Source organism: Dysidea avara, chromosome 1 (genome assembly GCF_963678975.1).
Source record: "Dysidea avara chromosome 1, odDysAvar1.4, whole genome shotgun sequence".
Classification (NCBI taxonomy): Eukaryota; Metazoa; Porifera; class Demospongiae; order Dictyoceratida; family Dysideidae; genus Dysidea; species Dysidea avara.
In genome coordinates this window covers 58,477,239-58,549,327 of record NC_089272.1, presented here as the reverse complement: position 1 = coordinate 58,549,327, position 72,089 = coordinate 58,477,239, and the positions used below count along the sequence as shown (strand labels likewise).

Genomic DNA, 72,089 nt, shown 5'->3' with positions numbered 1-72,089 from the left:
ATCAATCAACAAACTTTCTTCTCAAACGTTAACATGATGGTAGTGTATAAAGCAATCCCATTGAAATAACCCAATATTCAGTATGCAATGCTTATTATTTACAGTAATGACAAATTATACACAAACAACTCACCTGCTGTGATGGCAATGATTCTTCATAGCACTACAAAATCAATAATATGTAAATGTAAGCCTAATCGACACTTTGACACTTACGTTAATGCAATGATCATTGTTATCTGGTCGTTGACTGAACTGTAATACAACCAGTTAAGGTACATCACACGGAAGATTTTGTAGGTTAATTTACCTGAAGATAGTACTGGTCTTGTGGAGGCTGTATGTTGCGAGCATAGTACGGTGAAGGTCAATAGCCCGGTGAAGGTGAATAGCCCTTTGCAATGTGCAGCTAAACTAAACATATGAACTTTTATACTGTACACACATACATCTGAATAATCATCTTGCGGCAGAGGATAGTGTGTGAGGCTCTGAAAATAGATAATAGCCATCAGAAGAGGTATTTGCTATGTCATACGTAGTACGTACCTCAGAATCATAAGCTGCGTGCATCTGATCATGACCTGTACCACCACTAGCAACAGCTGGATCTTCAACCTGTAGTGGTCAAAATAAAATCACAAATGATACAGCTTAGCTGTGTACACACCTGTTCCACTTCAGTATAGGAGGATTGCAACTGGTGACCATTTGGTGGTGCATCATGATAAGCAGTTGTTACCTAAAATGTATCATCTGTTACACTATACTAATTATAAGTTAACACACAGTAGGACTTATTGACCGTGCTCTCACTGCCCAAGCTGGAGCTCCCCTCGGGGCCTCACACACTAGTGGAGTAGACACTACTCTGGGCTTCTTCAATACACTTTTCACTGTCCACCTTTGATCCAGCTCTTGAATGAAGTCTTCTAGTTCTATCAGGGAGACCATAAAATCAGCCTTGTTGTAAGAAATACCATTCATGTAATGTAACTAACCAGTAGATCGCCACGATGGTGAATGTGTTCTGTAAGAGCCTTCATCGTCATCACTCTCTTCAGTCATATAGGCTGGTATGATTTCTCTCCATCTTTTCTATTCTTCTTTCGTCGCGCATAGCTTCTTGCGACGATCATACAACTGTTTCCACAATATTGAAATTTATTGATGCACCAAAAGAAAACTAACCGCTTTCTGCCTGCTCCTCACTTTGGTGTTCTGTCATTGGCTTCTTTAATAGCCACCCTGTCAGGCCTCACATCAGTAACTAGCTTTCGTCTACGGGATTCATAGTAACGATGAACTGCCTCTAATATTAATAACCAACATCTATATATGTAAATAAAATATGTAATGTGTACTACGTTACATGACTCAAACAATATATACCAGTATGCCTTGCAAATCCCAGATTTTAAACAAAAAAACTATATGTACATGTTCCATCAATTTTTAAAGTATATACAGCAAGAGTTGCTAAAAGCTGACCAATTTAGTAATATGTAAATAAAGGGTCTAAGTACCTCATTAGCGACAAAACTTTAAAGCATACTATGCGTACTGTAGTCTCAATTAGGTGTAGTCTCATGAAGGTACAAATATCACCTGGTGACATTGCTCTTACTTCAATGCAGCCAAAATGTTGGCTGGTCAATCATAATTATAACCCCAATCATTCAGAAAATCACGATGCAGAATTTACTTAAAACAACCTTGAATTATAGAGGAAGATGATTTATTTTAAAACTTCAGTGCTGGTCACTGTAAATTTCTTTTGAAATATTTGAGCCAAAATTCTGCAGTTCTCAAGTGCAATGAAAAGACGACTTGAGTCACTTGACAATGAACAATTAGGTGAGAAAAGGCAAAATATGGAATAATGGAACGGCAGAATTACAGAATAAGCAAAACTTTGAATATCCCTACAAGGCGAAGATGAGACAACACTAAAACTATGCTCAGCAATTCTCAGGACGATCTTGAAATAGAATCACTCTAAAGTAGAAAAGTACCAATACTGACATTACGTAGTATCACTGCCTATATTACTGGTATCGGTACCAGATCCATATTGGCAATACATACTAAGGAGTGAAGACTTACCACATTTCCTACATTTTCAACCATCATTAAATAAGTTTCTAGTAGCAAATAACTTACAGTAGTTATGCAAACAAACTAATACCTTGTTACCGGGGCTCTTTTTAAACTATTGGCGCGCGCGCCCACACACACACACACACACACACACACACACACACACACACACACACACACACACACACACACACACACACACACACACTCCATGTGTATTCTAATAAATGCTCCACGTCACGTGGTGCTTAAAGTGCAGTTAGGTACAAAAACTTCAGTTCTTTCTGCTGTACTAGCTAATATCAGCTATCGCTCTAAGTTAATAGCCCTAATTTATTGCAGACACCTTTCTATTAACAGGTGAAAGCTAAAGCAGGATTTAACCTTCATATTTTTTTAAATTTGCTTAGAGATGGATGACTAACAGTTGAGGAAGATGATTAAGTAGAATAATTATTGAAAACACTCACAAACACAAGACAACAATAGAACAATGCTCAGCGATTTGAAGGGCAGTCTTTAACGAATCGAATAATGCTAGTAGCAAATTATCGAATAGTTATTTCAGCACTATTTCAAATGCACTTCACCATAATTTGCCACTAAAATTTAAGTTCTCTTTGCTGTACTAGCTAATACCAGCTATCACTCAACATTACCTGCCCCAATTTATTAGTGTACACCGTCTTCTACGAATATAATCTCTCAAACCCTAAAGCCACCGGGCTGCTCTTCATTTTCGTTTGCGTAAGTACGGGTCACGCCCACTTTTAGAATGGCGAGATACGCATCTACTGGGAGCCTATGAGGCCTACTACGGCGTTTTTCAGTTGTAGAACACCTGAACAGCCCACTAGGAAAGCCAGTCTCGAAGCCTGTGGAGAGTCGCTGCGCCGGTTTTAAACCTCGGAAAAGAAACCACCTTCAAGCCAAAGCTCACCAGTGCGGTGGTTCACTAAAGGCTTTGTTTAGCCTTAACTTGTTGTGGATAAGCTGTTTTTACCACTGAGCTAATGGTTTGCTCACGTGGGTGCGTACAGACAAACATACATAGGTACACACACACGTTTTTCGGGAAACAAGTTCAGTAAACCAGGTGCGCGCTCACAACCGGCCTTCGGCTGGCTGTGGGCGTGCGCCTGGTTTAATTACATCAATATTTGTTGTCATTTGCTATTTCGTACCTTTCTTCTAAATCAAAATCAGCATCGAATTCTTCATATAGCTTCTTAACATCTCCCTACAAATATGATCAGTTAGCCATGATAATGGTTGCAGAAGTATCAATCCAACACAAGGTAAATAAACAAATGAAAGTTTATTAATCCACCTGCACATGGCGATGCAATCAAGTAAGATGCAGCAACTAATACTTAAGCACTTACATAAAAGCTTCTCTAATATTAACTGTTAATGAATACTGTAGTACTTACACTCAAATTGGTATCGAGACGTTCATCATTAGAGCTAGCAAGTGCTTCGTCTGGTGTGGTATCTTCCTGACCGGCAGACTGTAAGTTTGCTATCTCTTCTCTCATTGACCCAACTTCTTCTTTTAAGGCTTCTACGGTCATCCTCAATGCCTGATTGTCCATGGCAAACTTTGATAGTGCTTCCTGCTGACTTTGCATCATAGCAGCCATCTGGTCAAGTTTCCCCTCAATTGCTGAGGTCACAGGTTCACTATGCTGCTCTTGTCTAGATCTCGCATAGAATCCAACCAAATGACTGTTCCTATTATCCACACCTAGTGGTACCCAAGTAACACACAGAATAAATTTGGCCTGTTGCCTTCTCACCTCGAGTCCTTGAAGTAATTTGTTGCTCTAATCTTCGAGGTGTGCCACGGTTGGCATCCATATCTATTGGAGAAGTAGTGATATGCAGAAATTAAGTCTGCGACTTCTCACCTCGGCCTTGTGGAGTCTGTGATTGAAAGCTGTGATCTGGTCCCTGAGGTGTGCCACGGTTGGCATCCATACCTAGATATAAGTAGTGATAATATTGTGTAGAAATTATGTGTGCAGACTTCTTACCTCGGCCTTGTGGAGTCTGTGATTGAATGGTCTGACCTGGATCCTGAAGTGTGCCACGGTTGGCATCCATACCTGTATATAAAGTAGTGATATGTAGAAATTACATGTGCTGACTTCTTACCTCGGCCTTGTGGAGTCTGTGATTGAAAGCTGTGATCTGGTCCCTGAGGTGTGCCACGGTTGGCATCCATACCTAGATATAAGTAATGATAATATTGTGTAGAAATTATGTGTGCTGACTTCTTACCTCGGCCTTGTGGAGTCTGTGATTGAATGGTCCGACCTGGATCCTGAGGTGTGCCACGGTTGGCATCCATACCTGTACATGAAGTAGTGATATGTAGGAATTATGTGTGCTGACTTCTTACCTCGGCCTTGTGGAGTCTGTGATTGAACGGTCCGACCTGAACCCTGAGGTGTGCCACGGTTGGCATCCATACCTGTATATGAAGTAGTGATATGTAGAAATTATGTGTGCTGACTTCTTACCTCGGCCTTGTGGAGTTCGTGATTGAATGGTCTGACCTGAACCCTGAGGTGTGCCACGGTTGGCATCCATACCTGTATATGAAGTAGTGATATGTAGAAATTATGTGTGCTGACTTCTTACCTCGAGTATTGTAATGGGTCATTGTGTTAATTAATCAAAATGCTCGAAGAATTGACCACTGGGATTTCTGATTCCACTCTCTAGGACTAGCCAATTTCCGAGCTGGTTGGACTGTACAGCTGGCTGTTTTAGCGGTTCAAATAACTCAAGTTGTATAAATTTTCTTTGATGGCGCTTATTTCGTGTCATCCCTCTCCAATTTTCTTTCTACAACGAATTTCACGCTCACACATAACTCACGCTCACACATAACTCATGTTAGATATCTCAACAAAGTCCTCTTCGTTTCCATTTTCGGGGAATTCCAGAAGTTCCCTACTTGCGTCCTCCTCGAGATCCGAGTCTTCTGTATGCATTAACTTGTGCCGATAATACGTAGACTTGGACACTTCTTTGTGGCAGTGATCACAAAACTGTCGCTTTCTATTTCGCTTGACTCCTAGCTAGGCTTTGTGAAGACAAAGTCGCCTCGGCCATTTTATTATCATGTCAAACCGTAATAGTTACGGATTCTTATACGATTGGCGTATCCAATGTATCACGAAATTTATTTCGTATCCGTACGTCTAGCTCGTCTCGAGAAATGGCAGGTTTCAAGTACGGAAATCGTGTCAACTCGTAACTATTAGTGAGTTTCGCTGTGTGACCAGCTGTGATGCGTTACTGAAAATAAAGTGCTACTGGCAATACATATAGATAGAACCCTGAAATAATTAGCATTATTTAAAAATGAGGTGTGTATGCTTCTGATTTGTCTGTATTTCCTTTTGGGGAGACATTATATAATGGCTCTGTGGGCAGATATAACACATGCTCCTATCCATTACTTGATAAGCTACACTGTAAAAGAAAATACATGCATGTGTATTATCTTTATGTAATCTTCCGCATTATATGAGCTCAGCCTTCAGTATACCATTCTCAAACATGTACATACGTACGTATGTGACTACAAATTCTTTCACTATAACACTTTTGTCATATATACATTATACAACAAATATTGTGTTGTTTGTATATTGCACGAAAAGGAAGTGATATAAAAGACACAGGTTGTAATGCCACAGAGTGTGTGTAAATTAGTTGCAATGATGGAAACTAATTACATAGTGGATATTGTTCCGGTACCAGTTAACAAGTACGAACAGCTATTGTGCCGGCATAGTAGTATGCCCCGAGTATTCGACTTTAGGGCACACAACCAGTAGTTTGCCTCGAGTCTTGTACTTTAGGGCACGCGACAAGTAGTATTAGCATTAGGGTTAGGGTCGGGTTCAGCTTTGATTTCTTCTTCACTTCAGTTGGACACAGAAACTAAGGCAAACCAGTAGATGCAGCACCAGTAGTACAGTGGTTACGAGTATGGACTATGAGTACGGAAGCTAGGGTTCGAATCCCAGCTGAGGCAACTTTTTTTTCTCGCTTTCTTATGTTTTTGTACAAGTTTTTTTTTAATGCACGTAGTATTCTAAGTATTATACCCTCTACTACCGGCAAAATAGCCGGCGAAACAGTTTAACCGGTACCAGCTCTATATAACCTGCCAACTAATTATCTACTCTCTGCAAGCAAATAAGTACAAACTTCTCTCTGCTCTCACAAATTAATATTGAAATATACATACTATGATGTATCTGAGCTCAACCAAACTACACTTTATTGTTGCCAAGGACATTTCACAAGAAGCAGTTTGGTTGTTGCACACACCTAATATAAGATCTGTACTTTCAAACAGAAGTTTCTACTTGGTTGGTAACTCACATTTGAGATCAATAGCAACGTATATCATTAGTCTTCACTAAACAAACTTCTTTGGGGGACCCATTTTTAAAAATCTTGGATTGGCACTACAAAGAGTGCTTTTATTGACACACCCTTTTCAGAATGAGATGGCTCTTATCAAAAAATTAAACGTTAGGCAGTAGTACACATGTGGAGAAAATTTGGTGCTTTTGTCAGTTGTGTCCACATTTGCCCAAAATTTGGCCTTAAGCAACCTGACTATATGGAGTAGCCAGTCACACTATTTGAATACTGGGTGGGCCAAATTGTCATAGCCTATTTGCTTAACATTATACATCTATCAATATCGCTGAAGCCCCACCCCCTCCAGCCCAACACAGGTTGGGATTTGTGCATCCGTTTTGCTGGAATTTAGCGCCATATATAAGGTAATAATTGTTTGAATAACATTAAATCATTTATGTTTTGAACTTTTTTGGCAGACTGTGGTGATTGTACAAGCCGTTCTAAGCTTGTCCCCATGTTCCCCCAGGGGGTGGTGGGTGCATCTAACCTAATGTGAGGCATTATAAAAATATTTAGCCTGAGAGCTATGTAATCTTTTTTTTTGCATTGTACTTCTATTGTGCAAATTCCCTCCTATGCAGCGCATTACTGTACAACAGGACAAGGGGTCCGCAACTCTGAAAATTATTATTATTACTAATAACACTTTACAGTGACCAGCACTGAAGGTCTGACAGCAACATGTGCTGCAGCCAATTCTGTACGAGATTTCAAATCTTTGCAATTTGGCAAGCTATTTGTGGCAAGATTCAGAGCATTTAAAATCTTGGATATCCAGAATAGTTGCATCACGTGATACGTCGTAGTATACGGAAATGCTGCAAACTTGTGATGATGCTGGACGTAGCATATGCGACACTACAAATATGGAAATATACAGAACTTTACAACAATTTTCAGAGATTTCAGATTTCAAAAAGATTTCAAAGAGGGCTGTATGAGATTTTAAGGAAGTTGCGGACCCCCGCAACTAGTCTGGTGTGGCCGCCCCTTCAATTAGAGATTAAGGGTCTGGTCTGTCTAGCATCGTGTACTTGTGCCAGATTACGAGAATCAGGTGCAACCAATCAGATCACTTGGTTGCAAATTAACGCATAACTCGTACGAACTTTTCTTGCGCATTGTGATGGTGGCAATACGTGGAGATATCTTTTCTGAAAGCCGAGGACACAACAGAAGGCGTTTGTCGAGAATACCTTTGCCGACTTCTTGACTAAGTAAGACATCATCGATAACAACGAAAACAAAGGAGTATGAATTTAATTTGTGCGGTTATTATGATGTAATACCGCATTCCATCTGCACAAGTGCGTGATGCTAGACAGACCAGACCCTTAATCTCTAATCGAAGGGGCGGCCGCGCCAGACTACCCCGCAACAGGAATTATTGATGAAAGGAAAAATTTGATGAATTCACAATTAATCAGCTAAACTTTGATGAAAAACAAGAAATCACAGATTTAAACACTGACTTTTGAGGCACTTATTGACATTTCATGAATTAAAAATTTGACGAATGTAACCGATTTGTCAAATTTTCTTTTGTCGAAATTTCCTGCCATACAGTAGCATTCCTCCCTTACACACACCAGAAATGTAGGAAATTCTATTTCATGAGATTGGAAATTATGGCAAAAAGATGAAAAAGTCATCAGGTTATAAAAAGTATGGTACTTGCTGCTTCATGTGATTTGTACTTTTAAGCTTTCTAGGAGGATAAAACAGTTTGTGTTCTATGTTGTTACATTCAACATTTTATGTGTAAATGGAAGAGGAGGTAAGACATGATGTCACAATAATTATGTGACGTGTGCATACTGTACAATTTTAGCATAGGGTGAAGTTCTAGTAAACTGTGAAGTTTGATGGTGGATTTATCGTCAGAAATGGTAATTCACTCGCGTTATGACATCATGTCCTACCTCCTGATATTTACCTAGTTTGGTACATTGCGACACTTATTTCTTGGGATGGTTGCTTGATTGCTTGAATGTATGGTACCTTATAAGGGATAAAACCATCACTATGTAGGACAAACGTTTCAACCAATAACCCACCTAAGTGCAATCTTTAATATGCTTGCATCACAACCACCATGCCATCTAAGTGCTAACTACACAAAACAAGTAAACCTGCTACTGCTTAGTGTTAATACATGTATCTAGTGCTTTATCATGAACCATGGCTATGGTTCATAGTAGAGATCGCCTATGTTTTCTGCCAAATTCCTAATACTAAATACCACTTAGAATGCCCCCCCAACCACAAAAGAAGCCATAGAAGTTTATTTACAAGAAGTATACGTCCACTGAAATATATGAAGTCAAGAGGAACTAGTAAAGGCACCTATTAAATGTGCTATTTGGGACCCGCTGACCAAAAACCTGACTTGTTTGCATTTTCCTCGAATCTCATTTTATGACATTTTTGTTTTCTAGAAGGAACAACCAATGGAATGTTAAAGTTTCAGCCATTTCTGGTAAGTGGTTTTGGAGTTATTGCAATAGACAACAAGAAGAGCAAAACAATCGATTTGTACAGTGCTTATTATGAAAAATAATTACAGGCGTTTGTTAATCGATCAAACTTCTCGAATGCAATGGGCTACGTAGTTGGGCAAAAGCAAGAAGGCTGTAATGATAAAGTTACATTGTACTGCAACATAAACAAACACACATAACTCACGTTTGCTCCATGGTACAGAGATGAAACAAAGATATTCCTACACTCCATGAAGCGGTGAATTCACTGTATATTAGATTATTCAATTTGAGTCTTCCTACACTGTTTACTGAAGCAATTAAAACATTGTATAAAATTATTTATGTACGTAGCACGTGTTTTTACCCAATGTATTTCAATGACATTATCTCAAAAACAGAATTATACAAACAAGTCGGGTTATCACTCAGCAGGTCACATTTTGTTCATTAATTTTCTTATTGTTTTCACTAGTCTACAGGAAAAATCTGTTCATAAAACTGCATAGCCTTCTTTGCTATGTCATTCTTCATGTCCATGATTTTTAAATGCATATTTGAATTATGACATCAATTCTTCAGAAAATTTGCTTGTATTACAAGTACACAAAAATTTGGAATTTTCAACTAGAGTAGGCACCATAGCACATTGATAAAAAGTACTGAAACAAGCTGGAGTAGTTCATGATATTAAATCATAGCAATAAGGAGTGTTATATCCCTACTGTGCTCAAGATACCATAATGGAAATGCACAGTAGGGATGTAACACTTCTTATTGTTTTACTGTGATTTAATATCATACACTACTCCAGCTTGTTTCAGTACTTTTTATTGATGTGCTGTGGTCCCTACTCTAGTTGAAAATTCCAATTTACTTGTGTACTTGTTTGTTAACTTTTTTTATAAATAATAATTAATATGACTGATGAACCCACGCATACCGCATCAAAAGAAAGAAATATAGCGCTGCACGCCCCAGCTACGTATATTAATTATTGTATAAGGTGAAGTATCCATTACACTTCGTTGTTAGCTATGTTAAACCCGTTACACAGCATTACGAGAACTGTTTGAAAAGCACCCATGCAATCCATGCATGCCGCATCAAAAGAAAGAAATGGCATCGTGCGCCCCAGTTATATCAATTATTGTCTGAAAATATCCATTATGCTTCATTGTCAGCTATGTTCAACCCGTTACACAGCAGTACAAATCAGGAACTGTTCGAAAAGCACCTCTGCAATCAAAGTAGCCACTATGGGAAATACGGATGATTTTCGCTATGAATTAAGGGAGGCCATCATGTGCTTCAACCAAATCGCTGTCAGGAAAGATGAATGGGACACAAAGGAATATCTAGGAGACACTACTTGGGGGGGGGGGGGCTGAAGGGGCAAGAAGTTATAGGATGAAACAGTGTTTGTTCCACTAAAAGGAGAAAAATGAAACTCTAGTATACAAGTTATTATTTATTTGCATAACTTTGTTTGGTATAGCTGGATGAATGAAGAGCATACACTTTCTAAGACTTTAGTTGGATATTTTCTGAGAAAAATTTAAAATTAGACATCCTAGGTTTGAATTTGTTTGATAGCTATAACCTATGCTTTGCAAACCATAATATAAAATTGGTTAGAGAAAATCTGTTTGGTGGTAAAGTGTACTAAACAAAGTAAGCTAGTATTGTTATAATTTACAAAAATTGTCAGTTAATGACATTAGAATTGTGACTATTCTATTAGAGTAGTGACTGCTGTATTAGAGTATCTCAACCTTCAGCACAAAAATTCAGACTTATTTGTCTTGTTTACTTTACAGTGTACAGTTTATAACTGTGAAGTGCATTTATAACTGTTGTCTTCAATTCTCCTGCTGGCTTTCTGTATACAGTGTGAATGCATTATTCCTGTTTCTGGTGCCAATCTAGTCCTGTAAGTCCAAGGGGGACAAGGGAAGGGGTGGGAGAGGGGGGAAGCCCCCTCAGATCCGCCTATGCAAAGGAGGACACTGGTAAGTCCATGAAGAATGTATTGTACGTACTGCGGTATTCCAAAAGGTACCTCTGGAGTCAAAGTGACGTTGAGCAGTGAAAAAATCAAGTCCATAACCTTAGCCGTTATTGAGTTATGCTTGTCTGAATGTCAGTTACTCGGTCAGTTACTCAGTTAGTCGCTAGAAAATTCTGTTAAATATATATACTTTTAAATTTCGTAGCAATTTGTTGAAAGCGTTTCAGGTCGATCTGAAAGCTTGTTTGGGCTTAGTTTTACCTAACCAATACTGCCTCATTGTCGTGAGGGAAAATTGAGGCTGTGATTGTTTTTTTGTGGGCCACACCTACACCTTTATGGTCCCTGCTATACGCTACTATGGTACTGTATGATAGGTTCACTTTCCCATTGATATGAAGAGTGAAGCCTTTGATGCAAGGGAAATCCTATGTGTTAATATGTGTGTTAATCCAATTAGGACCATATTTATTTGGAAACTCTCTACAAAGTATAACTTATTATAAGTGTGGCAACATTGTATACCACTGCCAACTTGACTTATTGTGATCACAAAGCTGCACATATCAAATATTTAAGTAGGGATCCTCTAAAAATGTGTGCACTGCCTAAAATTCCAGTCATCCTAGAAACACCTTTCATGACGAAAATCATATTAGTCCATATAACATCAAATATAGCATTAAAAACAAGAAACACAGGCGGCCGGATATAGAATTTTTAAAAATCACCAACTTGAATTTCCATCTGTCTGTCTGTCTGCCTGCCTGCCCACCCGCCTGCTTGCCTGGCTGACCACAGTCGCAAGGCTGGAGGCCAAACAAAACAGCACACAGCCACCATTGTATGTCACAATAACAAACTCACCAATGGGATGTGCCTTTGGGGTTCCGACGAGTGTGTGCCCTCTGCACCTTTATCTTCAATCAGGTTTGTCAGCATCCGGTTTCATGCAATGAAACCATCTTGAGGCATTAATCTTTCCTATCAACGCTTTCCTTGAGCACCATATTTAGACACCATGAACTTAAGTAACTTTATGTGATGTCTATTAATGTGATCTTGGTTGATTAATCGTAACTATCAAGCACTGAGACCGCACCTCTTAGCAATTTTATACTCGATCACAATGACACACTTCGTTATTATTGGCCTAGCTGTATTCATAATGCTAACACAATGAAAATATGAAAGAGTGACACACACCCTGGCTGACTCGAGATACTCTAATACAGCGGTCACCAATAGTCACACATGTATAGCTGTATGCTACAACAACAACAAAAAAACCAGCATATTAAAACTTATTAATAAACAATGAAGTAGGGATCCAAGTGATAAAAAGTAGTGAAACAAGAGATGGATGATGGTATTATAGCATAGCTCAATGGGAAATCCCTACTTTAACATTGAACAAAAGATTGGTATATATAACATGCCAATGTAGGGATTTTCCCACCGAGCTATGCTGTAATGCCATCATTCATCTCTTGTTTCACAACTTTTTATCACTCAGATCTTGTATGGCTTCTGATATATGAATACATAATTACCACTGTATACAACGTAACTACTCTACAAGCAAGCTTACTTATCTAGGCCTTTAGTAAATTCCATAAACAATTCAATAGTACTGATTAAAACATTAAAAACATGTAGCTGAAGTTCTCCTTAATATTTCTAGGATATGTCTGCTCATCATAACCAGAATGTACCAGCTGCTGACCCATAGTCGAATCTTTTAAGTATGTATGTGTAATACATCCGGTGGTTGCAGTTGTATTGGCTTGGGTGACTGTAGGCTATTAGCCTGATATGGATTGGAAGTGTTACATATTATTTAAGCTTTTGCCAGATATGTATGCTCTCAGCCCTCGGGCTGTCTGGCATACATATCAGGCAAAGATCTCATGCCTGTGTTACAACTATTATATTAAATTAAGTATACATATAGACATTGCTGACCACGGCATGTTATACACTACCTATGTATAGAATAATCCAACCAGGTTTCTACACTATTTAGAAGCCCTAGTGAGGCTACCTACAAACTCAACTACCAAGGCCATGGGGCGAAGTAATAATTGTGAAGCTCACATTGTCTGAGGGTCTATAAATAGGGTAGAAACTGATGTCGGCTCATTCTAAGTGATTTAGAAAATTTTCCTGAATTAAGTATAAGTAAAGAAACAGTAAGAGAAAGTGGCAAACTGTGCATGCTAGCACAGGGATTTATCCTTAAGTCAAGTTACACAGTTTTTGAAATACACTGAATTCAGTATGAATGCTTTAGAAAATAATCAGCATAATACTATTGTACTGGATCAGCAAGGATGTTATAAGGTCAGTGCAGCAATCCCAGGGTTACTGGACACAACTATTTATGGGTTTATTTTTTTGTTTCTGAGCAGTGCAACAAATTTTCATCACTTAATTGGTAGCATCTGACAAGCTTCCAAATTTCTAACAACAGTATTATTGCACATTGGCCGATTGTGAGTATGTTTTAAATCAATAGACCTTTTCGGCCTATTAAGAAGTCTCTCCTGCTGTTTAGACTCCTTCACAATACTTTTCATCTTGCTTTCTGAGCTCTTTCCTCATATATAGGTGGCTCAACTATGCATCACTTTAAATACCACGACAGCTCTTTCAGTCTCCTTTGTCCACACAAATGGTTGTACTGTACAGCTACTAGTCCATCGTGGTCATAACTACGTAAAACCGCATAGAGGTCAGTAATAATAAATTATTTCAATTCCCTTTATGTAAACATACGTGAATATGTGTACACAATCATTGTACCATCAGAAAGGGTGATCATTCTGGTATATGGCCAACTACTAGAGGCTTTTAAATAACTGCAACTATCACTTTTTGGCTTAGACATTGTGTGTACGCTTTAGGTCCAATAAACGCAGATTATAAGTCAACTATGCTACAAAAGCCATAATATCATGGTACAATACGATGGAACTGGTAGAACCACAAAACAGGTTAGCATGGTGATCCGAAGTTCAGTGGTTCATCAGTTGATAATAAATTGCTTATAAGAGATTTGTGCCAATGTATCAGCAGTTTAATCAATATTATTTATTTCTGCTTTATTTTGTGCATTTTGAGGCTATATTTTACATATATTGCCATAAATATTAATTGTTTGTCATCATATGCGCCCTAGATCCTCACTTCAGTTTAGTACCCCCTTTTGAAAATCCTGAACACAGATCTTGTGTAGTGATAAGTTTACTCGTCCTATACTGTAGGAATTTTGTTTATAGTGTGGGTTAAGTTGTGGGTGAAATGTTTACCCTGTAGCTGGGATGACATTTAAGTACATGGTGCTATATGGACATAACCAACAGGAATGTTGGAGGAATGGCCCCAAGGTTATGTAATTTTTTCAATTTTTCCATACAGACTTCAGAGGAATTTTCCAAGCTCTACCTTTCCAAGATAAACATGGCCAACTCCACTCGCAGTAGAAAGAAATCTCCTTTCATCAGTAAAGCACATGTAGCTCTCCCAAGTGAAGTAGACTGGCGCGATGAAGGTGTTGTTACTAAAGTGAAGGACCAGGTATAGCTACATACCACAGGCGTAGTGTACGGTGTACTTCACTTCTTTTTGTAGGGAGAATGTGGCAGTTGTTGGGCTTTTAGTGCTACTGGTTCTCTGGAAGGTCAACTTGCTCTGAATACAGGAGACCTTGTGTCCCTTAGTGAGCAGAACCTGATGGACTGCTCTGATGATGAGGGTAACTATGCTTGTGATGGTGGAAATATGGACAATGCCTTTCAATACGTCATCGACAATGGTGGCATTGATACAGAAAAGTGCTATTCTTATACTGCTGATGTAAGTCTCTTTATTGCTATTGCATGTAGTTTTGTTAAACTTTTATGTTAGGATGAGAGCAAATGTGACTACAAAGAATCATGCAGAGGTGCCACCTGCACTGGATATGTTGATGTTCCTAGTGGTATTGAGTATGCTCTTCAAAGTTCTGTAGCTAACATTGGTCCCATCTCTGTTTCTATTGATGCCAGCCATACCTCTTTCCAAGTAAGTCTTATACACAAAACTTTACATGATCTAGTTGAATGTACTGCGCAGCTCTACAGTAATGGAATATATGATGAAGAGGACTGCAGCTCTTTTTATTTGGATCATGGTGTTTTAGCAGTTGGATATGGTGAGGATGATGATGTAGCTTACTGGCTAGTTAAAAACAGGTAAGAAGAGAGTGCTGTGTAACTTGTACGTATATTAATTTTATTTGTATTTGTCACAGTTGGGGTAGAAGTTGGGGTATGGGTGGCTACATCAAGATGTCACGAGACAAGGACAACCAATGTGGGATTGCCACTCAGGCCAGCTTCCCCACAGGTGTAGACACCTAACTAATCCACAACAGCTGGAAGGAATCTTGACTTATATACATTAGACACCCATGTATAATATTTTACATTTATCATCGTACAGTAGCAACATTAGGAATAATGTGTACACTTAAACATATAGCTACATGCGTGGCAAAAATCACAACTTTGGCATTGAGAAAGCTTCAACAAATATTTACAAAGGTAGCATAACAGTTCTCTCACAGAGTGTAGTTACTACTGTTACTTATTATGTTTTACCACCTTGTATAGTTTTAGAAAGTGAATTTCTAATGTACTTTTATTTCAGTAAACATGCTACATAATTATCTTGTTTATTACTTTTATAAGTTAAGTCACTGAATTCCTGTTGTATATGTAAATACTGTACCTTACATATATAACAAACCTCAAATCCCAATGAAGTTGGTGACATATGTGACCGGGCCTACAAAAACATGGCATGTGGGCACAAACTACACTCCGTCACACTAAAGGTCGTATCTCAGTACTGGATTGAGCTTAATTATAACTATAAAATATAAAAAAACTAGCAGGTTGCATAGATAGCTATAAAGTGTGTCCATGGGTTGGTGCTGCAGTTGCAAGTTTTCATATTCAGTGGATCGGAGGATTCTTTAGATGAGGTGACTGTTCTATTAGAGTACTTTACTGACGAGCTAGCCATTAGGAGAATCAGGTGCAACCAATCAGATCCGGCGCTTGGTTGCGAATTAACGCATGATCAGTATAGCTATACGAACTTTTCTCACGCATTGTAATGGTGAGTCGACAATACGTGGAGTTAATAGCTAGTTAGCGTTAGAATTGTATAGAACTCCGGCCCAGAATGTATTGTTTAGTGATATTTTTGAGATACGTTCTTAGTTCTGGTTATTTGCGTGGGCGGAAATCTCCGGATTGTTATTTTGTCAGTGAAGGTGATTGATAGAGGTGTCATATACCTTACTCCTTCTCCCGGTTTGCCAATCCGTGTAGCCGGTCACGAATGAAAATCTGGCATGCATGGCTTCTGCTCTCCTTTATCCCTTGTCTTCTGAGGCAGTGTTATTTTCAAGTGTCGATGGAGCATTTTGATTACCCAGATCAACTTCAAGATGCTATCAACCGCTGCAGCGAAGAGTGTGCTGTTTTGAAGTATCCCGCCACCTCAACCCTCTTTTCTGAATATTTTCCTGATCACCCAAAAAGACACATTCTGCAAACAATGTGAGACTGAGTTATGCAGTGAGTCCAGTGGCGGATCCAGATGGGTTTCTGGGGTTTCGACAGAAACCCCCTTTTAAATTTAGCTTAGTGGCATTCCCATTAAATAAACATTGTTGTATTGACAATTTGTCATAGCAAACAACTATATACCAGTAGCATGCATGCAGTTGCACTTAACTAACACCATTTATAGCTATTAAACCATCAGCAACACTTCATTTTTCATCTCCCACTGCATTAAAACGATCGAGATACTCTAATAGAGCAGTCAAAGCCACAGCTTGTAGTCACCATATTTGCCCTATAGTTAGCTATAGTATTTAGTAATTATTTACAGTTTAAAGTATTGAATTTATTGTAATTGCTAACAAAAATAGCCTAAAATCCGATCTCAGAGTATCAGTAAAATGAGGCTGTACGCATCGTAATTGCTAACAAAAATAGCCTAAAATCCGATCTCAGAATTTAATGGAATTTTAATTTTCTTTGTCTGCTGATGTTAGTAATAGCGAAATAACAAGAAATTGTATCTGCAGCGATGATTTTCATATAAAAATCTGCATGGTAGCGTTGTGAAAAATCATCGCGCGTCGAATCACGTGACTTGCAACATTGATTTGATTTGATTTATTTTATAACTCAAAACCGGTCGGCCCCAGCCGTTCTTCCCTGGTTGAGTGCACACAACAAAAAAACACTACAAACACACATACATTATGGTATATAGTACATGACACATGATACAACCACAAGAATACAACACAAAACATACAGAAAATAATTACAAAATGTAACTGACAATAAACATAAAAACAGTTCATCAGAAAAATCTCTTGCCATCACCATTTCCTCAGGTAAAGTATTCCATCACATAGTTGACTTATATCTAAAATGTTTTTGTGCAAAAGACAATCGACATCGCATCGGCTGACGGTGGGGCCTGGAAAGCTGACGGTGGGGCACAGGCCCCAGTGGGCCCCAGTGTAGCTACGCCACTGAATCTGTGTTCTAGCATTCATTACACATGGCTTCTACCAGGTGAACCGCATGTGGCTTCCAGGATATTAACCATAGCGCTTCGAGGTTATCTGTGTTACCAACACTGGCTGATAAATCCTACTCTGAAAGATTATCCTTACTACAATTGCCATCCTTAGCTCATCGACGACTAAGAAGAGATCTTATTTTGTTATACAAAATTCTAAATAATTATTTTAGTTCAGACTTTTACAACTTCTTCACTTACACTAATACCATCACAAGGGGACATCAATTTAAGTTATTTAAATCATTTTCAAGATTAAAATGTAGATCTGATTATTTTTTAAATAGGATTCTCAATGACTGGAATGGCTTACTAGACTATGTTGTAAATGCTAATTCAATTAATTGTTTTAAATCATTGTTAGATTCTCACTTAGCTAATTCTAGATTTATTTTTGGATAGCCATCTTGTGATTGTACAAATTTTGTGTTGACCCGGTATACAGGCAGTGCCTTTACCGGTAATTAATAATACTAATACTAATACTAATACTAAACCACTTTAATGATGCATGAATACAGACAGTGGTTTTCTCCCTATCGCTAAGGCTTCTGTTGTTCTACATACAGTATCTTAATAACGCCATTCATCGAGCTGTTCATCACCATACTGCACTGTGAGTTACTATCATTATTTCAATTAATTCCAATCGTAATTTGTTGAAATACTTTCTAATAAGAGCTCGGAATTAACACCAGACTAGATGGACACTGCAACTGATAGACTGTTAACTATAACAACAAGTAAGCCTGACTTGTTGCATTCGATGATATGAATTCTATATAAAGTATCAAGTGTGTGAGTTTGTCAGTTGTTTTAATATTAACCTTATTATGGTTATCATCCATGTTTGGACAATGGTAAAATGTAAGGTGAGTTTATAGCTGAAATAACCCTGAGCAGTCTTAGAAATGATGGAGTGTGCATGCACTACAACCATATTGTAATCTCTTGTTTGCATGCATTAGTGTGCAATGGGTCCATGTTGAGAGGTCTTTGTGTCACCACAATGAAGTGTATTTAACCAGTGCATGCATTACTGCATTATTTAAAGCAATTTGAGGCTATTTCCAGGACATTCAATATTAAACCTTTCTCAGCATCTGGGATTGCCTACCACTTCAATTTAGAACCCCCCTTTTGAAATTCCTGCGTACAGGCCTGAGCTAGAAAGAAGTCACCCTGTAGCGAGATTAGCTCTTGCAGAGAGTTCAACTACAAAGAAACCATCATGTAGAGAGTTCAGCTGCAAACAAATCACCCTGTAGAAAGTTCAGCTACAGACAGATCACCCTGTAGAGAATTCAGCTAGAAACAAGTCATCATGTAGAGAGATCAGCTAGAAGGGTCACCTTGTAGAGAGTTCAGCTGCAAACAAATCACCTTGTAGAGAGCTCAGCTAGAAACAAATCACCGTGAAAAGAGTTCAGCTACAAACAATGAGAGTTTCAGCTACAGTTCAGTTATGTAAGAAGTCACCTTATTAACTACAGTATGTGATAATCACTCAGTGTCAAATATACAGATATTTAATCAGACAAAAGCTATACACACAATTACTTTCTTTCTTCCACAGTTCCTGCAGTAAAGAAAAAAAGCAAGTTAAAAAGTAAGCACCAAAGCCAGTTTATGGCTGGCTTTGGTGCTTGCAATACAAAAAGAAGTGATATCTAAACCAAAACAGCTATAAGCTGTAGAAAAAGAGTGTGGCCCCCCAAAAAGGCCAGGGTGAAAAAAGATGTGAAATCCAAGGTGGTGGCCAAGAAATGGCTGTGATGGTAGGTTAATGGCAAAAATTTTAATTACGACAATTCAGGTGAATTTGGTGCCTAATCCTAGCAATGCAAATGGCACACAGAAAGGCAGTCCAAAGGCAAATCCTGGTATAAAATTTGGTGCAACTCCGATGAACGGTGAAGGATTTATGACCAATTATTCGCGTTGATGCCAGTAATGCTTTTAATTCACTTAACAGGGCAGTAGCATTGCAAAACATACAGTATACATGCCCTGCTTTTTCGGCCATTCTAATCAACACATATCATTTTCCAGCACCATTATAATTATGTTGATGGTGATGTTATTTATTCCAACGAAGGGACTACTCAAGACAAGGGGATCCCCTTGCCAGCTATACCTTTTTATGCCTTGTCTACAATACCTCTTATTCGTAGATTACCTAACAATGTCACTTAGGCATGGTATGCAGATGATGCAAGTGCTTGTGGTAAAGTTTCACATCTGCGTCTGTGGTGGGACCAGCTTTCATTACTTGGACCACATTTTGGCTATTTTCCTAATGCATCTAAGACTTGGCTTGTTGTCAAAGAACAGTACCTGAAACTTGCTCAATATTGCTTTTTGTTAATATTTGTGTCAATGTAACCACAGATGGACGGCCTCATTTCGGGGCTGCTATTGGATCTACTGCTTTTGTTGCACAGTATGTTTCTAATAAAATCACCACTTGGATCAGAGAATTAAAGTTGTTGTCATCTTTTTCCATCACCCAGCCCCATGCGGCTTACTCTGCCTTTATGCATGGACTAGTTAGTAAATGGTTATTCATTGCTCGTACTATACCTAGCTAATGTTGATGATCTTTTTCACCCACTTGAGGATTGTATTAGACACAGCTTCATTCCTACAGTAACTGGCCATCTACCACCCAGTGATTTAGATAGAGATTTTTTGGCTCGTCCCACTAGGATTGGCGTTATGGGTATTATCAACTCTATCAGAATGTGTGCTTTTGAGTTTATCACCTCTAATAAAGTTACCAAGCCTCTGCAATCCCTTCTGTTATCTCAAACCAGTGCTTTCTCAAGTGATATTCGTGAACAACTTTTAATAAAAAATGAAATTTATCGCCTGAAATTTTCCATGACATCTTCTAAGAAAGCATCTTTACTAGAAGGGGCTACAACTAGTCTGAAGAGATCAATTGAGCTAGCTTCTGAAAAGGGAGCTTCAAATTGGTTAGCTAACTGTTCTACCTTTGCAGGAGCACAATTTTTCTCTCCATAAAACTGCCTTTCACGACGCTGTTGCTCTCAGATATGTATGTGAACCTGGCAGGCTTCCTCAACATTGCACCTGTGGAACTAAGTTCACTGTTGAACATTCCTTTACATGTCCCAAGGGTGGCTTCCCTTCAATCCGCCACAACGAGATCCGTGACTTGACAGCGAGCTAACTTACTGAGGTCTGCCATGAGGTGGATATTGAACCACATTTACAACCTATTACAGGTGAGCAGTTCACCTTAGCCTCATCAAACATCGAAGATGGTGCTCGACTAGATATTTCAGCCAATGGTTTTTGGGGTGGCCGTTGTGAGAAGACTTACATTGATGTTAAAGTCTTTAATTAACCCACACGCACCTAGTAATCATACCACCAGTGCCAGTGCCATTTACAGAAAACATGAATTGTGTAAGAAGCGTTCTTACGAAACTCGCATACGTGAAGTTGAACAGAGTTCTTTTACTCCTTTACTTGAATTTTTTCAGCCACTGGAGGAATGGCTAATAAAGCAACCATGTTTTACAAATGCCTTGCTTCCTTGCTATCAGATAAATGGGACTCAAATTATACTGCTGTAATGGGGTGGATCTGGTGCTGCTTGTCTTTTTCACTTCTGAGGTCAGCATTAGATGTCTGAGGGGTTCTAGATCCTCAAAGGGGTCCTTTGGCCACTCTTTAGGATCAGCACCAATTGACCTCATTCAAGTAGAGTCAAGACTCCCATCAATTAAGCAGTAACTCTTATTGCTTTTTTTCTTCTTTCTTTGTTACTTTTAATTTGTTGTTTTTGTTACATTATTGGTAGTGAAGATTTACAATATTAAAAAAAATTATTCGCGTAAAACAAGATCGATTTGTTGTCACGCCTACAGGGTAAACCGCTTCATGGAATGAGTTGAAAATCGTTTTGTGGATAGATCAACCATTGTAGGAGTGCCTTTTGGTGGTTTGAAAGCAATCGAAATAAAGATCATGGAGATATGATACGAAACCGAAGGTGTGTAACAATTGTGCGATCGAGATTCGTGAATAAAAATACCAATAATTTTCACGCCCACCAGGCAAACCACATAGAGCAGTGAGCTGAAAATGGGTATGTAGCTGGAATAGTCATCGTAGAAAGTACTTGCAGTAGTACAAAACAATTGGATTACAAACCACTGAGTTATAATTCCAACGCCAACTCCGTGTGTAGCAAATGCGAGATCGAGATACTCTAATAGAACAGTCACCCTAATAGAGCATTCAGCTAGTTCATGACTTACTCCATTACAGATTTCTATTACAATGCAAGTTATGCTGTAGGGAGTACAGCAGCAACCAGTTAATATTGTAGACTGTTCAGCTACAAGCAAGTCACCCCGTAGAAAGTTCAGCTACAAATAATTATATTGCTGTATAATTATTACAAGTCATGACCACACTGAAGAGAGTTCAGCTATCAACAAGTCATGCATCCTGTAGAAAGTTCAGCTACTAACAATTCACTCTGTAGATAATTCTGCTACAAACAAGTCTAAACGCAGAGAGTTTAACAACCAAAATCCACCCTGTAAAGAGTTCAGCTTTACTAATTATAACAAGTTACTCTTTAGAGAGATCAGCTAGAAACAAGAGTGAACTCAGCTAGAAAACGTCACCTTGTAGAGAGCTCAGCTACAAACAAATCACACTGTAGAGAGATCAGCTAGAAGAAGCCACCTTGTAGAGGGTTCAGCTGTGAACGGATCACCCTGTAGAGAATTCAGCTAGAAATAAATCACTCTGTAGAGAGTTCAGTTACAAAGAAACCATCCTGTAGAGAGTTCAGCTACAAACAAATCACCCTGTAGAGAGTTCAGCTAGACACAAGTCACCCAGTAGAGAGATCAGCTAGAAGAAGTCCCTTTGTAGAGAGATCACCTTTCAGATACAAAGAAACCACTCTGTAGAGAGTTCAGCTACAAACAAATCACCCTGTAGAGAGTTTGGCTACAAAGAAACCATCATGTAGAGAGTTCAGCAGCAAACAAATCATCCTGTAGAGAGTTCAGCTATGAAAAGATCACCCTGTAGAGAGTTCAGCTAGAAGAAGTTACCTTGTAGAGAGTTCAACTACAAAGAAACTATCTTCATGCAGAGAGATCAGCTGCAAACAAAATCACCCAGTAGAAAGTTCAGCTACAAATAGATCACCCTGTAGAAAGATCAGCTAGAAACAAATCATCCTGTAGAGAGATCAGCTACAAACAAGTCACCCTGTAGAGAGCTCAGCTAGAAGAAGTTACCTTGTAGAGAGTTCAGCTACAAAGAAACCACCATGTTGAGAGTTCAGCTGCAAACAAATCACCTGTAGAGAGATCAGCTAGAAGAGGTCACCTTGTAGAGAGTTCAGCTACAAATAAACCATCATGTAAAGAGTTCAGCTGCAAACAAATCACCTGTAGAGAGTTCAACTACAAACAAATCACCCTGTAAAGAGATCAGCTAGAAGAGGTCACCTTGTAGAGAGTTCAGCTACAAAGAAACCACCATGTAGAGAGTTCAGCTGCAGACAAATCTCCCTGAAGCAAATTCAGCTACAAAGAAACCAACATGTAGAGAGCTCAGCTACAAAGAAACCAACATGTAGAGAGCTCAGCTACAAATAAACCATCATGTAAAGAGTTCAGCTGCAAACAAATCACCCTGTAGAGAGTTCAGCTATGAAACTATCACCCTGTAGAGAGTTCAGCTATGAAACTATCACCCTGTAGAGAGTTCAGCTATGAAACTATCACCCTGTAGAGAGTTCAGCTAGAAGAAGTCACCTTGTAGAGAGTTCAGCTACAAAGAAACCACCATGTAGAGAGTTCAGCTGCAAACAAATCACCCTGTAGAGAGTTCAGCTATGAAACTATCACCCTGTAGAGAGTTCAGCTAGAAGAAGTCACCTTGTAGAGGGTTCAGCTACAAAGAAACCACCATGTAGAGAGTTTAGCTGTAAACAAATCACCCAGAAGAGAATTCAGCTACAAAGAAACCAACATGTAGAGAGTTCAGCTACAAACAAGTCACCCTGTAGAGAGTTCAGCTACTGTGTAAACAAGTTACCCTGTATAGAGATCGAGTCACCCAGTAGAGAGGTCAGCTGCAAACAAGTTATCTGTAGGGAATAATTGATATGTAATAATTATGCATTCTTGAAGTGCAATAAAATGTGGAGGATTAAGGCAATTATAAAATAATACATTGAGCAAATAATATTTACTAGCATAAAAGGCATAATTTTTGAACAGTATAACATAACTGGTGCATACAAATATGAGTCTAGATCTCAACTGAGGTATGCACGTATAAAAATTAATTCATTTTGTTCAGTTGTGAATGGTTCATATTATCAGTGATTACTGTGCTGTTGGTTCTACCATGTAGTTGCAGCTGGAAATTTAGTGCTTTTGTGAACACAACTAAAGATTTGTCTGGAACTGATGAAGAAAGCAAGAGAGAACAAAGTGACTACCCCTGAACTGGTTAGAAGCAGGGGTGGATCTAGGATTTTTTGAAGGGGGGGGGGGGGGGGCTAATCCAGACAGGGACATAGGTGACTAGCCAGACATTAGATGATACCAAGCCTTCTCACAGGTCCCTAGTGGGATAGCACTTATATATATATATATATATATATATATATATATATCTATATATAAGGGGTATTTTAATGCAGAGACTAGCCAAGTGATAAGATTCATCTATAGTATCCATAGCTATATGAAATAAAGGTTACATTATCATGCCAACCTAGGGGGGTACAAACAAGGGCATACCCCCCTAGGAAATTTTTGAAAATTAGACTCTCTAAAGGTGAATCTGAGAGCGTTTTCAGTGGAAAATATATGTGTATATACAGTGTACTTATACTGTATATATATATTATTTACTTTTCCATTGTATCAAGACTGCATGATTTCAATATGTGACCGGATTTGCGAAAAGGGGTCTTCCACACACATACAATTCTATAAATATGGAATATCACAACCTAGTTGTCAAAGCACATACCAACCTCAAATTTTCTCAATCAATTGGTTCTCACTACAGCCCAAATTTCAAACCAATAACTTATTGTAATTTGAATTCGTCAAAATTGGTATATTGAATGTATGTGGAAGACCCTTTTTGCAAATCCGGTCACATTATATGCATTGAGTATAATGAATAATATTCATTTGTAACTACCAAGCATTTAGCTATAGCTATATACCATTATTACCTAATGGAACAGCTCCTCTTAGCCATGTTCTAATCAGGGTGATATGGAAACAGGCATTGCTAAGTAGCAGTAGTGTACATGTTGAGCATAATGACACATTTAAAGATCACAATTAATTTGCATGCTCCTATATAGCTTAGTGACATGCACCGTTAGCCTTAAGCACCTGTCCAAATGAAGTGTAAAAGCAGAAGGGTACAGTAGCTATTAGTCTACTATAGTAATCCTTAGCAAGGTGCATGCAGCTATATTTGCATTTATGATGATGAGCTTTCTGAATTAATTTGTTGTGATAGTCAACTTATTTCTAGCTAGATCTGCCAGGTTATGAAGACTGATCTAGCCAGCTACAAATTCCAGCACCATAATCCACAGCATGGGGACATATCAGAAGGTAACTGATACAGATTTAACATTTGTAGACAAAAGTGGGTGAATATATATGCTATAGCTAGCTGCCTTATCAGACTGCCAATTACCAAGACTACAGGTTTGCTAAATGGTTGAATTGGTTGATATATACTGACTGTAACCAGTTAAAGCAAATTTAACTAACACTTTGAATCAAACCACAATTTGATTAAGAATCACCTCTTGTAGCCATAGTGGAAAACACTGGATAAAACAACACCCACAATTAAAACTTTTTAAACTATGGAGGTGTAATTAACCCACAATCGAAACCTTTTCTTGAAGAACTCCTGAGGAAAAAGAAGCTATACTCTCCTAGAATAGAGTTGAACAACAGGTATAGTTACATACATCATTTGTGTTGATAGCGATGTGTAGTTCCTGGAATAAGTCTGCTTTTGATACACATAGAGGATTTAGAGTTTAATTGGCCAAATACTAACTTAAAAAGGAAAGGAGAGGGGGGGGGGGGGGGGGGGGGTTACAGCCCCCTCTCTAAATCCGCCCCTGAGGAGTAAGTAGATACTGGAGCAACGACAAGATCATTTGATGTTAATGAAGAGGAGATCAAGACTAGAACCAGTAATGAAGGAGCAAAGAGAGGTTGAGTATGTAGAAGTGGAACATCTTTGTGAGGAGGTGAACAAGTTGGGAAGATTCTCACTGGACCCCAGCAAGTGCCATGAAGTGACCTTCCCTACAGCAATGACAGTTATGAACAGGGTCATTACTAATGGCAACACTTAGAGATGTCTATGGTGACACTGTTGATGACAGGAGCAGTGACGTAAAAGTGTCCGTGGTCACAAAAACTGGAGAGGTCATATTTTTAGGACCAGTCAAGGATGTTAGTGGTGGAAACTACACAGTATCCTTCACTCCCACAACACTTGGAGATCATGTGATATCAGTTGTAGTTATTATTATTGGGGGTACAGGTAAGGAGGAAAAGCCTGTAAAAACCTGATCTAAACAATCAAACTACTACAAAAATAACTATACAATATCATACTGGTAATCATAATAAAATCTATCGAGGTGTGTCTTAAACAAATTGGTTGAATGAACATTAACTGAGTCATATGGGAGTCCATTTCAATCATTTATAATTCTTACTGAATAAAAGTGACGGCGTGGCAAGCAGGTAGTGTGTGGTTTGTAGATCTTTAAATCATGACCTCTTGTTATAGAAGATGATCGAAGGGTAAATAAAGATGAGCTATCCATGTCCAGCATGTTATGAAATAGTCTGTATGTGTAAATTAAGTCCCCTCTACGACGTCGATATCTGAGATGGTAAGTTTAGGTGGTTTAATCTGTCAGCATATTGCAAGTCTTTAATTTCGCTCACTAACTTGGTAGCTCCTTTGAATTTTTTCAACTGACTGCTGATCAAGTATGAACTGTGGACCCCATATAATATTTCCATATTCTAATATGGGACGAACAAAAGATTTGTACAGTTGGAGTAACACGTTGGTGCTCAAGTACTCAAACGATTTATTAATCACAGCTAGTATACGATTAGCTCTTGCAGTTACTATAGCAGTATGGTTATGAAACTTAATAGAAGAGTCAACGATGATTCCCAAATCTTTGACTGACTCAGTAGATGTTATAACATTACCGTCAATACAATAATTTCCATAGGAGTGGGTGAGACCTAAATGCAAAACATAACACTTGCTAATATTAAAATTAAGCAACCAGGTTCTCGACCATTCAAACAATATATCAATATCCCGTTGAAGTTGTAAGTAATCGGCTTCACATCTAATTGATCGAAAGATCTTGGCATCATCAGCAAATAGTAAGATTGGGCTGTCCACAGATAACGGAATATCATTAACATATAACAGAAAGAACAGGGGGCCAAGGACTGAACCTTGGGGAACCCCACTAGAGACTGTGGACCAACCAGAGTGATCACCATTAAGCACAACTCGTTGCCTTCTACCAGAAAGAAAATTCTGTACCCATCTTAGTAGAGACCCGCCCATGCCATATGCCTTCAATTTCATCAGTAGTCGATTATGAGGGACAGAATCAAACGCCTTTCGGAAATCTAAATATATAATGTCAACAGGATAGCCATCATTAAGTGATTGAATCCAGTAGTCCATTGCTGTAAGAAGCTGTGTTGTGCACGACCTGCCAGCAATGAAACCATGTTGGTTTGGAGAAAATAAACTGTTAGTGAGCATGTGGTGTGTGATATGATCTTTAATGATTGACTCCAATATTCGGACTATAGGTGACGTTAAACTTATTGGACGGTAGTTATCAGCAGCAGAACGATTTCCCTTCTTGTGAATTGGTGTGACATGGGCATGTTTCCAACTACTAGGGAGACAGCTACTACTAAGTGACTTTTTAAACAGTATACACAATGGAACACTAAGTTGTAAAGCAGTTTCCTTTAATGAGAGTAGAGGCCAACCGTCAGGTCCTGATTATTTGTTTACATTGATTTTCTCTAACCTGTCAAGTACAATGGATGGTGTTATATCGACATCATTAAGTGTTGGTACTGTGTGATCAAGATGAAATGAAGGTACTGAGGATATATCCTCTCTAGTATATACACTGGCAAAATGATTGTTGAAAACATTAGCCATCTCAGTGTTGGAGTGTGTCATGGAGCCATCAGCATGTTGTAGACAATTGATACTAGACTTTGATTTTAATCTGGAGTTTACATATTTCCAAAATACTTTCCAGTTAGTTTTAATATTGGAGACGATTTTCTCTTCATATGACTTGCGAAGAGACCTTGTCAAACTACGCAGCTCATTTCTGGCTTTGCTATATAGTGAATAGTCTGTCTTTGTGCCAGATAGCTTATACTGTTTCCAAAGCTTACATTTTTTCTTCTTCATACGAAATGCTTCACGTGTCATATAAATGTTTTTCTTCATTTTAAGTGCATGGCAGGGTATACATTCCTTAAGAATTGACTCATAATGAGAGGCAAATACATCCCATGCTTGATGAATGTCTAAAGAACTTAATGTATCATCCCAGTCAATAGCCTCCAGCAAAGTCCGCATCCTGTCAAAATCAGCTTGATGAAGGTTGTACCTTGGCTTGTTATCATGGATGTACTTACCATAACATGTTAAAGCAAATTTGAGACAAACATGATCACTCAAACCGAGACCAGGGAGATGTTGTATATCAGATATCATTCCTTCTTCATTTGTGAAAACAAGATCAAGTAAACTGGAAGAGGAGCTACGATGACGTGTTGGTTCCAGTACATGTTGAAAGAGATATATATCTTGAACAGTATCAAGAAATAGCTGTTCACAATGAGCTGGTGCTGATGGTAATGACCAATCTATGTTAGGGTAATTAAAGTCTCCACATATTAGGACATGAGAAAACTTGTGACTAGGAGTTGATTTCAGAAGCTCACACAGGGAATTAGTACTACTTAATAACTCAGCAGATGGGCTTCGATAGATACACCCAACGAGTAAATTATTACAACCTTTGAGCGAAATTGAGATCCAAATATGTTCTTGAAAGCTGGAGCCTGTGAAATGATATTCCAAGACAGATATTCTTTTTGAAATATATATACCTACACCACGAGTGCTAGTGGTTGGTTGACAGCCATCAGGATCAAAATTAAAAAACATATTGTAACCATCCAAGGATAGTCTCGAAGAAGAAATAGTGTTACAATGGCTCTTTGGCAGGATTTCACTGATCAGAATTATATCAGGTTCATTGCCAGCAATGAACATCTGTAGTTCATCACGCTTATTAAGAAACTGATCAGCATTAGTATAAAGGACTGTTAAGGATTGAAAGTCAAAGTCAGGTGACTCACTATCAGAGTTATCGTCACTGTCATAATCACTATCTGGGGTATCAGATGTAGTGTAAATAGAGAGGTCAGGAGAAAAGTCACATTGGTCACTATAACTTAAATCAGATGTAATGGACATGGAATGGTTCATCACGCCAGTGCGAGAGTCGTCAGGAGTGTTGATTAGTAGTACCAGTGTTTGGCACTGAAGTGGTGTTACTTCTAGCAGTAGGTTTGGTGATTACAGCTCCGTTACGAATTACAAGGTTGGTCTCACCTTGTGAACGTCTGCTTCTAAGTTCTGAAACTAATTTTCTGTGCTTTTCCCTCTCAAACTTGGTTCTGTCAGGGACTATGAATACATTCTTATAAGAGTCATTATGGTGCAACAGGTAAGAGCGGGAGAGTAACATAAGTTTGTCCTGTTCATTCTCCAAGCACAATAACAATGGCCTATGTTTATTCACTATTTTCTTTCCCAAACGTACTGACTTTGTGATAGTACATGCACAATTGTAGACAGAGGAACAAAGAGTTGCAAAAGCATCACCATCACTTTTACCATTAGGAGCAGACTCAGGCAGGTTGTAAACAATTATATTCTTCTTCCTTCTGTCACGGTCAGCAAGCTCATCGATTATACTAAGAGCAGAGCTGGTAGGAGACACAGTTGTAGAAATAGTTTGACCTGGATTAAGAGAATCTGAGGTGGTTTCAATTTCCATATGAAGATTGTTGTTAGAAGTGGACAGAGCAGTAATCTTTGATGATAAATCATCAATAGACTGTTGTAGCTTCTTGCATGTATCCTCCAGGGATACTACACTTGTTGCCTCAAAACATTTAGTAAGGTGCTGACCAATTCCTTTATGCAACTTATTTTCCATGGATTGAAATCTGTTTTCAAATTCAATATCAAGTTTAGAGTAGGTCTTGTCTAGGGAAAGAGCTTCTGAAACTTCAGGTAAGCAGCGACAACAGAAAAAGGCTACATTCTCATAATTACACAGCTCAAAATCCTTCTCATGAATTGAAGCACAAGATCCATGTTCCCATTCAGAGCACCAGTCACAGGAGATACAGTCCTCAACCACAGCTTCATCACATTTGACACAAAGATCAACTTTAGCTGACTTATCCGACGATTTATCTGGTGTACTATTCGGTGATCTAGGTCTCTTGAACGGCATCTCCGGTTAGTGCCCACCTGCTGTGAAAGAAAGCTACAAACGACTGTAACAATAGAATTTCGCTCGCCTTTCGTGGTACCGTTAAGTATGCCACGGTACAACAGCTTTTGGGAGTAAGGTGAGGTGTACCGTGGCGAGTGCAGAGGAGGTTGAATATTGTCACAACTCTCGAGATCACGTGATGTTGATGGACAACACATCCCAGACAGTCCTCATTAGTTAGTAATAGTGTGTGTCCTATTAGAGTGTTTTGTGGGTGGTTAGTTAGATCATTGCATCAGCTATGTCTCCTTTCAAATCGATTTATATTATGATTTTAACTTGGTGCATATATATACATGCACAATAATATCTACTATATAACACGAGTATTACACGACCACTCAAGTTTAGCAGCTGCTACCTCGTCAGTAATATGTCTCAACCGACCATTGAATAGTCCTTCGCCATTTCACTCGCGCCATTTCAACTATGCATTACGTACGCAATTGATCACGTGATGCGATAGATATGCTTTGCAGTGGTTCAGCATTAATATGATGTGACCCTCAAGAGTAGTACAGAGGAGCGCCAGTGGGCAAGTAGCTACCGGAGAGCTCCAGGGTTGTAAGATTTGGTGTGATTCTTAATTATTAAAAAATTCTACCTCTGAAAGGGGTGTTCGTCCGAACCATCCGAACCCCCTGCCTATACGCCCTTGGCCGAGGCGTAGTCAACGTCTTGGGACTCTCGTACACTATCTGAGAAATCCAATTAGAAATCCATTAAATATTTAGAAATCCCAAATCCCGATTTACGTACAAAATAGGTTTTTCTCGTTTTCGTCCGTTCATGAGTTTAATTACGGTCGCCGCTCTATACAACGTTTCAAATTGACAGTGCAAAGTACACCTGTGTCTCATCTGAAGTTCCCAACTACTCTCTCAGGTGTCCTTTGCAAAAACTCGAGGTAAAAACGTCACCGTAAAAATCGAAAATAGAATTATATAATATATTTTAAATACAGAAATATTTTTGAAATACTTAAATATCGGGACTTCCCGTACACCATGTTCGGTTTTTGCGTGGGCGCTGGCTACCCCTCGCCCTTGGCAATACTGAAAAGTGGGAAGTTGGTGGTAGTTTCACACGTCAAAGTAATATAGCTAAATATTAGCTATGTAAGGCCACTATTTGGTGATAGCTATTATGTTTTTCATCAGAAAATTCCAAATGTATAGTGCGGGCGGGCGGGTCAACCCATCATTCCCAGTACTTGCCACAATATAGCTAGCTATGGACTTATTTTCATACCTCTACACTCCAGGGCCTGATACTCTCTACATAATAGACAATTTGCTAACTTAGCTTAACTCAACAAAGCCAGTTTGGCAGCCATATCCCGTAATCCTTCGTCACGTGATCACAGTTCCACTCGAGGATCAGTAAGCATCACTGCAGTCTAATTTCACATTTTCTACAATGCAAGGTAGCTACTGTGCAGAAATCTTGAAAACTGAATGCACATCTTCAATATTTGGTTAATCAGATGAAATAATGGGGAAATCTTTAATAATGGGGAAATACGTGCGGCAGTAAAAATACATGCGGGTGCTGATGAAAAACATAATATCACCAAATAATGGCCTAACGTTTATTATAGTTATATGGGTAATATGTATAAGGTAGTGGTTACTGAACCGAAAGGTTTTATTTTTATTTTCGCGTATATAGTAGTTTCCCCGAGCATTCGACTTTAGGGGACTGGACACAAAAAGTAGCATTAGCGTTAGGGTTAGGCTCGGGTTCAGCTTTGGTTTCTTCTTCACCGTATTATAGTGTGGCCACTTAAACTTAATTTTATGTTTCTCGGGCCCGACCGACCCATTTAATTTCTTAGAACAATGTTTATGTTAACTTTTGAGATCACGTGTTTGGTCACGTGAGTGGAAGGAAATGGCGTCGATGTATTGCTGGCCTTCTGTATCAGTAAAGCGTGGAGCCAATTTGGTTATTGCAAGGAAAGACTTAGCTATTTTTACTTTTTGTTGTAAAATAACTTGGCACATGAAGCTATTTACTTTTTAGGTGTTTACATAATACTGCATTAAAGTATGTATTATTCTTTTGCATGGTTATATATACTGTGAGTGGCATGTTTAGCCTTAGTCTAAGTTTAGAAAGAAAATTATTTTTGTTTTGCCTACCTACCGACCCTATTTTTGCCTATCTTTCGCCCGAGAAACACTAATTCAAGTTGATGTGGCCTGTATAATATGGTGAGACTACTACATGAGTAGCATTTATAAGGTAGAAAAGTAGGGGTAGTAGGTAGCTACCAGCAGTAGCACAGTGGTAAGCCCACTGCCTACAGTTTCAATACTCCAGGGTTCCAGCCCAGGTTGAGTTTTGTGGTTTTTTTTTCGTTTAGTGACCCTTTTTGTCTAAGTTTTACTCTCGGTTCAATAGCGAGTCCAGCTTATTGAACCAACTTTCGGTTCATTAACCACTGCCTATGTATAAACTGTAACTAAATAGTTCAGTTGCAAGTAATATACGAGTTACTTTTAAAAAGTAATTTAATACCCCAACACTGCACTTTGGACTGTCTCGTTCCTAGCGCCTCATGTCCAAACACTCCATTAGCGCGGGCCCGGGAGGGCTTCCCAAAAGGGCGCCCATAATATCCAATCAATCTATAAGCGCATCCAGGAGGCCTGCGAGGGCCCAGAGACCCACATTAGACTCCAGTTAGTATCAGACTCACGCTTCAGTCTACCTGTAGTTGTAGCTTACTTTTGTTGCCTGCGCGTTTCAGTTATGAAACTGTTGATCGCACTTGCTACCATTATTGGCGTTACGATTGCCACCCTGAACAATGACTGGGATTTGTGGAAGTCACAGTACGCTAAATCATATGAAGATGAAGCCACTGAGTCCGTACGCCGTCTAGTATGGGAAGACAACTGGCGTTTCGTCCAGCGACACAACAGCGAGGGTCACAGCTTTCAAGTGGAGATGAACAAGTTTGCTGACCTGGTGAGTGTTTCTTATTGTTACATGATGGTATGGAGTAGCCAGTCGCACTATTTGAATATTGGGTGGGCCAAATTGTCATAGCCTATTTGCTTAGCATTATGCACCTACAGGCCTGCCAACCTAGGAAATAGAAAAACCTTGAGACTCTGTCTTGACGTCTAGAATAGATTGGTGTATCTCTACGGCTTAGGCAAAGACAGCAGGTGACGTAGCCCTAAGCTATGCCTGGAGCTGTCAGAAGGCCAGCAACACACATACACATGCCCATCTTCATATGGGCATCAATATACTGTAGCATTTAAAACAAGTGCATCACTAAGCTACATGCATGTACATGGGTTTCCAGACCTACAGCAAGCGTGTGCAGGAGTCCTCTCACCTCTCCAGCTACTGAAATAGCTATATTCTTACTTGAATGCTGTTAACTACAAGCCATTACTCCAATGACTAATTTACTTGGAAGATTCTCGACTTGAAAGCACAAGGCGCTTATGATTTCATGCGATGATGTGGAGTTGGGAAGTATTAATTTCTACCTAGACGTTGAAACTAAATAAAATTCTCACCAAAACACATGCTCCATACCTAAATCACAGTCAGGTAAGCAAATGCAGGTCCCTCTAGCATTTTTACCTTCAGTGACTGAGTAGGCTCGCCTCTTGAGCTCCCACTGGACCTTGCAAACCCAAGTCCAGGTACTGCATATTCATTTCATTTATAGTAGAAGGTTCAAGGCCAATATTTCACGAGTTTTTTCTGCCGTTTTTCTGCTTATAATCACATGATTGCATCTCTATTTATTGCCTAATGTTTATAGCTGTATATAACACAATTGAGTTACCCGGGGGCGAGCCCCAGAGATATCCCCTCGGACAGCAACTTTGTGTAAGTTAGATGACTGTATGTGGGTGTCGTGTATAATACTAGCTACTTCAGAGGTCGTTTTAACTAGCTAATGGTGATGATCCATGAGAATTCGAAGGCCTAACTGAAAAACCGTGAGTTTAGAGCTACTATTTGTGAGACCTTGAGCTTGATAGTGAAATCGTGAGACTCACGGTAAATCCATGAGGGTTGGCAGGACTGTACCTATCAATATTGCTTAAGCTCCACCCCCGCCCGCTCGACACAGGTTGGGATTTGTGCATCATAGACGAGAGTTGCATAAATTTTTATAACGCTTTTAGTTGTTTTCTTTCCTCTTGCTACAGTATTTAGTTATTTGTTCTGTATTGTACTAATGTCCTTGTAATGTTTGTTGTTCTCTGTTTTTGTATCTTGTGTTTTTGTAGGTGTTACTCCTATAGGCATTTGCCTTTTGTAATTACCTCACCCTTATGGTTAAACAAATAAAAATAAATATCATTTGCTGGAGACATCATACAGGTGATAACTGTTTGAATAATAACATCAAATCAGTGATATTTTGAACTTTTTTGGCAGACCGTGGTGATTGTACAAGCAGTTCTAAGCTTGTCCCATGTTCCCCGGGGGGGAGATGGGTACATCTAACCTAACGTGAGGCATTGTAAACACATTTCTCCTGAGAACAATGTAATCTTTTATTTATTTATTATTATAATTTTTTGCATTGTACTATCATTGTGGAAATTCCCTCCTATGCAGTGCATACCATACAACAGGAAATATTGATGAAAGGAAAAATTTGATGAATTCACAATTAATCAGCTAAACTTTGATGATAAGCAAGAAATCACAGATCTAAACACTGACTTTTGAGGAACTTATTGACATTATTTTGATGGATTAAAAATTTGATGAATGTAACCAATTTGTCAAAACCGTCAAAGTTTTCTTTTGTTGAAATTTCCTGTCATATGGCAGTACACAGTAATGCAAAGCATGAGCCCTCTAGGGAACCTGAGCATTCCTCCCTTACAAACACCAGAAATTTAGGAAATCCAATTTCATGAGATTGGAAATTATGACAAAAAAAGATGAAAAAAAGCATCAGGTTGTAAATATACACACTTGCTGCTTCATTTGATTTAAATGGTTAAAATTTGCTAGGAGCTAGGATGAAACAGTTTGTCTGCTATGTTGTCACATTCGACATTTTATATGTAAATGGAAGGACATGATGTCACAATAATTACGTGACATATGAATACTGTACATTTTTAGCACAGGGTGTAGTTCTAGTAAACTGTGAAGTTTAGTGCTGGATTTATTGTCAGAAATGGTACAGTAATTCACTAGTGTAGAAATTGGTTCATGTGTTGAGCTTCATTGAGCTCCAGCGATTTTACAATGAACTTTGCAATAGAGTGTTATTTAGAATAAATTCTGATCTTATTTTCAGGTACCTGTTAGGGCTGAGCGATACTGCCATTTTAGTATCACGATCGATACTAAAGCCACTATTCACGATACTGAATAGTTCACGATGCTTACAAATAAGTCAATCATAGCTGGTGCTACATAGCATATTGCTCAACATTCCTGCAGGAAGTCCTTATAGGTGATAGCAAACTAGCCACTATCAACCTTGTTTACAGTAACAGTTATTGTAACACATGCTTTGAGGTTGTTATGGTGTTCACACCTCTCTGCAGGGGAAACCAGGTGGGTGGACTTTATCATTTACAAGGATTCTTAGCCAAGTACTGCATAACAAATGGATTTTTAATGACAGTAATGTACAGCATGGTATCACAATAGTTAATAAAATATTACGATATCGATACTTTCAAAATATCGCGATATATCGCTAAAACGGTAGTATCGCTCAGCCCTAGTACCTGTGTTATTGTTCGTGTTGTATTCTTAATAAATGCATGTTGACTTCAGCATCCACAATGATGCAAGTAGCTGGTATGTTAGTTTCCTTTAATTATGTTATAACTCAATTAGCATAAGTGACCGATTATCGAACGAGGTTTATACTTTACTTCATAAATATCTCCAGGAAAGCAGTATCAACCTCAAATTTTCACCACGAGATAGCGCCTTTCTCATAGAATACCTCACGTAAGTCTGAGCAATAGTAACCAATTAGTATGGACTTCTGCACTCCGTAAAATACGAATTATTGAACACCGGTACCTATTATCGAATGCCCCGTTAACTTCCGTTGATCAATTATCGAACGTTTTGCACCTTTTCTACTCTGGTGACCTCAGTGCAATCTATATACTATTATATAACATGTTAACTGAAGTATTATAATACTGTAACCGAAGTATAGTTTTGATACAAGCATGCACTTGTGAGTTACAATGGTGAATCGATCAGTATTATATGCGTACAGTAAAAATCAGAACATTATGAACAATAACACAGTATTATCACCCTTGTTTACAACAACAGCTTCTGTACAGTCTTTGTGGGTACATCTTTCTCTCGGGAAAACGATTAACAGTCGGCCAATTCTGCTGCCAAAGTCGCCATCGAGTTGTACTTCTTTCACGGCGATTTCTGTGTTGCATTTCTTCATTTCATCGTCAGTGGTGATGAGTATCATGACTGCTGTGATGCCCACACATAAACTCTAAAGGATGGAAAGCTCATTAAGAATAAGCTACACTATTGGAATTCTTCATATAAACAGCTTACGAGTATGTGGAATAATATTGTAAACTGCCAAATACGTTACATTATTTTAATGTTTGATAATAGGTACCGTTCGATAATAGGTCTCTTACACTACATTACGCAAAATCATATGCATTATAATGACATCGTGTTCTACTCCCAGACCAGACATTACAACCAATAACCCACCTAAGTGCAATCTTTAATATGCATCACAGCCACCATGCCATCTAGTTAAGTGCTAACTACACAAAACAAGTAAACCTGCTACTGCTTAGTGCTAATACATGTATCTTGTACTTTATCATGAACCATAGTAGAGATTAGTGCTGGGCGATATAGCTGACATACGACATATCACGACATATACTTTTTATATCGTGATACAATAGCTAGAAATTATATCGCGATATAATGCACGTGATCTAAGCAGTACAACATGAGCTCATAAGATGGCATCTCCAGTTTTGCCATTACTCCTGCTGCACCCACGTCTCATCCACGTCAATGGTGTGGCATACTGTTGGGTATTTTGAAGGCACTATCTTCTTAGATCTGTGTGCAGTGCTTGGGATATGTAGGAAGCAGTAGACCAGTGAGAAAAGCCACTGTGATTAACCAGCACCAATTTTTCAGCTACTTGGAATTTGTAGAAGATCGAAATACTCTAATATAGCAGTCAGTGCGATACTCTAATAAAACATTCAGTAGAATATACTAATTATAATACTTGGTCTAAGTTATCTTGATATTTAAAAAAGGAGAAAGAGTGAGTATGTAAAAAAGCCATTTCAAAAGCATCTGTATATGTGACTGTCTCTGGGAAAACCGGTCTTATCGCCCATTTAAAAGTATCGAGAAACGTCGGTTTTAAATATTCTGTGTGTTGTAGCTGGCCAATGGTGGTAGCTACGCGTACCAAATTTTCACACGTTTCACACCAATTTATTACCTTCCTGATCATCCACTGAAGAAGTAGTCAACAGCTAAGTTTCCCACCATTTTAGATAGTTTTTAAACCGAGGTTGTCTGTATCAGGCGAGCTCCAGAAGGGGTGGGAGGCGGGGGCCCTGGAAGGCGGGCAAGATGGTGTTCAAAAATTGAAAAGAGACGTGCTAGGATGAATTAGGCCAAGTTATAGGCCATTCAGGGCTCAGAACTGGCTAAAATGAAAGGAAATTTACAGCACAGGTCATTGTCCAACACCACAGAGCTGTACAGCCACACACAGCCATCTCCTGGTCGGCCAGGGCTCCATCAAGACCCCAGACCACTCGTACGGCTCGCCACTGTGCTCTAGAAAAGCAGCCAGCAAAAGCAGACCACTTTACTCTGGTCGACTGTGGCAGTGAAACTTGATAGTGCATTCATTAAGCTTTGTGTTTGTGTGAAAAAATCAAACTTCCTGTCTTGGGCGATAAGAACGGTTTTCGTAGATCCAGTCACATATGTTGTTTTTATTAGATTCCCTGGGGGAGCATGCCCCTCCTAGTTATTGCAAACTGATAATCTCTAATTTAAATAACATAATAGATCAAGATGATGAAGGTATCGCAGATTAAGTTGTAGGTGAACCGGAAGATTAAGTATTGTAACTTGCCAGTATATATGTAAATCAGCATTTCTTTTGATTATCATTGTAACTAGCTGTATAAGTGCATATGATGTATTAGCTAATAAATGATCTTATTCCTGTGTTTTTGTACAGTGTAGTAGAAAACCATCTGAAAAAAGAAAATAAACAAGTTAAAATATTGGTGTATAACGTGACATATATTCATATCATGAATAAATTTTGCCATGACATACGACATAAGAAAAATCTATATCGCCCAGCACTAGTAGAGATTGCCAATGTTTTCTGCCAAATTCGTAATATTAAGGTGGCGCTGAACCGATTAAGTCTAGCCGCACAAACCAATTTGTTTCAACCCACGCGCTTAATGAGCTATTTTAGGATGGCCCAAATCTTTGCTAGTGTACAGCTTAATCTACGCCTTAAAAGCTGTTGTGATAGCCTGTGATACTTTAGTTTAGCATACAAAGTTTCATGAAAAAACATGCCTTCATTTTTCGCCTATAAGACTCTCAAGTTTTAACCCGATTTTTTAAATAACTTGGCCAATGAACAACCTAGCGCTAAGCTACTTTGGTTCCAACCATTTCTCACCTTGTAGAACAATTCTACGCTTTCCTGATCACTGATAACAACATGAAAAGTAGTGAAAACACACACCCGTGGGCTACAACATTGGTTAACAACTCCATCAAACCCAAATCGCGAAATTTTGAAGCGTACTATTGTAGAGTATCGCTTACCCAATGCCTATACCAAATTTTGATGGTCTGTGGTGCATAACTTTGAAGTTATTTAGCAAGAAAGGAGACGGTGTGACTAATCAGGACGCGGTCCGTGTAACAGTAATCACACGATGGGAGCTGTGCCGTTCGCCAGTGAATTAACCAGAGTTGTGAAAAGCTAATAGTTTTAAAGTGTGAATAACGTTGGTTGTATCAACAAAAGTAGCTGGGTGGTCTGACAGAGCTTGTTCTGTTAGTCAACTGAGACGCTTCGCTGTGGTCTATGAATTTCCGTGTTTGTTCTCGCATTACCACAAACATGCTGTACAATTAACTTTCTGCGGCTGCCCTTAATCGGTTCAATGCCACCTTAAATATCACTTAGAATACTCCCCCAACTACAAAAGAAGCCTTAGAAGTTTATTTGCAAGAAGGATATGTCCACTGAAAAATATGAAGTCAAGAGGAACTAGTAAAGGTACCTTTTAAATATGCCATTTGGGACCTACTGAGCGAAAACCAAACTTGTTTGCATTTTCCTCAAATCTCGTTTTATGACATTTTGTTTTCTAGAGGGAACAACCAATGGACTGTTAAAGTTTCAGCCATTTCTGGTAAGTGGTTTTGGAGTTATTGCGATAGACAACAAGAAGAACAAAACAATAAGATTTGTATAGTACTTATACGGGAAGAAAAAAATTACATGTGCTCGTTAATCAATCATACCTCTCAAATGCAATGGGCTATGTAGTTGGGCCTGTGCTATTCTATTCACCATGAACTGTGGCATTCATCGAGGTATAGTTTTTGGCTTAAACACACCCATGCTATCAAGCAAGAAGGCTGTTCAAGCTTTAAAACAACGACAATAAAGTTACATTTCGCTGTACAGTAGTTTCAGCATATTATTATTATAATACACTAATAATTATTGTTAAATCTTGAATTATTACTGTAGATAGCTATTCTAAGTCTGCTGTAACTATTATGGATAGAAAAATGGTGTGTAAGGTGGAATGCTTCATATATAGCTATTAATAATTCGGACAAAACTACTTATAGCAACATCTTGAAAACTAAGCGACTAGCCACAGATATATACTGAATGAGAATAATTATGGAATAATAGGCTGGATACAAGAATAACCAAAAGAATAATAGGAGATTTTTTTGGGAAATTCTGGAAAGAATAATAGGTAAAATTTTGAACATAATAGGCTCAGGCCTAGACTCTTGGTAGCGTTTGTAAAGTAGCCATAGTCTGGTCCAACTGATGAAAGATGTTGCCACCAGGTTGAAAGTGTCGACAGTGATCCAACTGCAGTAGCATCATCTGCAAACCAAGCTTGAGAAGCATCAGGGACAGCCATTTGGAGACACCTAATCAAGGGAACCACTGCCAACGCGTACATAGCCATTGTAAGGGGGTCGCCCTGTGTTGTTCCCTCAGTAGAAGGGATTTCCCCCTCTCCAACAACAAACAAATGGACTGGGGCACCATAAGTATTTTGCAGGATCAATGAAAAAGATGGACAAAGCATTGAAATGTTATGTAGTACAGCTTGACGATTAATACAGTTAAAAGCATTTGAAGCATCAACAAGAAGATCTGCTTCACAGTCATTATCACCAAACATCTCCTTCATGGCATGAACTGCAACTTCTGATCCAGCAGCATGGCCTGCACAATTCTGAAGTGGTCCAGCAGCAGAAACAATATCGTTCCGATTACAAACAGTATAGCCTTAGCTACCATCCGTCGAGATACATCACCAATACCGATGGGACACACATCAGGGCATTTGTCCAGGGGTATCAGTCTACAGGCCACAAAAGGCATTAGGACAGCGGGTTCCTTTATCAAAGATGTACAGAGGCGACAGGCGACAGAAACTAGAACCTTACATAGTCCAGCAGAGGCTTCCTTGAACGAGGTACACATATGTCTCCAGGCATAAGGATCACCACCCGATGGGCCTGCTGCCCCATGAGTGTGAAGTGATGCTCACTTAACAACATCGCCAGTCAAAGATTCAAAAATAATTGGATCATAACAAGGAGTCTGACTGGGAGGATCAAGTAGTGTAGTAGTATTAGCAGGTTTACCAATGGGATGTTTCTCCAATAGAATGTCTCTAGCTGTATGAAAGACAGGTTCACCAGAAGAATCCATGCCGCAAGGACTCATAGAGTCAAGTGACAGCACTCCACCCTTCTCGCTACGCATCTTTGGCTGGTACTGAATCCAAAAAATGGACATAAATATCCATTTTTCCATTCATAATACCCAATTAAAATCAATATTTTAATTGTTGATTATGAATGACAAATCGATAATCTTCGATTATCCATTTGACATTCAATGAATACAAAAATTGACACTTTGTATCTATTTTTGTATTCAGTAATGGCTAACCCCAAATAGGGATTAGCCATCCCCCAATACCTAATACGAAGAAACATATCTGTTAGGTAGTTGATTGGAGGGTATCGATTTTTTGCATTGCAGACCCTATCCCTGGTTCGAACGCTGGTCAGTAATCCGTCAGTAACATCTTTAACCTCGCGGTGACTGTTCTGTTAAGAGTATTTCGACCCCGCAATTTACAATTGTTTGGTTTTCGCCTTGTAACTCTGTAGCTGTCTGCGATTTCTTGTAAACCACAAAAGGTTTGAGCTATGATGGTTAGCTTTTATGTATACTGGTTTTAAAGTTATTCCCATAAGTGGTTTACCTTGTAGGCGTGACAATAAGTCGGCCTTATTTAATGCAAATAATCGTCCATAGCTCTATAAGTATTAATTTTTTTAAATTTATTTATTTTATTTATTTATTTTTAATACGAATATTAATCAGATTAGCATTACGCGATTGTGCCGCAATACGTTCTTAAAGTGTACCAAAGCTCAAGACAATTGAGCTATTTATTTGCGTTTTATAGTGGTTTTTGTAAAGTGTGAGAAAAACATAATCTAAGTCTCCCGAGCACCCTAAACAAAGGAAAAAACACAAAGAAATTAAACCGAATTTTGATGGCTTATATTCACGATTGTATTAAGCAATCTCAAAATTGGTATGTGGGGTCCTGAAGGCGGAGGGTGTTTGCAGTATAAAATGATTCCAATTCAAGAAGCTAGCACGGATCTACATATGTGTGAAAACTGCATTTTGTTTCTTCCTGTAAATATATTCATCGTGTAGCGCGCCGGCTTTCTTTGCCGCATGACACACTACCGCTTGTGTCTTGATTACTCCAATTCCCTTTACGTAAACATATTGTACGTGAATATGTGTAAACAATCATTGTATCACCAGAAAGGACGATCATTCTGGTATGACCAACTTTTAAATAACTACAACTTTCACTTTTTGGCTTAACATTGTGTGTAGCTACGCTTCAGATCCAATAAACATGGATTACAGTTAACTACGCTACAAATGCCATAATATCATGGCACAATACGATGGAACTGGTAGCTAGGACTACACAACAGGTTAGCATGGTGATCAGAAGTTCAGTGGTTCATCAGTTGATAATAAATTGCTTATAAGAGATTTGTGCCAATCTGTATCAGCAGTTTAATCAATATTATCATTTCTGTATTATTTTGTGCATTCTGAGACTATATTGTACATATATAGGACATAAATAGTAATTGTTTGTCATCATCTGTGCCCTAGACCTTCACTTCAATTTAGTACCCCCTTTGGAAAGTCCTGCACACAGACCTTGTGTAGTGATCAGTTTACCAGTCCTATAGGAATTTATGTTTATAGTGTGAGTTAAGTTGTGGGTGAAATGTTTACCCTGCAGTTGGGATGACACTTAAGTACATGGTGCAATGGACGTAACTAACAGGAATGTTGGAGGAATGGACACAAGGTTATGTAATTGTTATCAATTTTTTCCATACAGACTTCAGAGGAATTTGCCAAGCTCTACCTTTCCAAGATAAACATGGCCAACTCCACTTGCAGTAGAAAGGAATCTCCTTTCATTAGTAAAGTACATGAAGCTATCCCAAGTGAGATAGACTGGCGTGATTATAATGTTGTTACTAAAGTGAAGGACCAGGTATAGCTACATACCACAGGCATAGTGTACGGTGTACTTCACTTCTTTTGTAGGGAGAATGTGGCAGCTCTTGGGCTTTCAGTGCTACTGGTTCTCTGGAGGGTCAACTTACTCTGAATACAGGAGTCCTTGCGACCCTTAGTGAGCAGAACTTGATGGACTGCTCTGATGATGAGGGTAATTATGCTTGTGATGGTGGAAATATGGACAATGCCTTTCAATACGTTGTCGACAATGGTGGCATTGATACAGAAAAGTGCTATCCTTATACTGCTAATGTAAGTCTCTTTAATGTGTGTTGTTTTATTAAACTTTATGTTAGGAGAGCAAATGTGACTACAAAGAATCATTATGCAGGGGTGCCACCTGCACTGGATATGTTGTTGTTCCTAGTGGTATTGAGTATGCTCTTCAAAGTTCTGTAGCTAAAAGTGGTCCCATCTCTGTTTCTATTGATGCCAGCCATACCTCATTCCAAGTAAGTCTTATACATACGCAAAACTTTACATGATCTAGTTGAATGTACTGTGCAGCTCTACAGTAATGGAATATATGATGAAGAGGACTGCAGCTCTATTTATTTGGATCATGGTGTTTTAGTAGTTGGATATGGTGAGGATGATGATGAAGCTTACTGGCTAGTCAAAAACAGGTAATAAGTGAGTGGTGTGTAACTTGTACGTATATTAATTAGATGAGGATTTTGTTTACATTTGTCACAGTTGGGGTAGGAGTTGGGGTATGGATGGCTACATCAAGATGTCACGAGACAAGGACAATCAATGTGGGATTGCCACCCAGGCCAGCTTCCCCACAGGTGTAGACACTTAATTAATATACAACAGCTGGAAGGAAACTTGACTTATACATTAGATACCCATGTATAATATTTTACATTTATCGTCGTACAGTAGCTACATTAGGAATAATACATACACTTAAACATATTGCTACGTGCATGGCAAAAATCACAACTTTGGCATTGAGAAAGCTTCAACAAATATTTGCAAAGGTAGCATAACAGTTCTCTCAAAGAGTGCAGTTACTACTGTTACTTATTATGTTTTACCACCTTGTATAGTTTTAGAAAGTGAACTTCTAATGTACTTTTATTTCAAATCAGTAAACATGCTACATACTTATCTTGTTTATTATTATAAGTTAAGTCACTGAATCCCTGTTGTATACGTAAGTACTGTACCTTACATATATAACAAACTATATAATTATATCATCACTGTATATTCTATTTCATATGTCTGTTGTGGAGTAAGGAGGTTAATACATATTGTACTCTGACGTAGAAGAACAGCTATGCCGAACATCATGAATTTAAGCAAAAAATCAAATCAAAATGATGAGCCTAAGAAGTATCAGTTACAGAACAATTCATAGTGGTGATAACCGAATGTGGCCAGGGAAAATTTTCTTACTTCAAAAAAGCTATAGCTATGGGAGCAATAGTAATTCCAGTTCCAAAATTAAAGTTATAAAGCACCTAGAAGTAAATTTTCCCTGCAAATCAATGTAATTATGATAAATAATAATTATTATTATTGATATACTAATTTTGATCCTGATACACCTTTACAAAATAGCACTAGAGGAATAATCATTTATATTACTGATTCACTCAATTCTAAGGAGGTATCATTTACTACTGAATTTCAAGAGCAGTTGTGGGTTAAAATAGAGTTAATAAACTACAGCTATTTACTAATTGGTACTATTTATCGTTCACCATCTACTGATCCCAATGTTAGCATATCCAAATTGTGTTGTGTATTTAAGGAGGTTTATAGAATCAAGACCACCATATTTATTGATAGCTGGTGACTTTAATTTGCCTGGCATTGATTGGAGTTATGATAATTTTTCTGGCAATTCGTATGAGCAGGAATTCTATGATACAGTACAAGAATGTGTTTTATTTCAGCATGTTAATGAGCCAACACGTTTCAGACCAGGTTCATCCCCCCTTGTACTAGACCTAGTACTTACCAATGAAGAGAACATAGTAAAATCCATCAAATATTCTTCTGGGCTGGGGTTGAGTGATCATTTGTGTTTGAATATTTCTCTTTCATGTTCTCCAATAACTATCAACCAGTCCAGTGATGTACTATCTAATTACAATTTTAACAAAGGGGATTATATGAAGCTTAAAAGCCTCCTTAACGAAACTACCTGGTTGACGGAATTACAGGATCTAAATGTATGCCAGTCTTGGAATTTGTTTATGCAACGTTTTAAGTCTGCTATGGAATGCTCTATCCCAAGGTACCATAAACCCCAATGTAGAAAATTACCATATACTAATCATAAAGTAATTGATCTTAAACATAAGAAGGAAACATTATGGAAAAGGTTCCGTAGAACTGGCAATCATTTGGATCATCTTAGGTTTACTGAAGTAAGAAATTCGCTTAGACGCCTTACACGTGACTTGAGATCTAAGTTCGAGATGAGAATTGCTAAGGAAGTGAAGACCAACCCTAAAGCTTTTTGGCGATATGTAAATTCTAAGGTCAGAGTTAAACCCTCCATTCCTACCCTGGTTGATGAGTCACTTAATGATACTGAAGCAGCAACTGATGAAGGTAAAGCGGAAATGTTGAACAAGTTTTTTACCAGCACATTTACCAGAGAATCCATGGATAACATCCCTGAGTTTCAAGACCGTGACTTTGTAACTAGTCTCGATGGCATATCAATTGATGTAGGCATTGTAAAAGAAAAGTTGTGTGATTTAAATTCTAGCAAAGCTACTGGACCTGATGAGCTCCCCCCCAGAGTGTTGAAGGAAGCTGCTGCTGAAATAAGCATACCTCTGTCTATAATTTTTAAGAAGTCATTAAGCGAGGGTAGACTACCCCCAGACTGGAAAGTAGCAACTATTATCCCAATTTTCAAGAAAGGAAACAAATCTTCACCCTGTAATTACCGTCCTGTAAGTTTAACATCTGTTGTTTCCAAAGTTTTCAAATCTATTATTCGTGAGGGAATGTTAGAGCATTTGTTTAACAACAATTTGATGTCACCATGTCAACACGGATTCCTCCCTCGCAAGTCTTGTATGACACAGTTACTGTGTGCACTTGATGATTGGACAGAGATTTTGGACAGTGGTAATTCAGTAGATGTTTTGTACCTTGACTTTAAGAAGGCTTTTGACTCTGTTCCTCATGAAAGGTTGCTCAAAAAGATTTATGCATATGGTTTTAGAGGTGATCTGTTTAATTGGATACAAGACTTTTTGAAAGGACGCAGACAAAGAGTTTCTGTGAATGGTTCAATGTCTGGTTGGAGTGATGTAATAAGTGGAATACCTCAAGGATCAGTCTTGGGTCCTCTCTTCTTTGCAATTTTCATCAATGATCTGCCATCATTATTAAGGAATAAAGTTCTTTTATTTGCAGATGACACAAAAATATATTCCAGCATTAGTCGTGGTAACCCAATATCCTCCCTGCAAGATGATATTAATGTTTGCATTGAATGGTCAGTAATGTGGCAGTTGCCTTTCAACATTTCTAAATGTAAAATACTACATATAGGTCAGTTTAATCCAAGATATTGTTATAAGATGGATGGGATGGACATTGTTAAAGTAAATGAGGAAAAGGATTTGGGGGTGTTGATTGATTGCAATCTCAAGTTTCATAGTCAGAGTTCGGCAGTGGTTAATAAGGCTAATAGACTTCTTGGCCTTATTAAACAGACCTTTTCGGATATTTCTGTAGATTCATTTACATGTTTATACAAATCAATAGTACGTCCTATTTTAGAATATGGTAACTTGGTTTGGGGACCTTACTATAAAACAGACATCCAAAAATTAGAAAAAATCCAACGGAAAGCAACTAGAATGATCAAATCTATAAGAAATCTTGACTACGAGGAACGATTGAAAGTACTTAACTTGCCATCATTACATTATAGACGTTATAGAGGTGACATGATTGCTGTCTACAATATGCTACATGATAAGTATGATATAGACCATTCTGATTTTTTTTACTTTTTCACCCATTACCCATACCAGAGGTCATACATTTAAGCTATTTAAATATTTTTCAAGAACAGATGCCAGGAAATATTTTTTTACAAGAAGAGTTGTTGAACCATGGAATAATTTACCCCAAGAAGTAGCATGTGCAGCATCAGTTGATGATTTTAAGAAATTGATTGACCAATATTCATCTAACACTATGTATAAATGTATGTAATTAGTCTACTTGTACTTTTTTTACCTGTTGATCAGGTGTAACAGGCTGTTTAGCCTTATAAATTACCTGTAATTATACAACCAAGTACTAAGAATAATACGAAACGCGGTTAAAATTACGTCATAAATAAATAATTAATAATTAATGTTTGAGAAAACTACGGGGCCTAGAGACATGAACTAACCGGGGATAGATTCGCCTGTGAATGAAGGCACAAACGTATAATCGTCGCTCCTGTTTGTGCTGATGACTTGACCATACGTGTAATTCTATATAACGCCCAGTACCACACCCTTGCTTAATTACTTACATATTGCGCGAAGAAGATTAGTGATGCCCGTGCAGGAGAGCCAGAAGCCACTTGTGTAAACAAGAAGATTACAAGTAAGTTTTTATGTTTGTAACATCTCAAGTCTCCATGCCAGCTGCCAGTGGATCAACCATCAACTCTCGCCGTTACTCGTTCTTTGTTAACACTGTCTTTCTGTGGAATTCTGTACCATTAACCATCCTCAATGATCCAAATCCAAAATCCTTCCGGCATTCATTATACCATTATGTGTGTTTTAATTGATGTTTTTGTATTGTTGTGCAGTTTTGTAATTATTTGTTTGTTGTATATTTTTGTAGTTGTAGTGTTCTTTTTTGTGGCTGACACCTTGTACAGGCTTTGCCTTTTGTGTATGCCTTCCATTGTGGTAAATTTGATGATAATAATAATAATAATAATAATAATAATAATAGTGGATTCATTCACGTAAATAAACAATACAAGAAAACATTAAACTGACATATGCCACGCTCTTTACAATAAGCTTACAGTTACATATAAAATACAAGTAAACAATTTTGTCTTGTGCAGCTGGCATGGCGAACTTTCTTTGTGTTGGTGTCAGGCAATTCAATACGTGCTTAATCTTTTTTGCCTTCACCTGGCGTAGCTACTAGGCTCTAGTGGCTTGGCTGTCTTCCTTTATCTGGTTCATCTGGCTTGCATATGCCTACAGCATTGTGTAGCTATCTCCTGAAAGTTGTGTATGCATAACTATGGTGTGTCACCCATCACTGTGCCATTGCTACATCACTGATGAACCTTACTTAGCTCTAGTTGATGTTGATATGCATTGCTGTATATGGGCTAATAATTATTATCTGCATGGTGATGTTGCCTATAATGTATTGCTGCATACAATACTGCAATAATGTATAGTTCTCTCCTGTATGTTTTGTATACATATACTTTGTACACATCACTGTGCCATTACCACACCAATGATGTACTGGCACTTAGCTACTGGTGGCCTTTAGTTACGATGCCACTATTGTGTTATATCTGTCACTACTGTGACATATTGAGTTGATTTGGGGATAATGCATTCACCACCTAATAGCCTCACCAGGGGGCTGTCACGTTGGTGTATGTACTTGGTTGTATGTGACTCGGTCCTAGTAAATAATAATAATAATAATAATAAAACACTTCACAGATGCTCATGATCAGTTGCCCATGCAAACTGAATTATAATGTTATATACATTTGATAGGCTTAGCTTATACCTTAGGCTATACTCATGTAACTGATGCATAATAATTGTAACTGCCAGGACGGTGAAGCAGACCAAGAGTGAGGGGCCAGTCCAGCTGTAAGCTGAAGACCAAAAATAAGAAAACAAGAGGAAAGGGTAACTATCTGCTGACAATAAATACCCTCCACTAACTATATCTCCTTATTTATAACTACATATACATAGCTAAGTAGCTTGCTACACCGCTTCTCTGAATACTGTGACTGCTCTATTAGAGTATCTCAATCTTAAACATTGTCCAATAAAAGTAGGGGGCTATGCTCCCACCCCCCGTCTCCATGCACTGTCTATGGTACCTGAACTATTAAATGTGCAAGGCATCACGCAGAACAACAATGAAAACTTAACTTGCAATGAAACTACCCCATTAGTCCCTATCACTATAGCTAACTAGTAGTACACGCTGTATGGAAGACCATGCTTGCATGCATGGTGCTCAGTAGAGTAGGTTTTCCAACCTCTTGTATAGCTACCAGTGGGAGAGGAAGTAGCTGAGGGAAGGGGGAGGGGGTGCTGACTAGAGTATAGAATCTCTTCCAACCCCCTAGTCATTGTAGCTTTCATGATGATACTGCATTTTGAAACTTTTAAACTAAATTACCAACTCATTTAACTGTAAGTATTTGAAGTAAATAAAATACTGTTTTGGGAAAATTAATATTTTTTTATTTTAGATTGCCACGTTTTAAGTAGCTAGTAGGTAGCTCGTATAAAGCAGAAGTTGTGAGCATTTTACGTGCTTCAGACTAAATTTTTTGATGTTTGATGTTATGATGTAGTATACACAAATATCCAAACCATATAAAATAAATCTAAGTGTTCTGCATTGATCATGTAGGGATCAGTCATGAATTCAGCCATGCATATATGGGCCTAAAGTATAATAAAATAATACCAAGAATAAAATAATAAAAGAGTCATGCAAAGAGAGAGTGTCTAACTCCAGTATGGGCCATCACAAATGATAGCCACAAGTCCACAGGTTTGCCTTGAATTTACAGGAAGGGTGTTAATTTGCTTTGGCTTGACTTTCAAGGGGCTACTCAAAGTCACCACCTCCTAAACTGTTAACTCACTCAATCAGCACTTATATCATAAGCGTGAATTTATAATCTACAGAAAGAATAGTAGTTGTGCTGTGGCTGTCATTTTGATGGCCCATCTGGAGTTAGACACTCTCTTTTGTTATTGATAATAACAAGTGAGTTTAACTATAATAATTATATTTTGAAAAAAGTACTAGCAGGTTGCATAGATAGCTATAAAGTGTGTCCATGGATTGGTGCTGCAGTTGCAAGTTTACATATTCAGTTGATTTAGATGAGGTGACTGTTCTATTAGAGTACTTTACTGACGAGCTAACAGGTGCAACCTAATCAGATCGCTTGATCAGCACTAGTAGCTACATGAACTTTTCTCGCGCATTGTGATGGTGACAATAGCCGCTATTATTATTATTATCAAATTGTTTAAAGGGATACACAAAAGGCATGTGCCTGTACAAGGTGATACCCTTACATACAATCCTTACAGTTACAAAAATACAATTACAAAAACAGAACAACATACACAATACAAGTACAGAATTAAACAATCACATTAAAATAAACTGTTTCAATCTAGATCTGAAATGTTTAACCTGGCTTCGGGCCAAAATTTCCTCAGGAATAGTGTTCCACAAGAATGCCACGGATACAAAAAAACAATAACGGAAAGCATTGATAGCTCGTAGAAGAGAACACTTTTAAAGTTAGGGAGTGCGACCTTGTACATAGTTAGGGTCCGCAATGCGAAAAATCGACATCCTCCAATCAACTACCTAACTATTGTGATGTGCTAGGCTAAGTGTAGCTTGAATAACACCAGCGTGGCAGCCAAGTTTGTTACTTTCTTCTGGTAGAAAACGATACAAATGTCTTAAAATCACGTGATTTTTCGCTACAGCGGTTCGTAGGGTTCTTCGTATGCCACGATATTCACCCTCAACATTGTTCAAGTAGTCTATCATCAACTCAAAGTATTGGTGGTTTGATTTTATTGGTCATTTTCTGGTGGCAGCACGATCTGTGCAGCTTTTTGACGACAGACAAAATGTTTTTTCCTCTGGAGCGCAGGACAAGCAGAGCAGCAACTGCGCCGTGGGTCAGCAATGACCAGTACTAGGTAAAGTACCTGCATGCGGAGTATGGTTATAATTGAAGCTTGTTAGCCATCTGGCTGAGCCATCTATATGCTGAAATTCGGCCAAAATGACGCGATTTTTGCGAACAAATACCAGAATGGTTGATACATCAGTGAGACAGTCTCCAACAGCAAGGATACGAAGCTTATAAACACCTAACAATACGGCTATCTCGCCCAGTAAACGCATAGAGCAGTCCAATGCATGAAATAGGCACTCACGTGATTGATATTCAAATCTCCGAGAATACAACTATAATCTATTCCAATGACCTTAAAATCACTAGGAATCAAGTGACAATCAGTTTGTGTACGTTAGGTTCAGCATCTCGACTAGCCCAGCAGTTTAAGACTTTTCCTACGATACCATCATACTTGTCTCCAGTCAGTTACTGATGTTTGCAGATGATATAAAGCTCTATCGTACCATCCGTTCTTCTGAAGACTGCCTTATACTGCAAAATGACATAAATATCTTGCTTGACTGGTCAAAACGTTGGTTATTATCTTTTAATATTTTAAAATGCAAGGTCTTACATATTGGCAATGCTCCATACACCGGTAATTATACTATAGCAGGAATCCAGCTGGAGCTATTGGATAACATTCGAGATCTTGGCATACAAATTGACTCAAAATTAAAATTTCACATTCACACAGATATGGTAGTTAAAAAGGCCTACCGGATTCTAGGTCTCATCTGTAAATCATTTGAGTGTAAGGACTCTGATGTCATGGTAAAACTATATAAAACACTTGTCCGCCCAATTGTTGAATATAACAATGTCATATGGGGACCTTCTTACACACTTGACAATCAAAAACTTGAAAGAATGCAGCGTAAAGCAACCAGAATGATTCCATCTATCAACGATTTATCATACTACGACAGATTAAGACATCTAAACATACCATCTTTACAACACTGTAGACGAAGGGGTGATTTGATATATTTGTACCAAATTCTCAAAGGCAGTTATGGTATAGAAAATCATTTATTTACCCCATCCACTTCTACTGTAACAAGAGGTCACACAAGGAAATTATTCAAACATCACACTAATTCGTATACAAGATCTAATTTTTATAGTAACAGAGTAATCAATGACTGGAATTCATTACCCCAATCTATTGTTGATTCTCCCTCTGTCAATGATTTTAAAACACTGCTGGACAGACACTACAGTAATTGCTTATTTGATTTTGTATAGTAATTAGAATATTTGATTTTGTATAGTAATTAGAATAGCTAAGTACATAATAATTATTAATTTTGTTTATGGATGTACAGGCATAAGCCTTTATCCTTAAAATACAAATACAAATACAATACAAATACAAAACACACCTGCACTGGCCCAGACCACGTCTGAGTGAACAATTAACGCAAATATTTACAAAAGGAGCACATTGCATGGTTCCTATTCAGAAATGAAAGCGATTTCATGGGTATTTCCGCAATTTGAATTTCAATCACGTGAGTGCCTATTTCATGCACAGGATTCATTTTGCAGTATAAGGCAGTCTTCAGAAGAACGGATGGTACGATAGAGCTTTATATCAGCTGCAAACATCAGTAACTGACTGGAGACAAGTGACGGCAGTTCGTTGACATATAGAGAAAACAATAACGGACCAAGTATTGAACCTTGTGGGACACCGCTGGAAACCTGTACCCAAGATGACAAGACACCATTAATTTTAACACATTGACGTCGACCCGTAAGAAAACTTTTGAACCAGCTCAAAAGTTGACCATTAATTCCATATGCTTGAAGTTTCAATAAAAGTCTAGTATGTGGGACGCTGTCAAATGCTTTTGAGAAATCAAAATAAACTACATCAGTAGAGAGACGTTCATCGAGTGATAAGGTCCAATCATTTAAAGCATGTAGTAGTTGAGTACAACATGATCTTCTAGGAACAAACCCATGCTGATTAGGTGAGAGTAAGTTATTGTCGGAGAGGTAATTGGACAGAGTATCCTTTATAATAGATTCAAATATTTTAATGACAATAGCCGTTAGACAAACAGGACGATAATTATCTACTTTAGTCTTGTTACCCTTCTTGTATATAGGTGTTATGTAACCAATTTTCCAATCATCTGGTAGTACACTACTTTCTAAAGATTTGTTAAAAAGGATAGACAGAGGGACACATAACTGATCTGCACACTGTTTGAAAACCTCCGCTGGCCATCCATCTGGTCCAGGTGCCTTACCAGTTTTAAGAGAAGTCAATTTTTCAAACACAATAGATGGATCTATGGTAATACTGGATAATGAGACTTCATCACTTTTGTCTATATTAAAGGTTGGTGCTGTACTTGGGTCCTCATTTGTAAAAACGCTGGAAAAGAAATTGTTAAGTGCATTGGATTTATCTATATCTGAGGTATAAAGTTTGCCATCAATTCCTTCAATATTTCCTAAAGCTGGTCGTGTCTTCATTCTATTTCTTGCATAATTCCAAAATGCTTTTGGATTTTCCTTAACATTGTTAGCAATCTGTCTCTCAAACTGTTTACGCAAGTTGCGTGTAAGAGTACGCAAGTTGCGTGTAAGAGTACGCAAGGCATTACGAGCTTGAGTGTAAGCAACATGATCAGCAGTAGATTGTGATATGGTATATCTTTTCCACAAACGGTTTCTTTTGTTCTTTAAAGCTTTAGCTTCTCGAGTAATGTAAAGGTTGTTCTTTTTTCTTGGGACTGACATAGGAATACATTCTTTTATATAGTTATCAAACATACCAGAAAAGTGATCCCAAGCACTATTGATGTCAAGGTCCTTCAGAACTTCTTCCCAATCAGCTGAAGTAAGTAAACTATTGAGCTTGTTAAAATCAGCACGATATAAATTAAACCTAGGAACTGGTCTATTGCTCCTCTCCACATAGCATGAGTACTTAAAATGTAAACAAACATGATTACTAAGACCAAGGCCTGGTTGGTACAATATTTGGTTGATCATGTGTTCTTCATTGGTGATAACTAGATCTAGGGTGTTAGGAGTCTGGTTCAGTCTGTATCTTGTAGGTTCATTAACATGTTGGTAGAGGAAAAGGTCATTTAGTTTGTCAATAACCTGCTGGGCACAAGAATCACCAGTATGACCTATGTTGTTGGCCCAATTGATGTTACTGTAATTAAAGTCAACACAGATTAACAAGTGAGAACAAGATTCAGCTGCTACACTAAGTAAGTCACATAGGGATTTTGTACTGGTAACAAAGTCAGCTGTAGGACTCCTATAAATACATCCAATACTCAACAAGTCATTATTCAGTAAGGGAATTGACACCCACAGATGTTCTTTAAATTGAGTGTCAAATGATAGTTCAGTAGCATTTATCATGTTTGCTACATAAATTGCAATGCCACGACAGTTTGAAGATCCGAGATTGTGAAGGGTTAGATCAAAGTTCAAGAATATGCTAAACCCTGGAATATTCAATCTTGCTTCATCAATAGGATTCGTTTGGGCTTTGGGAATAACTTCGGTAATTAAAATAATATCTGGTGGGTTATCAGCAATCTGCATAAGGAGGTCATCACGTTTATTTATAAATTGATCACTGTTTGTATACAGAATTTTGAATTCATTACAGTAAGTACTAGAAGCTAGTCAATTCTGGGTTTCTGAGCGCTGTTGGTGGTTAGAATTAGGTTGAGAGTTGTTTCCTTGGTTGCCACGATAAGGATGTTTGGTAACTATTACTCCATTCCGAATTGTCAAGTTTGGTTCATTAGCAGCCTTTCTACGTTTCAATTCTTCAACTAATTGCTTGTGTTTGGCTCTCTGATACTTTGTCATGTCTGCTGAGATGTAAACATTTTTATACTCTTCGTGACGTCTAAGGAGGTAAGATCGAGATGTAATAAATTCTTTATCATCAACATCTTCAAGGGAAAGGAGTAGAGGTCTAAGTTTATTTTCTGCCTGTTTACCAAGTCGTCTGTGAGAGACTACAGAAATATCAAGCTTGAAAACTGTATTGCAAAGGTCTATAAAATGCTTCTTATCATCTGATGATTCAGAGAAATTATAAACAATCAAGTTGCTCTTTCTACGCTCCCTATCAGCTAATTCATCGGCAATGTCCTGAGCAGAGGAAGCAGGGGGTCGTGGTACTGAATGAGACTGAAGTGAAGCTATGCGTTTACTGGGCGAGATAGCCGTATTGTTAGGTGTTTATAAGCTTCGTATCCTTGCTGTTGGAGACTGTCTCACTGATGTATCAGCCATTCTGGTATTTGTTTGCAAAAATCGCGTCATTTTGGCCGAATTTCAGCATATAGATGGCTCAGCCAGATGGCTAACAAGCTTCAATTATAACCATACTCCGCATGCAGGTACTTTACCTAGTACTGGTCATTGCTGACCCACGGCGCAGTTGCTGCTCTGCTTGTCCTGTGCTCCAGAGGAAGAAACATTTTGTCTGTCGTCAAAAAGCTGCACAGATCGTGCTGCCACCAGAAACTGACCAATAAAATCAAACCACCAATACTTTGAGTTGATGATAGACTACTTGAACAATGTTGAGGGTGAATATCGTGGCATACGAAGAACCCTACGAACCGCTGTAGCGAAAAATCACGTGATTTTAAGACATTTGTATCGTTTTCTACCAGAAGAAAGTGACAAACTTGGCTGCCACGCTGGTGTTATTCAAGTTACACTTAGCCTAGCACATGACAATAGTTAGGTAGTTGATTGGAGGATATCGATTTTTTGCGTTGCGGACCCTAACATAGCGTATTGAACTCAAAGTAATCACTAAAGCTTATTTGCTTATTCCAGTACGCCCCTTCCAAATATCATACAAAATTGACAGTGACAAGAATTGCCGTCTAGACTAGTCTCGTGCCCAGACCGCTTTTTTTTCTTTTTGTGTGGGGGCGGAGAAAAAAAGGTCTCCAATACCTTTTTTGTGCAGCCAGATCTACAACTTTTGGGGATCGTTGATTAGTGGTGATGAGTAACAAAGGCTTGTTAACGAAGCGACAATAGGAAATACGGCGCGCGTGCCCAAAGATGCAGCCTTGCCAAGCAAACGCGCGCCGTATTTCCTATTGTCGCTTCGTTAACAAGCCTTTGTTACTCATCACCACTAATCAACGATCCCCAAAAGTTGTAGATCTGGCTGCACAAAAAAGGTATTGGAGATCCACCAGATCCTTTTTTCTCCGCCCCCACACTTAAAGAAAAAAAAGCGGTCTGGGCACGAGACTAGTCTAGACTGCAGGGATGGTCATTGCAATTCACTAATACAGTCATCCAATGATTTGGACCACTGATGTGATTGTGGATTCCGCTACGTGGAGTTAATTAGCGTTAGAATTGTCTAGAACTTTTGTGCATTGCTTAGAGGCGTGCAACTAAATACATTCTAAATGATTACTCTACTGACTACAAGTCTCGTCTTATTAATCTCCATATGCTACCCCTGATGTACATTCTTGATGTAAATGATGTGATGTTCTTTCTTAAAAATCTTCACAACCCCCACAATGGATTTGACATCAATAATTTCATTAAATTTGCAACTGGTCACACGCGTCTAGCATCTGGAAACAAGCTACTCCAAACAAGATCACCTGATAATTCCACTAGTAACTTTTATTTTAACCGGCTTCCTCGCATCTGGAATGCCCTTCCCGTTATCAACTTCCAGGACAACCCACTCAAGATAAAGGCCAAACTTTTAGATTATCTGTGGAATCATTTCACTGCCAATTTCACCTCCAACAACACCTGCTCTTTTTCATTTCTATGTCCATGCTCAAAGTGTTCAAAGATCCCTCACCAACCTAACTTCAACTCCCTTTAACTGTTAATTTCCCCCCCTTTTAAGTAATCTTAGACTAGTGAGTAAACTTTGTAGCTAATCACTCTACAATTTAGCTTCCGGCCACTGACACAGGATGTCAGTGGACCATCAGTGTGCTGCCATATGCCCCAATTCTCTATCATACCAGCATCTGCAACTTGTATGTATGTAGGTATATGTACACTGTAAAGTTAATTATTATTATTATTATTATTACTAGGACCGCGTCACATATAACCAAGTACATACACCAACGTGACAGCCCCCCGGTGAGGCTATTAGGTGGTGAATGCATTATCCCCAAATCAACTCAATATGTCACAGTAGTCACAGATATAACACTATAGTGGCATCGTAACTAAAGGCCACCAGTAGCTAAGTGCCAGTACATCATTGGTGTGGTATAAATGGCACAGTGATGTGTACAAAGTATATGTATACAAAACATACAGGAAAGAACTATACATCATTGCAGTATTGTATGCAGCAATACATTATAGGCAACATCACCATGCAGATAAAAATTATTAGCCAATATACAGCAATGCATATCAACATCAACTAGAGCTAAGTAAGGTTCATCAGTGATGTAGCAATGGCACAGTGATGGGTGACACACCATAGTTATGCATACACAACTTTCAGGAGATAGCTACACAATGCTGTAGGCATATGCAAGCCAGATGAACCAGATAAAGGAAGACAGCCAAGCCACTAGAGCCTAGTAGCTACGCCAGGTGAAGGCAAAAAAGATTAAGCACGTATTGAATTGCCTGACACCAACACAAAGAAAGTTCGCCATGCCAGCTGCACAAGACAAAATTGTTTACTTGTATTTTATATGTAACTGTAAGCTTATTGTAAAGAGCGTGGCATATGTCAGTTTAATGTTTTCTTGTATTGTTTATTTACATGAATCAGTGAATCCACTGGCAGCTGGCATGGAGACTTGAGATGTTACAAACATAAAAACTTACTTGTAATCTTCTTGTTTACACAAGTGGCTTCTGTAATCTTCTTGTTTACACAAGTGGCTTCTGGCTCTCCTGCACGGGCATCACTAATCTTCTTCGCGCAATATGTAAGTAATTAAGCAAGGGTGTGGTACTGGGCGTTATATAGAATTACACGTATGGTCAAGTCATCAGCACAAACAGGAGCGACGATTATACGTTTGTGCCTTCATTCACAGGCGAATCTATCCCCGGTTAGTTCATGTCTCTAGGCCTCGTAGTTTTCTCAAACATTAATTATTAATTATTTATTTAATTATTTATTTATTTATTTATTTATTTATTACGTAATTTTAACCGCGTTTCGTATTATTCTTAGTACTTGGTTATATAATTAATAGTTTTGAGATACGTACGTAGTTCTGGTTATTTGCGTGTACGGAAATATCCGGATTTTTGAATTGTCAGTGGAGGTGATTGATAGAGGTGTCCTTACTCCTTCTCCTGGTTTGCCTACTCTTATCGTCCAAACCTTGTAGCTAGTCGAACGAAAATCCGGCATGGATTCTGCTGAATCTGCTCTCCTTTCTCCCCTGTCTTCTGAGGCAAAGTGTCATTTTCAAGTGTTGATGGAGCATTTTGGTTACCCAGATCAACTTCAAGATGCTATCAACTGCAGCGAAGAGTGTGCTGTTTTGAAGTATCCCTCCACCTCATCCCTCTTTTCTGAATATTGTCCTGATCACCCAAAAAGAAAACTTGACACATTCTGCAAACAATGTGAGACTGAGTTATGTAGAGATTGTGCCTCCCATGGTCACTCAACACACCGGTGTACTAGCATTGCAACTGTGGTCAGTGAGGAAACCCAAAGACTGGGAGAATCCTCTGATCAGATGATGGGATTACTAGAAGAGATGAAGCATAAGCAAGCAGTGTCCTCAGTGAAGGAGATGAGAAAAAATGTTAGGAGCAGGAAGGAAATGAATATGGAGAGGGCAAGAGAGGTGTTTAATGCACTGCGAAAAGCCATTGATGAACGAGAAGAAATGATTGTAGCAAATATTAAGATGAGAGCAGACAAAATTGAGGGCATGCTAAAGGTACAAACTGTTTGTTGTGTTCAGTTGGTAATGTATATTCATAGCTATGTGCCTAACAGAATCATTTCATGTGATGTTGTATAATAGCCTATATGTGACCAGATTTCACAGAACCGATCCAAATCGCACATCAGGCAAAATCAAACTAACACCACCAGTGGATAGCTACACTATCGTACTACAAGTTTTGACCCTCAGCACTACTCAAACTACACGAGGCTGGTTTTTACACACGTCTTTTCTGGGTGGTGTGGAGTGCTCAAATGGCGGTTTCAGGCCTTGTGTAGGACCTGGCTTGGCAAGAGTCAGTGGTTTACTGGTGGACAGCCTTATAATGTTGGCCAGACGTGTTCTCTGCTGATTTTGCTACATATCAGCCACTAAGGAGCCAGCACAGCCCTGTAATCTGGTGTCTGGACTCCAATCGTGGTCTGCCTCCATTTTGAGGTCTATCTTTTGCCCTCCCCGCCACCCCCCAACCTCCACCCCTTTGTGAGCACTCGTGATACTACTTCGCTCGTCCAACTGCTCAGATTTTCTATCTTATTTGGCGGGAAACTGTACAAGCAGCTACAAGTACTGGAAGTGGCTTGAAAGGTAACAGATTTATGCATCTTTTGTGTAAATTTCATACGCGTGCTTGCTATCCTTGGAGAGTTATGCTGGCTTCAATTCTTTAAAACCGTTTATCTCGGAACTTCTAATGTGCGATTTGGATCGTTTTTCCAAAATCCAGTCACATATAACACTCATCTGGCTGTAAAGGAGCCAAACACACAAAAACATACTTTGGAATCACTCCATGACCAGTGCCAGCCACCACACACTGACCAGACTTCTTTCCACTGCTCCAGGATCCTTGGCAGGTCACGTGATCTCACGTGATGCTCCAGAAATAATTTATATGTGACCAGATTTCACAGAACCGATCCAAATCGCACATCAGGCAAAATCAAACTAACACCACCAGTGGATAGCTACACTATCGTACTACAAGTTTTGACCCTCAGCACTACTCAAACTACACGAGGCTGGTTTTTACACACGTCTTTTCTGGGTGGTGTGGAGTGCTCAAATGGCGGTTTCAGGCCTTGTGTAGGACCTGGCTTGGCAAGAGTCAGTGGTTTACTGGTGGACAGCCTTATAATGTTGGCCAGACGTGTTCTCTGCTGATTTTGCTACATATCAGCCACTAAGGAGCCAGCACAGCCCTGTAATCTGGTGTCTGGACTCCAATCGTGGTCTGCCTCCATTTTGAGGTCTATCTTTTGCCCTCCCCGCCACCCCCCAAACTCCACCCCTTTGTGAGCACTCGTGATACTACTTCGCTCGTCCAACTGCTCAGATTTTCTATCTTATTTGGCGGGAAACTGTACAAGCAGCTACAAGTACTGGAAGTGGCTTGAAAGGTAACAGATTGATGCATCTTTTGTGTAAATTTCATACGCGTGCTTGCTATCCTTGGAGAGTTATGCTGGCTTCAATTCTTTAAAACCGTTTATCTCGGAACTTCTAATGTGCGATTTGGATCGTTTTTCCAAAATCCAGTCACATATTAGACCCAAAACCTGCACTCACCATGTAGCTAGTCTCCATAATAACCGGTATATATAGCTATCTTAATTACTGTGCTTATCATACGGTACGGTAGTAACTGCATATGGAGATTTGCACTTGTTTTACAAACAATAATAGCTGGAAACCAGCCTCACAAAACATTCATGGTGCCTTGACAGTATTGGTTAGGTAGAATAAAGCCCAAAAGTTTCTTGTGGCTAAAAACGCTTCTGATAAGTTGCTACAGAATTAAAAACATATACAATATTATTATGTTATGTGTTTCTGCAGAAATAGCGCGCGCCCCTACGATTTGTCTGGGTGATAAAAATTACAAAGAGTTATACATACTGTATTATATTATGGCTTTTTCTATTGGCAAAACTTCCTTTGAAATACATGCATTACATGCATTACATTATACAAATATATTGTATCTAAACTTATACATGTAGTAGTTATTCAAACATCATGGCTTAGATTAGGTCTTAATCCCAATTATAATTGTACAGTGCCATAAAGTAAGTATTCGCATTGTACAATGGAACTGTGGCCAAGCAATGTAGTTATATACAATATACCTTTTGTAATGCAATGGTTGAAATGATATCTGTGGGCTTATAATACCAAAAAACATCTATACCAATGAATTTTGGGTTCCATTCTCAGGGTAACTAATCATCAATAAGGAATTTTGACAACTCCACGCATGCCTACTAAGGGGCTAGTCTATACACTGGTCATTTGCAGCCATTGGTATGCACCCTAAATTGACAAATGGTTAAACTCACTCTTCATTATTTTTTGCTTATGGAGTTCTTTTTAGTATAAATGTAGGAATTAGTGCTGAAACTATTATTTGGATGTTTGACTATTCAGTCAGCATGACATTATTCGATTTGTTAGTACACTATTCGAATGTTTGTTAGCACTTTGGAAGCTGTGATCAGATGGATGAAGCCAACCTTGATGTGCGAACAAAGTGTCTTATTCATTATGAATGGCTACAATATTTGGCTTTACCTTACCGCGTCTAATAAAAGTGTCAAAACTTAAATACATGCTTTTAAGAAAAATAAAACATTCAATCATTTTATTCACAACTGTTTGAACAGTAAAAATTGCTATTTGTTTCAGCATCCCGAACAAAAGGACTGCCCAAAGAGCTGCCATATGAATAGCTTACAATAATTATTATAATAATGCATGTAAATGCCTGTTTAGGCTATGGAAAGTATTATGAATAATATGCAAAGGGACTTTATACAATAAATAATAGATGATATAATTTATATAATATAATACAATAGAAATAACTTTATAATGTTATAGTAGTCAGTACAATGCTGTGTATGGTCTATTACATTGAACTTATATAATTTTACTATAAGGCCAAGCCCTTTTTATTAGCTGTAGTGGTTAATGTAAGGATTAATCAAACAACCTAGCTATAATATAAGATAGTATCAAAAGTTCACAAAGAAACTCTTGGATGTAATCAAACAACCAAAGTTCGTAGGTCTGCACCTAATGTGCTGGCATAATTTTGAGAATAATAGGTCATCAGTTTTAGTAGAATAATTCTGGAATAATAGGACATTCACAAGCACAATTTTAGAATAATTGGTCATTCATGGCAGAATCACGAGAATAATCAGAAGTCATTATAGTGGCGAATAGTAGTGAACAGTTCTCTATGGTTGCCAAGATTGTTGGAGATGAAGATGATGATTATGATGATTATGACGACTTTGGTGATGACGTGTTACAATCTGACGAACTGAGAATTGTTTCTGCTAGTACATCCATCGAGGTATCTGAGAGTGATCACCATGACACGACACTGTGCAAAAAATTATGTTTCCTGACATTTTGTGCATAACGAATTATGACAGTTCCTTTAGTCAGAAATACCCGAATGTGCGTAATTCCTGGAAATGTGTATGGAAGTGTGTAAGGATTGCCACAATTAAGTTATCTTTTGATAATTATATACACGAATGTGCCTAATTCCTTGAGGAAATGTGCATGAATTATGACAATTTTGTGATAAACTTAGACATTTCCTGAAAATTTCATTTAAGTTTCATTACAGAAACATCATGGAAACATATCTTTTTGTGCAGTGCGGGGCGCCATGGCAATAATGAAGCAGTTCCACCTACAACAGGTGCATCAGCAAATATAAGACCCGTGCTAGATTGTTTGCATCGGCCAACAGCCCCAGAACTAGCTCGGAAGTGAAAAGTCGATAGAAACCCTCAAAAGGGGAAGAAGAGATCAAGAGGTACTTGTGCGAGTGATCCGAAAGCTATAACACTGCAGCAGCAGGTGAAACAATATGACAACGAACGCTTTACAGTTTCCAACAAGTTATTTTATCTAGCTTGCCGAGACGAGCTATCAGTAAAAAGTAGAGTGATTGTTGCACATATTAAATCGACTAAACACAACGCAGGAAAAAACAGACCAAAGAGCCAGAAGAAAACAGAAATAGAAATAGCTGAAACACTTGAAACACAAGACAGTGTAATTTTCCCAAAAGGAGAGTCCCTTCCAGATAATCAACGAGTTTATAGAGTGAAAGTGGTACGTAACGTTTTGTCAGTAGGAGTTGCACTTAATAAAATCCCTCTATTCAGAGAAGTGCTTGAAGAAAACGGATTCAGATTACAGACAGATGGAGAATGTCAGATTTAGTGCCTTTTATTCTGTCACAAGAAAAAGAAAATTTAAAGCGTGATTTAGCTGGAGAGTGCCTGTCTATGATGGTACAGTACCACCAGGTTAGGTGAAGTCTTTGTTATTGTGGTTCATTTTGTTGGCCCTGACTGGTGCATTTACCAAAGACTGATTAGAGTACAAATGCTGGCAAAAAGTCTTAGTGGGGAGGAGATAGCATGTGAGGTTATCAACTCACTATCCATAGAATATGGAGTAATTTCCCAGCAGGAGTTTGCAGCAATTGTAGATGCTGGCAAGCAATTTGTACAAGCCACATACAAGCTTGAGGGTGATGGTCCCTTGCGTTTCAGTGCTATGAAATAATGAGTGCATTGAGCACATCTGTTACAATGGAAAATTACCCTAATGTCCAAGTTGCAGTGAGGAATATTTCCAGAAGCACTGAGCAGCAGCTGAAATGGAGGAAAATATGCCAGACAGTGTATTAAGCCAGCACTGGATTATTATAAAAGAACACTTACAGGCCGACAATATGAACACCCCTTTGAAAGCATTCAAGGCTGCCAGGTTATTTGACCCACATTACCTTAATAGGGTAAAGCCACAAAATGCTGCGCTTAATTCATTGTCAGTGCTTTCCTTCATTACTGACTCCGTATTGGTTCACCTCAAAGAAGAATATCCACTGTATGCTGCAGCTGCAGAGGCTATCTCAACTGAGTGTGAAGCTGTAACATTTTGGAAGAGGTATGCAAACAACATTCCTAAATGGAAAGAGATTGCTGCCGAGGTACTGCTACTCCAGCCATCTTCTGCTGCTGCTGAGCATGTGTTTTCCATTCTCAAAAATTCTTTTGGCGATCAGCAATTGAGTACATTGGAAGACTACCTTGAAACTTCTCTAATTCTACAGTATAATAAATAACATTGAACATTAATTTACTTTTGTGTACATCTATATACTTCATTGAAATTAACATATTACAGTAACAGCAATGCTCATTATTCTACTTTGTGTACATAATAACAGTTATAATTACATCATTGATTTTTCACTACAATTGAATAACTTATTAATATATTTATACAGTGTTATGTATCTACTTCATGTTTTAAATCTCTTGATTACCTGGAAAATAAAATAATATAAGAATAATTGGTAATCTATGAGAATAAAAAAAGAATAATGGGTAAAATTTTGAGAAGTACTAGAAAGAATAATCGGTAAACTTTTGAGCACATTAGGTTCAGGCCTAGTTCACAAAGAAATTCTTGGATGTATTGTATATGGATAAAAGTGTACATCAAGCACTGCTTGAATAATATGCAGATTGTTATATATATTATATATATTTCTATGATTCAATAGTTTGTTAGTTACAATAATTATACAAAGGCCGAAAATTACTTTGTAACTAATTAATTTCATGCATGTAACATTTGATATTATAATAATAGCCATGTCATGGTAACTTACCACTCTCTTGCGATGTCCATTCTATTTTCCAAAGCACACAATCCCTCTATTGTAGTATGATACTAGTGAACCACTGTGAAAGCTCTAATGAGGCTTGAGCATGAGCTCTAAAAATAATAGTTCTTTTGAAATTGTCAGCAAGTGCTTTTTATACTTCCACTTACCATTCTGCTTCAACCATGAGTTAAAACATTGCACTAAAGTAAAGTTGCAACTGCAAATTTCTAAGCATAATACAGTGTTTATTATTATTAATTTTAGGCTTAATCTTGAACCACTGATCACTCAACCCTGCAACTGAAACTCATTACAATGGTTGCATTATTTCTTGCTGAGGGATTGTCTCTGTATACTCTGTATGTAAAGATTGTTTATGTCCTCACATTTTCCTGTGTATACATCAACATGTCAGACTGAATACAGAATTATTTCTAGAAGCACAATTAGAGCTGTAGCATGTAGGATATATGTGTATATTGCGCTGAATAATTTCAGGAATAATCAGTGGTAAAAAGAATCTAATCAAAAACAGCCAAGCTGTAAAAAAAGGAGTGCGGCCCTTGAAAAGGCTATGGTGAAAAAAGATGTGAAATCCAAGGTGGCGGCCAAGAAATGGCTGTGATGGTAGGTTAATGGTAAAAATTTTAATAACGACAATTCAGGTGAATTTGGTGCCGCTTGGTCAATTGGCACAAAATTCACCTGAATTGTCGTTATTAAAATTTTTACCATTAACCTACCATCACAGCCATTTCTTGGCCGCCACCTTGGATTTCACATCTTTTTTCATAGCCTTTTCAAGAGCTGCACTCCTTTTTTTACAGCTTGGCTGTTTTTGATTAGATTTCACTTCTTTTTGTATTTGTATATCCCAAAGCCGGCCTATGGCCAGCTTTGGGGCTTTTTAACCTATATATTTTTCTTTACCACAGGAAAAAGAAAAAGATGAAGCAGATTTTATAAATACTTTAACTCATTCTGATTTTATTAGTAAATATACAAATTATATATATAATGCATATATCAAGAGTTCATTATAATATTATGAACTCTTGCATATATTTATTGCATGTCAATTAATCCCCACAGGATAATTTGCAGCTGATCTCTCTACTGGGTGACTTGAAATGTAGCTGAACTCTCTACAGGGTGATCTGCTTGTACGTAGATGAACTCTTTACAGGATTCTTTCTACAGGGTGACTTGACTCTAGCTGAACTCTCTGCAGGGTTATCTGTTTGTAGTTGAATTCTCTACAGGGTGATTTGTTTGCAGCTGAACTCTCTACAAGGCAACTTCTTCTAGCTGATCTGTCTACAGGGTGACTTGTTTCTAGCTGGTCTCTCTACAGGGAGATTTGTTTGTAGCTGAATTCTATACAGGGTGATTTATTTGCAGCTGAACTCTCTACATAGTGGTTGCTTTGTAGCTGAACTCTCTAAAAAGTGACTTCTTATAGCTGAACTCTCTACAGGGTGATCTTTTCATAGCTGAACTCTCTACAGGATGATTTGTTTGCAGCTGAACTCTCTACATGATGATTTCTTTGTAGCTGAACTCTCTACAGGGTGATTTGTTTGTAGCTGAACTCTCTACAAGGTGATACTTCTAGGTGATCTCTCTACAGGATGACTTGTTTCTAACTGAACTCTCAACAGGGTGATCTGTTCATAGCTGAACTTTCTACTGGGTGATTTGTTTGCAGCTGAACTCTCTACATGGTGGTTTCTTTGTAGCTGAACTCTCTACAAGGTAACTTCTTCTAGCTGATCTCTCTACAGGATGACTTGTTTGTAGCTGAACTCTCTACAAGGTGATACTTCTAGGTGATCTCTCTACAGGATGATTTGTTTCTAACTGAACTCTCAACAGGGTGATCTGTTCATAGCTGAACTTTCTACTGGGTGATATGTTTGCAGCTGAACTCTCTACATGGTGGTTTCTTTGTAGCTGAACTCTCTACAAGGTAACTTCTCTAGCTGAACTCTCTACAGGGTGACTTGTTTCTAGCTGATCTCTCTACAGGGTAATCTGTTCATAGCTGAACTTTCTACAGGGTGATTTGTTTGCAGCTGAACTCTCTGCATGGTAGTTTCTTTGTAGCTGAACTCTCTACAATGTGACTTCTTCTAGCTGAACTCTCTACAGGGTGACTTGTTTCTAGCTGATCTCTCTACAGGGTGACTTGAACTCTCTACAGGTGATTTGTTTGCAGCTGAACTCTCTACATGGTGGTTTCTTTGTAGCTGAACTCTCTACAAGGTAACTTCTTCTAGCTGATATTTTTACTGGGCATATTTGTTTGTAGCTGAGTTCTCTACAGGGTGATTTGTTTGCAGCTGAACTATCTACATGGGAGTTTCATTGTAGCTGAACTCTCTACAATGTGATTTCTTCTAGCTGAACTCTCTACAGGGTGACTTGTTTCTAGCTGATCTCTCTACAGAGTGACTTGTTTCTAGCTGAACTCTCTACAGGTGATTTGTTTGCAGCTGAACTCTCTACATGGTGGTTTCTTTGTAGCTGAACTCTCTACATGGTGGTTTCTTTGTAGCTGAACTCTCTACAAGGTAACTTCTTCTAGCTGATCTTTCTACAGGGTGATTTGTTTGTAGCTGGATTCTCTACAGGGTGATTTATTTGCAGCTGAACTCTCTACAAGGTGACTTCTTCTAGCTGAACTCTCTACAGAGTGATTGATTTTTTTTGCAGCTGAACTCTCTACATGGTGGTTGCTTTGTAGCTGAACTCTCTAAAAGGTGACTTCTTCTAGCTGAACTCTCTCCAGGGTGATCTTTTCATAGCTGAACTCTCTACAGGATGATTTGTTTGCAGCTGAACTCTCTACATTATGATTTCTTTGTAGCTGAACTCTCTACAGGGTGATTTGTTTGTAGCTGAACTCCCTACAAGGTAACTTCTTCTAGCTAATCTTTCTACAGGCGATTTGTTTGTAGTTGAGTTCTCTACAGGGTGTTTGTTTGCAGCTGAACTCTCTACATGGTAGTTTCTTTGTAGCTGAACTCTCTACAATGTGACTTCTTCTAGCTGAACTCTCTACAGGGTGACTTGTTTGTAGCTGAATTCCCTACAGAATAACTTGCAATGTAATATAATTGAGTAAATTATAAATGCAGCTGAATACTTTATTAGGGTGACTGTTCTATTAGACTGCAACAACTTTACAATGGATCTGTATATGAAGACCAAAGTATCCACATTATCAAGGTGTCCTGATTTTCCAGATCCATTTAAGTATAAAGGGATACATTGATACATTTGCCAAGTGTCCGGATTACGCAGCTCTCTTCATTTTCAAATGTCCTGATTAACAGGTTCCACTGCAATTTGAACTAAAATTACTGTGGGTAGCTAGAGTGTTACTGGCGCTAGACTTGCCCTTCAATTGCTCCTTGCTATGTAGTATATATGCATTCTTGAAGTGCAGTAAAATGTGGAGGGCTAAGGCAAGTATTGAGCAAATAATATTGACGAGCATAAAATGCAGAATTTTGAACAGTACGGCATAATCGGTGCATAAAATCATGAGTCTCAACTGAGGTATGTATGTATAAAAATTAATCCATTTTGTTCAGTTATCAATGGTTCATATTGTCAGTGATTACTGTGCTGTTGGTTCTACCATATAGTTGCAGCTGGAAGATTTAGTGCTTTTGTGGACACAACTAAAGAGTTGTCTGGAACTTATGAAGAAAGCAAGAGAGAACAGAGTGACTACCCCTGAACTGGTTAGGAGGAGGAAGATACTGGAGCAACGACAAGATCATCTGATGTTAATGAAGAAAAGATCAAGACTGGAACCAGTAATGGAGCAAAAAGAGGTTGAGTATGTAGAAGTGGAACATCTTTGTGAGGAGGTGAACAAGTTGGGAAGATTCTCACTGGACCCCAGCAAGTGTGAAGTGACCTTCCCTACAGCAATGACAGTTATGAACAAAGAGTCATTACTAATGGTAACGCTTAGAGATGTCAATGGTGACACTGTTGATGACAGGAGCAGTGAAGTAAAAGTGTCCGTGGTCACAAAAACTGCAGGGGCCATATTTTTAGGACCAGTCAAGGATATTAGTGGTGGAAACTACACAGTATCCTTCACTCCCACAACACTTGGAGATCATGTGATGTCAGCTGTAGTTGATGGACAACACATCCCAGGCAGTCCTCACAAGTTAATAATAGTGTGTGTTCTATTAGAGTGTTTTGTGAGTGATTGGTTGGATCATTGCAGCAGTTGTGTCTCCTATAAAATGCTTTCAAATCGATTTATATATGACTTTTAAATGCACAACAATTATTTACAATATGTAGACAAACATATGCAGCAATTTTTTTCATTAAATAATAAAAGATAATATGTGTGTGTGGTGCAAAAGTACAAGAATTAAAGAAAACTATGCTACATAGTTTATTAAGGAACTTTGATTCTGCTATGGGTCAGTCTGTTTACCATCAGTATATTATATGTGACCTAATTTGGGAAAGCTGTTGATCTACACACATCAATAGATTGTGATGAGATATGCAATTCTAAACATTTTAATTCAGTATAACTTGGGAAGGTCAAAAATATATGCTATGAGTTTGAAATTTTCCTGGTGAATACAACCAACCATAGTGTTTATTACACTTTGATCCATGGCAAGCTAGCCATTGATATAACCACGATTTTGAGCATCTCTTTTCATGGCGGTATCTATAACACAACACAAGCATGTCACTCTATTGGTGGCCATGGATGTAGAAAATATTTGGAAAACTGTCCAAGGCTGTTCATAATCATGTCTCTAGTCTCGTGTTTCAGCTTGCCAGTGGAATTACAAGATGCCAGATGGTTCCTGGCACACATCTCTAGTAATACACTTGTGAAAAGCAGCCTGAGCAAATCAATGGCATGGCTGTGGTGCAAAGTTGTAGAGCACTGATGTGACTATCCATTCATGGTGTAAAGTGAAATTCACTGGTGTGTGTGCGTATATCAACAATTTTCAAAATTTGGTCACATAATTATGTCATCTGATTCAGTTCATTTATAACACACAGACACCACACTTTCTTTATGACATATAACTCATTCTTTTTTGGATTTACTGCACAACACAATATATGTATGCACAGATAAGCTAAGGAATGTAACATATAGTGCAAACTAATGTTTGATGCTGGAAGATTTAATGAACTATATTATTGAGAATTCACACCTGTAAGAGGGACAATTTGTAACTAAATCACCAAATTCATCAAAATATTTTCTCTATTGAAATTCTGCTTCTAACTTTACTGTGTTGAATATGGTATAATTCTGTGTGCAGTATATCGCATAGTTACACTCATAAGCAGTAAAATTAAACTTCATTTTTAATTCTCCTTATGTGAATTGTAAAAAACTCTACAAGCTGTAACTGATTTGCACGGATAGGCAAATGTATCATAATAATTGTTATTATCCAAAGAGGGATTTAAACTGATCATGGTTTTATTAATGCTCAAAACTCATGCAGGTTTTTAAAGATTATGACATATCACCAGATTTATGTACTCTAATAGAGCAGCCATGTATTCTCTATGTAATTTAATAGGGGAATAAATTGAATGTATACTTTAACAGTTTCAGAACTCATAGTGTATACAGTAGCTAACCAGTTCGAATGCAAATAACATGATCAAACAGAAAATGATTTGCTGAAATTGACCATAAATTTACCATGCCATTGTAAACATGATCATTTTAATAGTAAACAGTCACCATGAAGTCCACTCTGATTTTTAGGTAATGTTTGGTCTAGCCAATTGCAAAGTCCTCATGCTTTATCTTAGGTGCTTCAGATTGTTAAACTTCCTATACATGTACAAAGTGATGTGTGGTTATTGAAATGTAAAGTTACAGTAGGTTATGTAACTTTCCATTGTAGAATATCAGTTGTATTTAGAGATTACAGCAAGATGAGTGAGCAAGATTGTCATGTGGTGACCAATTATGGAGAGAAAGAGTTTGGTTGTCTTACTGATATTGCTATAGGAGTGAATGGTGAAGCAGTTATTACTGATTTTACTAAGAAGTGTGTAATTGTGCTGGACTGTAACTTTTCCCTGTTGTCAGTGATTGGATGGGGAAGTGGTTACAGGAGATTGGATAGACCCTATGGGGTAGCAGTTAGTAAGGATGGTATCATAGCTATTAGTGACTGGGGTAGTCATCAAGTCAAGAAGTATTCTCTGCAAGGAAAACTCTTATCAGTAATTGGTAACATCATAGGGAACAACAATGGCCAGTTTAACATTCCTAGGGGGCTAGTCTTCAGTAGCAATAACATGCTGTATGTTGTGGATAGGTGGAACTTTAGAGTCCAGGTATTCCAACAAGATGATAAATTTGCATTTAAATTTGGTAATAAAGGATCCAACCCTGGACAATTTCAGAATCCTATTAGAATAGCAATTGATACTAGCAATAGAGTATTAGTCACTGACATTGATGGCAATCACATTAGTCTCTTCAGTCATACTGGCAATTTTATTAGTAGGATAACATGTGACAGACCATATGCCATTGCTGTTAGCCCTGATGGTCACATCATAGCTGGCTGTCATGGTGATAGCAGCAGAATCAAAGTATGGAGCCCCACCCATCAATTAATCAATCAGTTTGGGAAGAAGGGATCTCAACAAGGAGAGTTTAAGAGTATTAGTGGCATAGCCATGGACTCTACTGGAACTATTTATGTTGCTGAGTACAACAATAATAGACTACAATTTATCAGCAGTAACAGTTAATTACAAACTATGAAATTGTGTGTTTGGATTTTGTAAAATAATATTACTATTGCCATATTTACTGCTTGTTTAATGTGTTGTGTTACATTGTAACAGTAAAACATATGTGTGCAGCAAAAAGTAGTAGCTGAGAAATTGACACTGTCCTTCATTAGCTAAAAGGGGATAAATCTTCCTCAGAATTATATTATTAATAGATCTAACAAAAATATATTATTTCTTGCAAAAAATGATACCGATGTACTATATGTGGTACATTCTGTTATAATAAACTGTAGTATGGGTATTATTTTGTGTCCTGTCTACATACACTTCTTTTAGTACTGAATCACCATGCAGTTAATGTAATCCCTACAATTATG

The 72,089-nt window shown here is 38.2% G+C and overlaps 5 protein-coding genes across 14 annotated transcripts in view; 4 read left to right on the top strand and 1 right to left on the bottom strand.

Annotated features, from left to right (window-relative positions):
* Positions 1-15,853, top strand: part of LOC136237950 (procathepsin L-like) — a 20,851-nt gene extending 4,998 nt beyond the window's left edge. The window contains exons 2-6 of the mRNA XM_066028236.1: positions 14,467-14,625; positions 14,680-14,904; positions 14,956-15,111; positions 15,163-15,281; positions 15,341-15,853. Coding sequence (XP_065884308.1) covers positions 14,467-14,625; positions 14,680-14,904; positions 14,956-15,111; positions 15,163-15,281; positions 15,341-15,449 — 768 coding nt within the window. The 3' untranslated portion in view covers positions 15,450-15,853. The remainder of the gene's footprint in view (positions 1-14,466; positions 14,626-14,679; positions 14,905-14,955; positions 15,112-15,162; positions 15,282-15,340) is intronic.
* LOC136237899 (uncharacterized) lies at positions 1,002-5,387 on the bottom strand. 10 transcript variants are annotated; one of them, XR_010692645.1, is made up of 12 exons: positions 4,747-5,387; positions 4,626-4,697; positions 4,505-4,576; positions 4,384-4,455; positions 4,258-4,329; positions 4,137-4,208; positions 4,011-4,082; positions 3,900-3,962; positions 3,534-3,847; positions 3,285-3,340; positions 1,192-1,312; positions 1,002-1,143 (listed from the first exon to the last, which is right to left on the bottom strand). XR_010692645.1 is itself a non-coding variant. In XM_066028155.1 (12 exons), exons 1-11 carry the CDS (start codon positions 4,766-4,768, stop codon positions 1,209-1,211), a joined length of 1,011 nt encoding a protein of 336 aa, XP_065884227.1. In that variant the 5' UTR covers positions 4,769-5,387; the 3' UTR covers positions 1,002-1,143; positions 1,192-1,208. The 10 variants fall into 10 exon arrangements, 9 of the variants coding, with proteins under 9 accessions (XP_065884227.1, XP_065884235.1, XP_065884266.1 ...); XM_066028155.1 differs by having other exon boundaries at positions 1,192-1,332; XM_066028163.1 differs by having other exon boundaries at positions 1,192-1,281.
* Positions 15,854-33,065: 17,212 nt separating the features above from the next.
* On the top strand, positions 33,066-44,581 carry LOC136237860 (procathepsin L-like). The gene is made up of 6 exons (XM_066028088.1): positions 33,066-33,397; positions 43,171-43,329; positions 43,383-43,607; positions 43,652-43,807; positions 43,863-43,981; positions 44,052-44,581. Exons 1-6 carry the CDS (start codon positions 33,179-33,181, stop codon positions 44,158-44,160), a joined length of 987 nt encoding a protein of 328 aa, XP_065884160.1. The 5' UTR covers positions 33,066-33,178; the 3' UTR covers positions 44,161-44,581.
* A 14,092-nt stretch (positions 44,582-58,673) lies between these two features.
* On the top strand, positions 58,674-69,236 carry LOC136248027 (tripartite motif-containing protein 2-like). Its single transcript, XM_066039845.1, has 2 exons — positions 58,674-59,216; positions 68,586-69,236. The coding sequence occupies exons 1-2, from the start codon at positions 58,674-58,676 to the stop codon at positions 69,234-69,236; spliced, it is 1,194 nt and encodes a 397-aa protein (XP_065895917.1).
* Positions 69,237-70,896: 1,660 nt separating this feature from the next.
* LOC136248018 (E3 ubiquitin-protein ligase TRIM71-like) lies at positions 70,897-71,727 on the top strand. Its single transcript, XM_066039838.1, has one exon. It carries the CDS (start codon positions 70,897-70,899, stop codon positions 71,725-71,727), a length of 831 nt encoding a protein of 276 aa, XP_065895910.1.
* The last annotated feature ends 362 nt before the right edge of the window (positions 71,728-72,089 follow it).

What these genes read in the sequence shown, in the direction of transcription:
- LOC136248027 (XM_066039845.1), top strand. Translation starts at nt 58,674, where the DNA reads ATGGATTCTGCTGAATCTGCTCTCCTTTCTCCCCTGTCTTCTGAGGCA. An exon ending in AAATTGAGGGCATGCTAAAG is followed by an intron (nt 59,217 to 68,585) that starts GTACAAACTGTT and finishes TCTACCATATAG; the next exon opens with TTGCAGCTGGAAGATTTAGT.
- LOC136237860 (XM_066028088.1), top strand. Translation starts at nt 33,179, where the DNA reads ATGAAACTGTTGATCGCACTTGCTACCATTATTGGCGTTACGATTGCC. An exon ending in TTACTAAAGTGAAGGACCAG is followed by an intron (nt 43,330 to 43,382) that starts GTATAGCTACAT and finishes CTTCTTTTGTAG; the next exon opens with GGAGAATGTGGCAGCTCTTG. An exon ending in GCTATCCTTATACTGCTAAT is followed by an intron (nt 43,608 to 43,651) that starts GTAAGTCTCTTT and finishes ACTTTATGTTAG; the next exon opens with GAGAGCAAATGTGACTACAA.
- LOC136248018 (XM_066039838.1), top strand. Translation starts at nt 70,897, where the DNA reads ATGAGTGAGCAAGATTGTCATGTGGTGACCAATTATGGAGAGAAAGAG.
- LOC136237899 (XM_066028155.1), bottom strand. Translation starts at nt 4,768, where the DNA reads ATGACCCATTACAATACTCGAG. An exon ending in GACCCATTACAATACTCGAG is followed by an intron (nt 4,698 to 4,746) that starts GTAAGAAGTCAG and finishes CTTCATATACAG; the next exon opens with GTATGGATGCCAACCGTGGC. An exon ending in ACAGACTCCACAAGGCCGAG is followed by an intron (nt 4,083 to 4,136) that starts GTAAGAAGTCTG and finishes ACTTATATCTAG; the next exon opens with GTATGGATGCCAACCGTGGC.